The sequence below is a fragment of the Excalfactoria chinensis genome, chromosome 1 (assembly GCF_039878825.1).
Source record: "Excalfactoria chinensis isolate bCotChi1 chromosome 1, bCotChi1.hap2, whole genome shotgun sequence".
Taxonomy (NCBI): Eukaryota; Metazoa; Chordata; class Aves; order Galliformes; family Phasianidae; genus Excalfactoria; species Excalfactoria chinensis.
Window position 1 is genome coordinate 70271494 of NC_092825.1, and position 72089 is coordinate 70343582.

The following is a 72089-nucleotide window of genomic DNA, read 5'->3' on the forward strand; positions in this document are numbered from 1 at the left end:
GATCCTTCTGTGACACTGAACAATACAAATTCATGAGGCCTTTTTCCGGAATGTCATGACGGGAATGTCACCTGAAGCAGGTGCTGGTATTTCCAGAAATACCACAACTAAAAAAGTACACCAGATACTGGAGAATATTGACTATAAAAAGCTATATGCTTTTGCTTTTGTGTCTTTTTTTTTTTTTTCTTGTCTTTTTTTTTTTTCCTTTTTTTTTTTTTTTTTTTTTTTTCTTGGCAAAATTGTCATAAACCATTTCATTTAATCCCTTAGGAACAATTTTCAAAGTGCTTTTTGAATGAAATGATTTACAATAATGTTCACTGTGGATCAACAAAGTTATTGAAATGCTCAAAAAGCATGATGGGGAAAGTGGAGGAAGCTGGGTAGATAGGTCTCACACCAAATCTCATCTTCTTTAACACAGTGAGTATACGTTAAAGAGGAACATGGACACAGCATCATTTAATTATCTTTACACGAAGTTGAAGAGCTGCCAAAGTTAACATGGATATGAAACATTATCTCTGTAAAGGAATATAATGTTTTTTCACAGATGATCCACTGCATCTCGCAATCCAAAGTTCAGAGGTGGTCTGATTAGATGACTGGTCAAAATTAATTGTTGCATTTCCCCCATTTATTGGCTTGGCCCACAGTTGGGTAAAAGGGATTGCCCTTATGCCAAAGATACTGCTGTGTTTAGAATGAACAACTTCTGAAGGAGAAGTAGAAAAAGTTATAGGGGAGAGGGGAATTTAAAGCAAAACAAAACAAAAAAACCACCTTCTCTTCTAGCTGGCAAAATAAAGCATCTTCTTTCTTAAGTAGCAGCTACCACAGACAGCAAGAGTAAACAAAACTAACATACATAAATCCAACAAACACTTCTGACTACTAACAGAGGTGACAGATCAGCAAATCTCTTCTGCATTGAAAATGGTTCAGTTGCTTCAGGGACCTTTTCCCACATTGCCCTAGCCCCTCTTCTACTGCTCTGCAATCTAGTCAAGCCATAAAACCATACACACAATTCCTTTCTTAAATTTAGAAAGGGGGTGTGTGCAGTAGGTTGTAATACACAGACAAGTACACTCTCTTCCCACAAATGCAGGCTTACATTTATCTAGCTACTCTGTATGCTTTTATAAGCATTTAATATCACTGATACATAATCAAATAATAATTACCAAATACACTGCGGGATTCCCTTCTGTAGAACATCGTGGGCACCAAATGTTTTTTTTCATTATTTAGTTTTTTTCACCTAAAAGAGCTTTAAATACACTCTACGTGGGAGTAGATGAAAAAAATAAATCTAAAGATACTAACAAAAATAAAAGGGGTAGGAGAACAAGCCTGACTTTCTGTGCTGATGTCCTCACAGGTTGATATCTCTCACATCTGTTGGAGTGCTGGCCTGGTCCAGTTCCTCAATGGTCTTAGAAGGATTGCTTTGTTGTTGCTGCTGCCGGACTTGCCTAAGATTGCTTACTAGCACCGACTCAATCTGTTCTTGACAAGCTTTAAGGCAGTCCTAGGACATAAAAAGCAAATTGATCTGTTAGTATTATTTTTTTCCATACTGAACTTATGAAGTTTAAAGAGCAGGAAACATGTATCTGCTGTGACAGAAAATAACCTTAAATTCTCAGCGATTAGCACTGTTTACAAACTCCCCTGAATTAAATCATGGTCATCCAACCTTTTGGCTTCCATAGACCACACTGAATGCCGATGAATTATCTTGGGCTGTACATAAAATATATAATAGAGTTATTTATACATAACAAAATGTCTTGTATTATTTTCATGGTTTTTTTTGTGTTTTTTTTTTTTTTAATTAAAACATAAAGAAGAGAGCATAAAGCTAGTACAATATTTGACCTTGTTTTTGTGAAACTAATGCATTATTGTATGGTTCAAGAGAAGCAGTTGCAGTTCTCAAGGTGCTCATCAGAGATTTTTGATGAAATTTTACTCTTCCTTTTCTTCACCTTTCAGAACCGTTGTTCACAAATGTATGTACTGCTATAAAAACCAATGACAAGAATAACGTATGATTGTGAAGTAAGGGATATTTTTCTCTAGTAAGATAGAATCATAGAATCACAGAATGATAAAATGGCCTGGATTGAAAGGGACCTCAAAGATCATCTAGTTTCAACCCCCCTGATGTAGGCACTACAGCACTACTACTACTAGTCCAGGCTGCTGAGAGTGACATCCAGCCTGGCCTTGAATGCCCCCAGGGATGGGACATCCACAAACTCCCTAGGGCTTATAAAAATCTGGTAAAGAGACATGGTCAATTTTTTCCTTGAGCTGAATGCCTGATTGCAACTCTACACATTCCATCTAAAAATTTTCAGGTAATATTTTTAAGTCAATTGAAAATGGAGTTGCAAATATACCAAAATATTGATGAGATTTTTCAGAAATCTTGAAACCTATTCTCAAAACTGCCCCCATGTGGTCAGAGTATCAAAAACACTAATCAAATACATATCACAAAATATTTTGTACTTTTTGTGAGCTTAAGATATTGAAAATTACAACATTTGTCAGCACCACACTGTTGTGGTTTAACTCAGCAGTCAACTAAGCACCACAGAGCTGTTCATTCACTCACTCCTCCCTGAAGTGGGATGAAGGAAAGATTGGAAACAAAACAGAATTTATGAGCTGAGATGGAAAGTATTTAGTAGAACAGAAAACAGAAATAAAACCACAGTGATATTTATGCCTCTATATATCCACAAAGCAACTACTTGCCACCTGACTACCAGCACCCACCTAAGTATACAACTGTTTGCTGACCAACAGCCCGATTCTTAACAGTGTCTCACAAGCCCTTGAGCAACACCCAATGAATTTCCATGCAGCAGTTGCCCTCAGCCAACTCCCCACAGCTTTACAGTCTTCTGCATGCTATCTGGTGTTATGCACTAAACCCTTTCCCATTTCAAGCCAGCCATCCTGGCTTCACTCCATCCCCTGCCATGCCATAATGGTGGCAGCTCTTCCACCCAGCAATCCCAGCCAGACCCAGCCATAGGTGTCTTCCAGTCACTCAGGAACAACCAGAACATCAGTGTTCTCTTAACAATGTCTCAGCTAAAGCCAGGACATACACAAGTATTTTGGATATTCTTCTGCAATTAATGTGTTAGCTTATTATTTTGCAAAGTAACACAAAGCCAAGTTTAATAATTAAATAATAAAACTTACATGTCTGCTTAATAACGAAAAATCCATGTCTTCACAGGTACGCATGCACGTGTAGGTAAGCTGAAATACCGTTACTGGCAATCACAGAATTTTACTCGTCAACCGGCGCAAGCACATGTAATGTGTAATATGCACAGGTTTCAATTCAACTGAGTACACTGAGGTGGGTGCAAGAGGCAGAGTTAGCATTGCATTGCACTCACCCCTCCACAGTACTGTCATCTCCTGCACAGCTCGCAGTAAAGCTACGTGCAACTGACTCATGAAAAATATCTCTAACATAAAGTAATAACCTTAGAAGCTTATGGTTTTGTAGAGCTGCATTACTAGCAGTCCAGGCCTACAAGTTGGACACATCTAGACTGTACAACACTAACTCTACATTTAGTAATTTTTCCAGATCTTAATATTTTACCTGTTATTGCTCATTTGTGTTGTCTTGAGAAAGAACTCAAAGTTCTCCTTGGTGCTCTTGTAAAAAATGAAGAGTGGGGTATATTTACACTCCCCTATGCAAAGTTAAGTGATTTGAGCCGTTTTTCACTAAAAATAAACCGTGTTTTTCTCTTGGCACTACCAACTTGTACTATACCAACACAACACAGACAGAAGCATGTGAGTTTTACACCAACTCAATTCACCACATAAAACTGAAGGGTTTTGAGGTTCCCAAAAACACGTGGTGCCCTATCACTGTATGAGTCATGCATTTGGCACCTCAAGACAAAGGCAAAAGAAAGTTGTATTTACTTGTGAAAATTCAAGCAAGAAAGAATGGTCCAGAACAAAAGAAATATCAAAATTTGAACAGTACAGCTTCCAAAATGCACACTGTGATGTGCGCGGCACAGTCCATCAATTCATGCCATTCTTGCTTTTTCCTTTAAAAAGTCTTCACTGAATAAGCAAGAATGAACCATCTCTGACTTAAGGCTCCAAACAAGAATACTGTACTCTGAACAATGCACTCAAACTTTAACCCCACTGCTCTGTAACTGGGCACTGTGGAGGGAAATAATATATTGTCCACAACAAGGGAACTAACTATACAGCCCCAAATATGCCAGCAGCACCATCCTCTGAGCACATTCCAGAGAAGAAAAGAGATTTCAGCAGCACAGGAAGAAGAGGTATGGGGTACACTCCCCACACCTTTACCTGCAGAATTGGGCTATTTTAACAGCACTAGGAGTAGTCATTGATAACTGTTTCACAGAGAACATTGAAGAAAAGGCAGCTTAAAAAAAAGTTATAAGCAAAAAATGCATAACCAAACCTCTGAGACCACTATATTACTAATTATACAACATAACTTAGCAGAAAGAGCAACACAAATCTGGAAGCCTTATACATTACAACTCCTGCAACCATCATGTGATATGAATGAACAAATAAATAGGAAGGAGTCGTCACACTTAAAACCAGACAGTGACAAAAACCAATACTGTTAAAGTATTACCACATGTTCCACTTTCTTGATAGTATGCTGGATGGTCAAATAATGTAGTTACTGAAAAAAAAAGAGGAATGTGAAAAAAGGTTGACGAACTCTTAGTTATAGAAGAAACAGAAAAATAAAACGCAAGCCACAACTATACTGTGCCTCTAGTATGTAACATGCTGGGACTGAGACACTGTCAATATTGCAATGTGCAGAGAGGTAGGTAGTGAAGCTATAGGGCAGCCATGCAGCGTCCATCATAAACATATGAAAAGATATCAATAAGATGAACTCACTGAAGCACTGGCATGTGTCAGAGCTTGTTCAGGACTGGGTTTCTCCCAAGGACCTCCAAGCAACACAGTTTTAGCTAGTATGAGTTTAACAAGAGTATTCTATCCAGATCCCTTGCAGTTCTGGGCACTGACCTCACACAGGCACATCACACAAGCACAGTGTCAGCCCAGAAACAGAATACAGAATGCAAACACAATTCTGGAGGGCAAGACTCTAACCAGCAACATCTGCTTTCTCCATACAATATCAAGTTATTCAGGTGAGTTTGAAATACTAATGCATGCAATTTGTCATCCTGGTCAGACTTGCAAAAACACACCAAATGCAAAATATCTGCTCCACTGATGGCATCTACACTCATAATGCATGCAATTAGCTTTCGTGTGTCACAAACGTCCATTTTTCTTGGCAAATGGTTAGCAGTCAACAACTGCCAGCTGTAGTATCATGTCCTCTCTTTTTTGTGAAACTGTCTTATAACAACCTTTACTTGAAGATTTATCTGTCAAAGAGCAAATGTGAAAAATGGCTTTTCAAATTAGCCTGGGAAAAATGAGTCGATGGGATGCTGACTGTACTGAAGACAAAAATATTCAGCAATGTGGATCACACCAGCTAAAGCCACCAATGCTCAACTAGAAACAGATGTTTTGAATCTGAGCATCTGGGATACCTGCATGTAATCAGAGCCTACAAGTTTGTTCCCTTGGGAAAAATAATCATAGTGAGTAACATCATGATGAAGCAAAGGATGATGAGTCTAAAGACTGCTGCTACCAAACTACATGCATGTGGACAGGCCAAGCCTTCCCAGTGCTCACATTTGTCTTGAAAGCAGGCAACTGTCTCCACCCTAATAAAGCTCTACAATGAGCAATACTTCTACTAGCAACTTCTTTAAGTTTCAGTCACTAGAGCTAAACTTTTCCATGCTTCACTCTCTGCCTCAGACTGACATTTTTATTGAAGGGGAGAAATCACAACAAAAGAGATGTTTCTAAAATGAAGAATAAGGAAAGCAGCTAATTTTACTAAAATTAGCCAGTTTTTAACCAAAATTTTCAATCATAGTGTTTTTAGGTCCACCACTTCCCTAGCTCAGAATAGCTTACGCAAGGCTTGGTGCTCACCTCTTGCAGCACAAAACCTATGAAGCAGATTCTTCGTGAGCAGACCTACAGCAGGTGTTGTCTTCTCAGCCTATAAGAACATCTAAATTCAAACTGCAGAAAACCAAAGCTTCCTCAAGTGGATGAGAGTCCAGATCCTGGACAGCAGTAGTATGGCAACGCAGTCACAAAAACCTTGATACTCTAACACAGGTGTTAACAAGTTTGGCAAACTCCATTCACAGATTGAACAGATCTATGCTCTGGAGGAAGGCAAAAGTTACGACCCTCCTAATCTGAACAGAACAATTTGCAGCTAAACCACAGGGATGCAATGAATTCCCTACAGGCACCTGTATTTCCACCCTGTGGAATCCAGATTATAGTAAATATCTACTGTAACACTGACAAAGGATCAGAATGCAAATGTAGCACGATGCCAAAGCTAGGAAGGTGGGACAAAGAGATTTTGTTTAAGATCATATGGTGAGCAATGAACACTGAATCCAGGCATCTGGCTGTGGGCTCATCTCACAGAGCACATCAGTTGCTCTTGCTTGTGCCTGTCCTCATCTAAGCACTGGAAGGACTCCTGCATCAGATGTGTTCCATAGATCACACTCTTCCTATTTGTCTCTGGGTTGTACCCTGATTTATGTCACACCTGTTCCTCATCCCAGTGCTCAGATATGATGCTCTTGGAAGATTAGAGGTACTGCACAGGTACAGTAACTGCATTGCCACAGCCAATACATAACCAGTGTCACTGTCACCCAGTGGAAAACTGAGGAGCTGAGAATCATAGAGCACCCAAAACGCCAAATTAATTCAGAGATGTGGGGATTCTTAGTATACTAAGGAAATGACAATTCATTAAAAAAGCAGTACCCAGTAACATTCAAAAACACTGATCTCAATGTGCTTGTCCTTCACTACACTGGCAATTGCCTGGTCATTGCTTCCCTGCTCTGGAGCCAGGACATCAGCTTGTCCCAGTGCCAGCCCTGGGCTGCATGCCCACACGAGTTTCCGCTGCACATTACCTCTGCTCCTCACCAATGCCAGCTGCCCTTCCCAGCATTCCATGTTGCAAAGCTCCTCACATGGCAACCATGTCAGCAGGAGGTTAATAAAAAAAAACAAACAAACATAGTTACCAAACACACACTTTATGTATTTGCTTAATTAGATAAAAATGGAATTTAATTGAGGAAGGGATGCCTAACATCCAACATTCCAGAACTTGCCCAGCGGGCAGGGGTTTGGGCTGCCTGTCTCTGCTTCTACTCACATCTGTGTATGGCTCTCACAAAAGGCAGAGAACCACAGTCTGCTGGACTAGCCCTGGAGAGAAGGGAAGCTTTAAGGGAAGTTTGCTCAGAGCAAGCAGGAAGTCTCAGAAGGGTGAGGACAAGATGGATATCTTTAAAGATGCAATAAAAAGTTAGCACAGTGAATTTTGTGATGAGATACCAGACAGACAAGCAAGATTTTAGCACACCTCACTTCCTCTCATTTTAACAGAAGGCAAGGAGAAAGACTTGCCAGCAGCTACAAGAAAGTGAAGAGAGAAGGAAGACTATCCAGTTTTGTTAAGGTAAGAGCATGTACTTTTATTGAATCGGGTACATGTTTTTCATAGCTGGGTCTTGCTCTTGCCTATTGGGAGCTCAGTGATTTCCTAGCATTGGAATCATTTTTTCTTAATGATGGGAACTGGACAAATCCCTTACCTTTTTCCCAAATACTTTACTGCCAAAAGCTATTGGAAACTAAGATCAAGTAAATTCCCTGCTGCTTGGGTGGGTTTCAAGTCCATCGTAAGCATTTACCTGTTTGGGATGGTAAATAAGAGTACAGAGCTGATGCAGCTACACTGACAAACAGTAGACTGTGTGGCTGAAACAGCCACTTGCTCAAAGAAAATGCTTTTGTGCAGCTCCACTTGATAGTAGGGTCACTCTGTGACCCTGGTTTGGGAGTTACCTTTCTCCAAAAGCAGAGATTCAGTGATAGATATGGCACAACTCAATCCTAGTTGGTGCTGAGGGAACCTCATGGTGAGCCATAGAGAGTCACAGCCTATGGGCTGCCAGTTACAGCTACAAGAAGTCTCCCTGGAGCAGATCTCAAACCTGTCTACATTTAAGTCAATGGCCAAACTGAGCAAGATGAGATCTGTAAAAAGAAAGAGCAGAGCCACCCATTTGTAGGTTTCTACAGCAGACTATACTCCTTATGTTCTTTTTGTTTAAGAATCCCTTCTTCTAAAGCAGTGATGTAAAATTTCAAAGTAACATATCCTTCTGAATTTTATTTTAATGTTTTGTTTTTTTTTAACAAGCATCTGAACTGACTGCTGAACTTAATGAGGCAACTTCCTTACAGCCAGTCTTGGGGAAGAAAGGGTGGTGACACCTGGAACATAAATCCTGAGCACTTAGAGACAATTCTCTGTTTCTAAGTACTCTTACAAGTTATCATTTACACCAAAATTATAAAAAAATTGTAAAAAGTCTTTATTTAGTTCTTGATTTAATTTATGAAGAGGCTGAAGTGTCTTAGTACTTATATACAAAAATGGGTCATTTTGTACATAAAACCAATAAAGCTGTCCAGACTGGAATTGACACAGCTTGCATGGATTTTACCTTATACAGATATCCACAAGCCATTTATTATCATGTGTTAGCTCTGATTTACACCTACATTTTGAATGTGAAAACAGTGCATTACTTAAAGCAAAAAGAACTATGGCAAAATTACAAGCATGGCGCATTGTGTGAAAAAATTCCCATAAAACAGTCGCTAAATGCATGCTTAAAACTCAGCTTTTAACATGAGTGAAACATTCTTTGTAGTTTCAACTGTAAAGCATCCATTCAGGAGCTGAAATTGGCTGAGCAGCTTTAAATAAAAGTGGTCATGCTCCATTTTACAGGCTTTCGAGTCCTACAATCAAAATCTACTAAGAAAAAAAAAGAATAAAACAAAAACCCCAATACCTGATTCTCAAGCAAACCTCAGTCACGCAGCAAAATGAGGTGGAACACACCAGTAGATTTAGACTAGACTCTTCAGCTCTGATGACAACAATACAATCAAGTTGTCCACCCAAGGCTGCACAATCATTAATCCTACCTATGCGTAACCACACTATCAACATACTATGCTGATTTTGTGAGGATCACACACAAGCCCATATAATGCCAGCTCTGCTACGGTACTCAGACTGCATGATGACTTTTCACTGACCACACTATCTGCAGGACAACAGATGAAACCTGGCAAAACACATACCATACAAGCAGCATGTTTAGTTAGTATCTCATCTGGTACAAAAATTGTCAGTGGTTTTTCTGGTAAAATGGAATTTGGCAAAGTTCAGATCTAGTCAATATGAGACATGATAAAAATGCTAGAATTCTTACATGATAAATCCTAAAACCATCTTTGCTGTGCTTTTGAACCACAGCCACTATCTGCAACTACCTTTAAGAATTATGAAATATACCAGCTGAATAGTAATGTTACATGCAATTGGAAAAATAATGTATTTATTCTATCTAATCAGCCCAATGACCATAATGTGATTACAGAAAGTGGTCTATTTTACTACTACTGTTTGTCTCACTGGAACCATCAATACAAGGTGAAGTGATACAGTCCAAACAAAGAAGGAAAAAGCTACCAGGGCAAACAAATCTGGCCTTCCCACAAGACAGCGCTATTAACCCTAGAAGTTTCATCTGTGGATCTGCTGATCGTATACATATTTTTACTAGTAGACTTTCATTTTGCAGGCTCTGGACAGTACTGACAAGAGAAAATTAAAACTTTAAACATCATATATAAAAAAAAAAACAAAACATATATATATATAAAGTGCGCTATTTTCAGCAGATGTTCTTTGAAAGAGCAGTAAAATATACTGAAATAAGGGCTTTAGATTTTACAGTAAAGGGAATAGGGCATTCCTTCAGAATATCATGTGGTTGCTTTTGTTTTTCAGCGTGTCACATGGATCAACTTCTTCATTCTTCTTTATGGTTCAGTAGATTTAACGATGAAAAGTTCAGGTACTTTCCACTCCATAGTTTTATTTTTACTTTAGCATATGCAGAACTGAAAAGCCAATTAATTTCGTTGTTTCTTCTTTTTTTCTTTTGATTATGTTTTGTGAGAGTTCTTTATTCCTGGGTGGTCTTACTAGAACAACTAAAAAGCAGCTGAAGGAATATAAGTGTTTTTCTGTGTCCTGTGATGAGCAACCTCATAGCTGTGATAGAAATGTTGATAGTGAAAATGATTGGTAAGAGCAATCACCAGTAAAACGGCAGAATCGAGTTATTCTTATCAGCAATAATTGAGAATTTCTATTTCCACACATGACAAACTTTAAAGAAAGCAAATGTACTAGGGAAGATCACTCAGAATATCATATACAACTCATTTTCTTGAGCTTTTCAACATACTAATATATGACCTACACTGCTCCCTAGCTTCCAGTTTGAATCTAATGTTTGTAATGCCACAATGAAAATGGTTGCAATTAGTAGGCCATCACGTGAAGAACCCCACTCAACTCAATCCAATCAATAGACTCTTGCTTTGCATTGGTAGTCACTAAATTTTCAGACCTAACTGCTCCAAACTCTAGAACTGTCTCATCACAACCCATACAACCTGTTCACATATTCTCCCTAGCTTTATTGAAATAAACAGGTGCAAAGCTATCAAAGATAGAAAATCTTGCAAGACCATGGACAGTATGACTGACAAAAAGACAGGAGCAGGGGGCAAGAGGGCTCGATAGGTACAAAAAGCCACAATAACACCCAGTTCTGCTCAGCATGAAGCCACCTGTGTCAGCAACCATCACAGCTTTTCTCAGACTTGCTTCTCGCTGTCTCCAGCAGGCAGGAAGGTTTGCCTTGCAGAAGTAAGCTCTTATGACGAACTTGGATCTGGTCTTCTCCACAGTGACTTTGTGTGTCATGATTTTCTAATTCCCCTTTTGCATCACAGTTTCAACTTTACCCTGGCAAGCCTCCCAATGTTTTAATTATTTTTATCCATAATTAAATTTAGGAAAACACTTGGGGGCATGGAAACTGGTTCAAACCTCACAGCCAGATAGCTTTTGCCCATCCAAAAATGGCATTCACTTGGTAATACCAGTGTTCAGAAAAAACATGTTATAGCAGTATTTAAGAAATAAAAAAAGATTGCAACACTACTGTTTACCGAGATTTCACACTAATTATGTTAAATTTAAATAATGCATAACCTTTAACATGATCTTAGCTTTACCACAAAGTCTAAGATTAAGGCTGGCACCAGCGTAAACTCAATAAGCAGCACTGACTGGTAAGAAACTACAAAGCTGTACCTCAGAACCCTACCAGGGAAGTATGGACATCAGGCTGTCAAAAGCACAGCTGGGCTACTCCAGTGAAAACACAACTGCAGTTGGCAGGGTTCAGCAGACCTGTCATTGCTACTGCAGTCCAAGTCACAACAAGGCTAGGCTAATGGCAAAGGAGATTCACTCAGTCCTTTGTGATGAGAAGGATGAGGGCAAACACTCTTGGAGCAGGTCATTTCTGAAGGATTTTTCTAAACCCAGACTGCAGTCCTTCTCAACCAACAGCAGATGAACAACAGGGCTATTATTTAATGTACATAAAATATGTACACAGGTGATTAAGAAAACCACTCTAGCCAGTATTTCTTTATGTTCCCACATTTCCTAGCAACATTTAGAAGCCTGGATCTAAAACCCTGGATGCTTTGCCATGTGCTGAAATTCCCAAAGCTGAGAACCCTGTAAAATTCTTCTGGCTTCACTGCATTAAAGCGTAGTTGGCTTTCCACATATAGATTAACAACCTTCTCAAATAACTGTTAACATTCCTGATGCCCACTTAAATATCTCTTCCTTAAAACTAATTGTACAAAGGAAACTGGAAAAGGACTTCCTTTTTTTAGGTTCAAGACTTGGAGAAGAAGCTTGAGATACTTTAAATGACATTACTGTTCAACTGTTGCATAATGATTGCTTGGATTACTTGAAAACAGCAGTGAGACATGCATTGAAGAGCTGGAATCTACAGTAATTCCAGCGTGGAATCTGTCATCTACACTCCCAGATACAGAAGAGGGCTGGATTCCTCTGCTTCATTGTTGACATAAACAAGGATTCCTTCTCCAACCCAGGCTATCATTTGCAAAACACTGATCATCAGCACACCACTATACTTCCAAGGAGCCTGAAAAGCAGCTGTGGGAATATTATGCACATTTACTGAATGTATTGTATCCCACAGTTCTCACATTTACTGGATACAGTTTAAAACAAAAAATATTTACCTTGTTAAATTTTTGCTACTGTGACAAATAACATCAATTACAAATAAGCTTGACTGCCTTCCATCTGCAAAGTACAAAAAAGAAATTAATTTACAGTTCCAAAGAACATCTCATACAGATTAGGTAAGACAAGTAGCATGAAGCATGGGAAAGTTGGCACATTTTTCTTGCAGATTTTTCAGTCTTTTCAGCACTCAGAGCAGTAGACTTTGTAGATTTGGTTCCACTGTTTGCTTAAACAGTTTGTTGGCTTCCTGTTACTCGTGTGGGTATTTCTCAGAGCATACAGGGAAGAACTGGAAAAAGTGACAATAAAGCCAAAAGACTATCAGGGTGATTCAGGGGGCAGATGCCATGCTTTAAATTATACTCCCTGCTTAATATGGTTTGAGATCTCAAGTTGCTGATTTCTCTCCAACAAGAATAATCTGAAACTGCTAAACAAAAGCTGTGGATTTACATTACTTTGCCATACTAAATGCTGTGATTACTTATGAAGATATTGGGTTTTCTGAAGTAGCCTATCTGTCTGCCTTACACTAAGCCGCTTCAGGGCAGGAGGCCTGGAGGGGATCTCTGCTGGCTGCTATCAGCATCCCTTGTCAGCTCAAGCAGGTCGCACATCTGCAGCAGCATGGGTCAGGGCAAGGCTCCAACCAGATGACTGCAGTCTATCACCAGCCCCTGAGCTCTGACAGCTATGTTTGTGATGTGGAGCTCATTACTTGGGGGCCTCACTTCCTCTGTGCGCTGGCTGGCTCTCACAGCACTGCACTCTCCTCTGCATTTATGAATGGATTTGACGGAACTCGGCTATTAGCCTACAGTGTAACTGCATCACCCCATTGTTACTACACACGCACAGCACTCACTGGGGAACAAAAAGCTGAATGAACTAGAGCAGCTGCCAACTCAGGCAAAGACAACTTAGGAAACTATCTCATTCTTCCTTTCTTTGGAGGCTATTTTGTCTGTTGTTTCCTTGCATACAAAATGTGGTCTGCAACAAATAAAGCTGGATAAGATACAAGTCCTGATACTCGGTTCCAAAACCACAGGCCCTAAACACTACAAACAGGAGAATAAATGGTGTATGTGCTTTAGGGACAATGCTCAAATGATGTCTGTTCAAGGACAGTTTTCCATGATTTTATACTGCAGCTCAACAGGAAACGAATTCTCGAATGTGGTGGTACTAAATACCATTTTTGTACGGCAATTTGCAAGGATCTTTATGAAGGGACTTTTCAAACCTTAAGGAAAAAAAAACCCCAGCACCAACATACGCAGTGCATGTAAGCACAGATATTTTAAATGCCATTTATTACAGACCCAGTTTTCAAAACAGCCCGAATCCACATTTTCAGCAGTTCGCAGACAGTTGTTCTTGACACAACATTAAGAAAACTTTAGTTTCTTTTTTCATTCTACCACAGGCCCTCAAACATGTCTTGGATTTACAAATACTCTCAGAACATACCAGTCCCATGTGGGAATAGACTTTTTTAAAAGAAACTTGTGCCTGCATATAAGCCCACACATGGTCTACCTGAAAATCCTCTCCCTATTCCTGATGCAGGGGAGACGAACTCCTGCCATTTGACCACAGTCCTGAAAGCTGTGCACTATAGAATATGCTCCTTACGCAGATATAAACTTCATCATTACACAGAATGAACCAGGCCAGCTCTTCAGGATGCAACCAATCAGTTTATATCACAAGCAACTACTAACTGGTTTAATTTGAGACTTAACCTTGCCAGTATTCATTAATGATTTAAGTTTGAGAGCGTTTTAGTACGTGATCATTTCTCTGTTTCAGTGCTCTTAGAAGAAAAAAAAAAAAAAGTTGGAAAGTATCTCCGGATATCATTTAATTCAACCTTTTGCTCAGAGTAGAGTTATCTTTAAAGCATAGTTACATGCCTAATTTACATAAAATTTACCATCTAGAATTCTGCTCCAAGGTGCTCTGTAATAGAGAAGACCTTTACTTATCCAGCACCACAATACTTTCTTAAACTCCTCAGAGTCCTCTATACTTCTCCTCCATTAGGAGATCTGGGGAACAAGAGAACATACAGTTTTCCAGACTCAAGGGAAATGCAAGCAATAATTGGGTCAAATATGTTTGACAGGCACATGATTAATAAGAATGATCCCAGGCACAAAGAGGCAATTTCCAGACACACAGCTAGCAAGTTGACACGCTTAACTGATGGCAGCTCTTCTAGGAGGTGGAGAGAGAGTCTCAACCAAGGCAGATCTGTGACAAAGCACAACACTGAACTCAAGTTCTTAAGATGCCGGACTTACAACCTACCCATTCCGTTATCCCTCCTCACATCCCATAATTCTGCACCACAGGAATACTTGTATCCTCTTCTAAAGCATCTGGCTCCACTGGGAACAGGATACTGTGTACACTGGAGTCCTTGTCTGGGATACTATGAAAATTCCTTGTTTATTTTTCCACTGCAGTGACCCACCAAATGATGCACAGGGGGAGTCCATGCAGTTCCTGTGAGAAGTTTGTTAACTATTTGCCTACTAGCCTCTTGATTCCTCTTCAAGAAATTGCAAAGGAAATGATCCCACTCTGGCAGCAAAACAGCTCAGACTGTACAATCCCTACCTTGCAAAAACGGCATAATGCTGAGCTAGACTAGCTCTTATCAACCCTCTGGGACAATAATTATCAGAAAAGGCCACTCAAATATACCAAGTAGAACATATTTACACTACCCATAAGGCTGCTGAGTGCCCTGAAGTTTCTCCGAGAGTTGCTCTCTATTATTTGGGTAGATGGAAAGAGTAATGAAACCAAGATTTGCAAGGGATAGTTGTCATTGCCTTTTTAGACTATGATTCAACCTTCATCAAATGGCCAAGGACAGCTATTTATCAAAAACCACTGTTATCACTAAAATGATACTGATGATGCCTTGTACCACTTTACCTAAAGCACAGAGTACTGCTTTGGATTCACACACACAAAAACGACAATGTGTTTTTGAAAGAAACACTCATGCTAGTTGTTTGCTTATCCAGCAGCAGGGTTCTAAAATAAATGGCGTTTATTAATAACATCTAAGTCTTAATGAAACCTCCAACATATTACAGCATTTAACACAAAACTCCACTCTTAGCCACACCACTGTCCACCTAAAATAACTCCACTGATTTCAGCTTTTCTGTTCATTCTACTATTTCCTAGAAAACAGCACCCTCAAACTATCTTCAAAAAATAGCAGTTTAGAAATTTTCACTGCAGTTTACAACAGGATTTCATTATCATTCTCCTTCATATCATATGCTTACAACTTCAAAGCTCAATTTTTTCATGCTTTACCTCAGTGTCTTTTTTTTTTTTTTTTTTTTGAAAGCTCATGAAAATGTTCCAGTTTCTAAACTTATCAATCTCTCCACCTCCTATCAAGGCTATCAAGAGGCCAGAGGGGTCAAGAGCATTTCCCCCTGCAGAACTGTGAACTCTGTAAATTACCTTGCTTTGGCACGCTGTGATGCTCTTACAGTCTCCAAGCTCTAGACTGTTGGTATTCCCCAACCCACCTTTTGAAAACAATATCATTCACACAGCAACGATGAATTAATTGTGTCACTGCAAGAGCAGCTTTCAGGCATCAGAAATTAGGAAATCAGAGAACTGAAGCTTTTCATTCCATTTTAATTAAATCCCAGAATAAAGTATATTACAATAGTCTTTACATTAAGACAGCCTTAAGCTAACTCTTACACAATCCAAACAGCACATTTTTTCCAACATTTTACAAATGATGCAGCTGTTACTACCTATCATTAAGAGTGCCTGATAACTCTTTGAGATTCTGTTTTCAGCTGCTTTTCCCTGCCTCTAAAGCTTTAACAGATGGAATGAAATTTTTCAGTTCTGGCTCCTAATTCTGAAACAGAAGTCATGGGGAACACATCTACCAAGTTATTTCTGCCATGTCTAAATATTTGGCTAATGAAAAATATGCTATTTTGCACAAGTTAACAATTATGGCTCCTTTCAGCTGAGCTGAAACTTTGAATCTTTCAAGAGACAGACTGAATTATGGACTATGAATCACAACCAGCTCTCCAATGACCATGACAATCTACCAAACTTGGCCACATGTAACTGCCTTGAAAAATTACAGCTTCTCTAAGATCTCTAAAGATTTAAATGTTTGAACAGCTAAATTATCTATGTGCTCTGACTTAAGTAAGAAGCTCCTTAGTAGTCTGTGCTGCTGTGGGCTATGATCAGATGCAAAGTGAAGAAAGCTTCTCTCTACTCAGTGCCAACAGATTCTTGGAGAGGATGTGACTAAACAAAGAATTCTTAGGATTTTGCATTTGGAAGAGCGATTTTATTTTTTCCTCTTTCAAAGACATATAAGCTCAGCCAAATTTGGGAAGTTTTTAACCAGGACAGAGCAAAAAGCACCTTTTTGACAAAAACATCAACAAGATTTCAAAGAAAAGGCATGATAAGTTTTTCAACGTGAAAAATAACATCTGCTTTTTTCTGACCACTTAGAAGCTACTAAGCTCTTCTGACAGGTATTGCTTTTCAAACTGAATCAAAGAGGTTTAAATATTCAGAATGAGAAAAAGTTGTCCAACCTGCAAGTTGTTTCAAAAAGGCCTTACATTAAGAAGCACTGGGACGCCAGGGAAAGCTTCAAATATCTCCTATAAGAACATGAACTTTAAATGCATACCTATAAATATCAAATGAACAAAACCCAAAAAAACCTCCTAAAACAGACAGGAAAAAAAAAAAAGAAAGCCATATATTCCTTCTCTGACATGGTCTTGCACAATATGCCTGCAATGTTCTCTGAAAGTCAATTAACAAGGAACACAGAAGAAAGAAAAACCCAAGAGAAAGACATGCTGCCATGACTTCTCATTTGCCCCTAAAAGCCTTCAAAAACAACCCAAATATGCAAACAAAGCACAGGAAGAACGAGGTTCTGAAACAGCTGGGATCTTGATTCAAGTACAGCCTCACAGGTCGAACAGCAAGCCACCTGACAGTAATCAGAAAAAAAACACAAGAGGAGATGCAGTAGGTAAGCCTGTAGTTTTAATCACCACCAAAAGAAGCAACTATGTAAGTGAATGCATCTAGTCTTGCTTGAATATATAAATGTTATACAAAAATAGTCCCATGCAGCATAAACTGTAATAACCTAGTCTGAAAGTGAGCAAGGAACAGATTACCACAGCAAAAGCTATGTCAGAAAGCGATGATCAGATGCTGACAAAATTGAAAGGTGAGGGGAAATGGTGATGATGGGAAATGCCCTTCCCTCACTATGGAGGAATCCAAGTAAATACAAGTGTTTTGCAAGATTCCAGTTACGTAGCCCTCATGCCTCATGTGGTGAGCCTGCTTACCCTCACCTAAGAGGTAAGATGAGTACGATCAGCAGCATGTTGTCACTGAAAGCCAGACCTGTCCACAGTGAAAATGAAGGAGGAAAAAGATCCACGTGGCTGCACGAGAAAACTGAAGACCTATCCTGAACAAATCCCTGACATCTCCAGAAAGACAGAACTTAATGGCCTATCAAAACCCACTAAATACAACAGAGAGAAACACAGCAGGGCTACCCTAGCATCCTCCATCTGACAAAGCAAAAATAGTTTCAGAAATTTATCTGGAGCTCATGGGTATGGAACATGATCTAGTGATGGAAAAAGTGCATCTTTAAAGTTCTCTGACTCAGACAGTACTGACTATTCTTAAAAACCAAGCAACTCCTCATCACCAACCTCAAAATAACAACAGATGGTCTCTCCCTCATATTTAAATTAGATGAGTCCCAGTATGAGGTTTGAAACAGAGGGACATAAATGGTTGTGGGGCATACATCAGTAAAAACGAGCATGAAAACAAGAAGCAGTCAAGGAGTCAACTTCACCTGTCTTTTCCATTTAACAAGCAAAGTCAGAACAGTTTCACCCTTTCCAATACTCCATAACATTTTGACTGCTGGTAGTTCCACAAGCTCTTAACGGATAGCAGCAACTGTCTTCCTTATTATCAAGATATTCACAAATATGACTAAAAGTAGCACCCAAATTAACAAGATCTTCATCTTTCATAAATCTCAGTCTTCCTTTAGCCAATTTTCTGATGTCCATTCACATCTGTCCACTTGATATGTCCTGCCTGACATTTGCTGGATGATGCACCTAAAACTTACCATGTTACATCCAATCAAACATCCAAGTAGAAAATTACAGTCAGTCATCAACTGCCAGTTTTAATAACTCATAATTCTTGTTTTTCTAAACATATTAAGTAAGCTTTATATATCTTCTTGCTCTAAATGGAACAACTGTACAAATGAATGCTATGCATTACTTGTATCAGGCCACGAAGTCTGAACTGTTATATAGGATTCTTCTTGCTTCTGCTGTTTATTGCAATGTACCATCACTGTTCCTCCGTGCCTATAAAAATGGCACAAAAAGGCAAATCACCTATGTGAAATTTTCACTTGAAATGAGCACATGTTTAATTTCTAAAGCTACATGATTTATGTTACACACATTCAGAACTGGTTATGTTCCTCTTTCTTTGCAAAACTCACTTCCAACCAAAAGAAATGGGAAGACTTGGAAATGCACTTTAAAATTATGCTCAACTCACCTAAGGAAAGAAAAAAAGAAGAAACTGAAGTTCTTCCCTTTTGGTTAAGCTAGATTATTCCTTTTTAGCCAAAATTAGAACATGTGGTTTTTTTTTTGTTTGTTTTTGTTTTTGTTTTTTTTTTTTTAAAAACAACAACCAAACGACTTTCTCTTCATAATGCTATTATGTATCTAATAATTGCACGGAATACCTACTCCACAGGCTGCAAGAGGATTTATGGTGAACACAAGTTAAGAATAACACTGGTAACTGGTAATTTTACAGGAAGTAAAATCTGTGGCCTGCCTTCCACTAAATCACGCTCATTTTCTTTCAAGTGTATTTCAGCATGGCAAAACTTGTCAGCTTATCAAGAGATTAAACTCCTGGTTCCCACAGACCAAGCACAATGAATTTGCAGTAGCACAGACCCAACCTCCAGTGGCCCAACACACCAACACAGCAGCATAAATGGAGAGTCATACCCCCTACTTAAGGTGATCTGAGCACTCCTATCAGTCCTCTCATGCTTAGTCTACCATGCAGACCTGCCTGGTTTGCATTTTCCATACATACTCTCTAAATCAGGCACTACTGAACCACTATCAAATTCACCTCCCTATTAATAAAAGAATTTTCTGACAACCTGAAGTGTTAATTTCTCAAAAAGAGTGCTTAATGAGGTTAGAGACAGAAAACCAGACAGCCTGGGTTGCACCCAACTCCCGCTTTGCTGGTGCTGGAGAATTAGCTCAGTATTCACCTCCTTTATGCCTAGGATTTATAGAAGGTATCTCAGTGAGGGTCAGAACAGCAGTTTCAAGATGGGAAGCACAGGCCTGCTGTTCCTGTGCACATTCTAGTTTACCTTAAGCTATGAGAGATGCTGTCTGCTATCACACATCAGCGCCCTCGGGCACTGAAAGCAATTTATCCCCTATAACAAGCCTTAGCATCAGTCATGGTTGATGGAGTGAGCCAAAGTATATGGACAAGCTGAGGCAAAGCAGGCTCTACTCACAAAGCTGCTGAACAAAACATGGACGAGAAGTGATTCCCGTGAGGCCAAGGAGCTTTGGACATCCAGACATCTTCCACCATGGTGTCCACTTGCACTACAACTTCCCTCTGCCCTTGCTCCACTGAGCTCCCAGGATCAGGCCCAGTTTGATGAAAAGCTCAGTTTTTTCACAGGGTTCTCAGAAGTGAAACAAGAACAGGAATCCATGACACTCACCGCATCTGTGCTTGTAATCTTGGCCAGAAAGTCTGTTAGGCTGTCACCAGAGAGCGATCTGTCCCCATCATCAAGCTGAAGGCCACAGATGGCTGCTCCCACACTTCCAGTTGCTATCATTGATGGTGGGTACATGGCAAAGTTAAAATCTGTAAGAACAGATCTGGGAATTAGTCCAAGCCCAGACCAGAAAAAAGCTGCAAAACAGAGGCATCAACATAAAAGCCACACCCAAGAGTAAAAATGTAGAAAAACTCTTGGGTCTGACTGAGCTCATTAGTCACGCTACTCATCACAAGTAGTCAAAGGAGATGTAACAGATCTGCAAATTAAGATGGAAATGCAGTTTAGTCTTTTATTCTCATTGATGCATAAAGAAAATCTGGAAAATTTTCAATAGTCTTAGTTAGGGAAAAAAAAAAAAAAAAAAAAGGAAAGAGGAGAAAGGCTTTCTGTAATCAACATCAGAAATTTGGCTCTCAGTCACATTACAGCCCCATGTATAACCAGAAAACTAACTGGAATAAGGTATCAAAAAAACCCAATGAACTAAGACTTTTAGTCCCGTCACATTCAAAGACTTGATTAACTCAAGCATTAAAAGAACTGTTTGGGAAAGAGATTTTAATTAACAATTCATCTATGTTGAATATCTTTGCAATTAGGAAATGAGAATAATTAGAGCTATGACATCAAAAAAAAAAAACAAACAAAAAACTAATGCCATAATTGTTTCTTAAAAAAATAATAATAGTAATGACAAGTCAAGAAGCAGTTCAAAACTTCTCACCTATCTGTGAAAATTAGGAGATAAGAGTCCTCAATTTAATTTTCATTTGTGACCTTATGTTTCATACTGTTGTAGGCACTGGCTTACCTGTATTTCTTTAGCCTAACATGATTCTGATTTTTCCTAGATTACAAATATCTTCCTAACATAAAACTTGGTTTGCAAGTTGTTTTAATCAACAATAGCTCATTAATAAACCCTTTTCTACCAATTTTCAGTTGGAGAAGAAAGAAATCCAAGAAAAGAAATCCTCATACAGACTTACCTGCTTCATGTAGCCACTAGAAGGCAACTACTTGCAGGTCACAAATGCACACAACTGACTCCTGTCCTTCCACCAGCAAAAACTGAGCTTTTGACCCTTACTTGTCAGTACTGGACATAGCCTGGTGAGAGCTGATCTCACCATGCATTCCCAGAACATGCTATTCTCAGTGCCTCTGCCCACTACAATTCTTACTGGGCCATACTCCTAGAATACGCAACAAATACAGTGGGATCTTAAGCAGAATTCACTATTTCTTCTGACAAGACATCCTGCTTGAAAACAGATGCTCAAAACAGCCTTTGTTTTTAAGACACTCTGCCTCTTTTCTTTCTCATTCACTTACTGGAGGACCTAGGTCTTCAATTTGATGACTGTTGCAGCAGACTGGGCAACTAGTGGCTCTGTGGAGGTAATGGTTACAAGGTATGCCAGGGAAGACTGAGGTTGGATGTTCAGGAAAAAAACCACACAACATTCTCAGAAAGGGTAGTGAGGTATTGGAACAGGCTGCCCAGGGAGGTGGTAGAGTCACCATCTTTGGAATTTTTCAAGGAAAGGGTAGGTGCAACACCAACTACATGATTTAGTGGTATGGTGGTGATAGGCTGATGGTTGGATGATTTAAGTGGTCTTTCCAACCTTAATGATTCTATGATCATGGCCTTTCAGTACTAACAGAGAGCTTATAACAGGAGAAAGACCAACTTCTTTACACAGGAGGCTAGTAAGAGAACAAAGGGAAACAGTTTTAAACTAAAATGGGAGATTTAGATTAGATGTTGGGAAAGGTGGTGAGGCACTAGAACAGGCTGCTCAGAGAAGCTGTGGATGCCCCTGGCCAGAGGTATCCAAGGCCAGGTTGTATGGGGCCCTGAGAAGACTGACCTAGCGGCTGATAATCCTGTCCACAGCAGAGTAGAGTGGAACTAGATGATCTTTGAGGTCCCTCCCAAGACAAGCCATTCTGTGATTCATTCAGCCCCAGGAGAAAGTATAAAATGCTCATAAAATTGAAAAATATTCAAACAATGTTTATGGGTCCCAAAAACCTGTTCCCACAGAGTGACTCATGAGTGAATCCACTGATTTATATAGAAAGGAATGAATTAAAGAAGGATATATCTCCATAGATCTGCTTCCACTCTAGTACGTGCTTGGGTTTATAATCCCTCGACTGAGAGCAACGAGTTCAGGCTCTTCAATAAATTTCAAATCCAGACACAGCAAGTTTTCATGGGAGCTGATGGCATTACTGACTGTTAACACAGGTAACAATGTAGGCTGCAACACAATATCTGCTTAAGTACCTGTGAGAGTACTGACCTCTACCTAGCAAACTTCTTAGTTCATCAGCATGAACAAGTCCATGCTTTACCAAGGAGGTAAAGCTCAAGCCACATGTTCAGTGTTCCCTTTGAACTTCCTTGGTTCCCAGAAACTTATGTCAGGATCTCAGGATTACGTGAATATTGGTTTTCTTGTGGTGGATTTTATACCTACAAGTTATGCACTCCCCAAACCCATCTTCCTAGGAAGCCAAATAAAAGAGCCACAGTGCCCCTGCCAACAAGCACTGCTGTAGGTCGGCTTCCACGTGGGGTCACATGAGAACATTTCTATGCCCAGTAACCTTGTTAGTTCCCTTAATGTCATTCATAATGCAAATGAGACAGCAAGCAAATGGCCAGAGGCCCAGATTGACTAAAGCTCAGCATCCAGAAGTCTTACATCGCCTCTAGCTCTAAACTAACTTCCCTCCATAACAAGCACCATAAACTTGGCTATCAAAGCTACACATGCCCATTCTTTGTTGTACAACAGGCAGCGATTTGTATCACTCGCTCCTATTTTTAGCATACTAATTAACTAATGCAACTGGTGAGGCAAGTGTCTCCAAATGGAGAGTGTGGCACCATTGTCTGAAGTCATCACCTCATCTTACGCCATTGAAAATCATGACAGTGACCCTCCTGCTGATATGAATTTAACCTGACATGCCCATAAAGGGACGAGGGGGGGGTGGACCAATTTTGTGCACATGGTTCTCCAGATCACCCTGGACCCTATTAGTGCAAAAAGAGCTCATTGACAGAAAAGAAGCCACATTGTGCTAGGCCACCTAGAGGGTTGAATAGAAAAGGATAAAGAAAAGAGCAGGCAGTGGAACAAAGGCATTAATTAACATATTTCCATATTCAAACAAAGTAATAACTACGTGAAATGTTTTTCAAGGTGCAATGAAAGCGTAAGTATTAAGCACCATATCTGTTGGGATGCAGAATTCCTCCTCAAGCCTCTTACATTGTAACAAGAAATTCCAAACAAGCTTTTTACATGTTATTTTAGATTATAATCCCCCTACCCCAGTTCCTCCATGATAACAACTCAAATCTTGCCATCCTTACTCACAAGTAAACCCACCCCCAGATTTAAGTCAAAAATATAACCTGACATTTAAGGGAAAAAAAAAAAAAGGGAGGAGAGAATTAGAGAATTTAAAACATTTGGCTTTTAAACGTGTACTTTTACTTAAAACTCTTGGTGGCACTGAAAAAAATCTGAATTAGAGAGAAAATCTTATAAAAAGCACTTCTTACAGGACACCTGAACTCAGGCTATGAGCGAGGTCTCTCTTTCAGACCCACACGTAACCCTGGTTAAAGCAATTCCAGTGCTTGCACTGAAGTAGCACTGACTCTTAACAACTCTATGTCAACATACAGGAGTCTTGGTGAAAGTAAAAGAGGTAGCAGAACAATGTCTAGTCTAGGACAATATGAACATTCAAACACTTCATGGCTTGTTAGAAAGCAGGATTTGTTTTAACTTCTATCCTCAGGTAACAAATACAGTGAACCATCCTCATCTCCATTTCTGTATCTCTTTTTTTCCCTGAAAGATAATAAACAACTAGTCCAACCCTGCACAATCCCTCTGACTTCTACATGCAATCTCAGGGCTGGAAAGAAAAAAAAAAAGTGTAAGAAACAACATCAGCCACCTATGGACCAGAGAGCCAGAGCAAATTCAGGGTACCCAGGCAGTAGGCACTCTTCTTTCAAACTATGCACTGCACCAATGTACGCACATGCCAAGGTCAGTTTTCTGCACATGCAGCAAATGTGACCAATAGTCAGGTACTCTGCGAACAACATTTGAGCTGTTTTGCTGGCTAACTCCTGCAGGCAGATCCAGTGAACTTCACTATGTATCTGAACCAGGAAATCAAAAGCTAACAGTCAGATTAAAGAACACAACCAGGAGGAACTCAAGAGTAGCCTATGTAAGAAAACTGCTAGAAGGAAAAGTACATCAACACCAGGCTGGACATCCTCAGTGCGCCAAGGTCAGGTGCAAACTCCACCTTCTTACAATGACCTTTGTTACTGCTCTGGCTGCAGGCCATTATTTTAACAGCCAGCATTCATCCCTAGGATTTGACAGAAGCATTTGCAGCTCTGCAAACAAACAGCACAGGAAAAGGTTGTCTTGAGAATGGCAACATTTCTTAGGGGTGGGACAAAAAAAATATTAAAGAATGGTATGTTAAGTCTGTTGGGCGAACAGAATGATGACAGCCAACAACATCTGTCTGTAAACTGCTATTTAAATGCATTCATCCCAATTCCACCTAACCTTGAAGTTCATCCAGCCAGTGACAGTACCATGAGGACAAGCACGGATTTTCATTCAAGGAGATAAGTTTAAAACAAACAAACAAACAAACAACCCCCTAAGAAAACAATATAAGCAATACTTTTGATTCTTGCCTGGTTTGATCCAAATGCATGCACTTCCAACCCACTTCCATCCAAAACTGCTTCCAAAAAAAAGGTAGCATTTATTTGAATACAGTTGGTTTTAACTGCACTGGCAATTTTTTTTCCTCTTGCTTTTGTACTTTTACAAGGCACAGATTTTTTTTCCCCCAATTTCCCCTATTTCTGCTTTCAAAAGCATAATTAGCTGACTATCTAGCACTTCAAAAAATGTTATACCAGTGTATACCAAAGTTAAACCAGTTTGACCAAAGAAAAGACTATTAAGTAAAACAGAATGCAGATGTAAGTGCTCCTTTCCTTTGAGTAGGTGGGAAAACAGACATTTAATTCTATTCCTGGGCTACAGTAAAGCTAAAACGATTGACCTTTGTATGAATGTATGTAAAGCATCCTAAATCATACAACCCAAGTGAGATGGAGACTGGAAAACATATTGAGCATTTAACATAAGCAAGTGTATGAACACTCAACACAACATGCTCATTAGCTGGTGGTAAACTGTTTCTGAACAACTGTTTTTCTATGATCATTAATGTAATTTGTTCTACAAATTCAATATGACAGCTTAATCAAGATCAGGATTACATTTAGCACTTAAACCATGAGAAGGTCAGAACTGCAGCACTTATCTGACAGCACAGGAATTCCACCAGCATATGTAAGCAAAAGCTCTTTTCCCTCATTTTCTTCCACCTCATCTTCCCCAGTCAGATGGTCCTACAACATAAGGAGGTTCTGCCCACACAAGTACTCCCCAGGCCCTGCCTACTTGCTGATGGACCAGTAATGGCTTTTGGGTCTTCACTCTGCTAGAGAGCTTGATAGACTAATATGAACTGACCCCCCCAGGAGCAAGCAAGCCTTCTTTTGCCTAGCAGTAAAATCGCGTGGATTATTCTTTCTTCCGACATACATCATGTAAGAACTATTTACGAAACTACTGTTACTTCACAACACCTATTTTCCTCCTCCAAGTCTGATCCACTTAACAAAGTCTCTGTAGACTTTTTTCTCTCTGTGAAGAGCAGATCCTGACTGAAACATATAGTACATTTCACGTTCTGCAGGGACAGAACCTAACATCTCTTACACTGGCTACAAGGGAAAGGATGCACAGCACATTGCCCAGCAGGGGTCCCGAGGACCTCTTGGTGTTACATAGCATTCCATGTAGTTATCGTCCAGGTCACCAGGATTAGGGGATTAATTGCACAATCTTTTCTCAGATGACACTTCCATTGCATTGACTTCCATAGAACTTCTGTCTGAGTAAGGACCCATGATTTGGTTCAGAATTAAAAAAAAAATAAAAAAGAAAAACATAAGGAGGAGGGGGGACAACAAACAACACATTTCACCTTTCTTAGTTTCCAAGTGTAGATGATTAGAGTCTCAGAAACAGTGGGTAGATATCTAGCGCACGCACTACAAAAATTACTTAAAACTGAAATACAGAAGTCCATACAAAGAGATGAATCTAGGGATCTACACAGTTGCCTTCTGTCTCCGAAAATCTGCAACACTTTTTGCTTTCAAGTTTTATACACCATTCACATAAAATACTGAAAATTTGCTCACTGTTACTAGCATTTCCATTACTGCCTGTGCCCAGAAATGCACAGCTCCTCTTACTGAAAGCCTGGTTTGCCTCTCCTCCCTCAAAATCCATTCCTTTGTAAGTCCATAGACACAGAAAGCTATCCTCTGTGAAAACAGTGCCATGTACAGCCTCCATCGTGACAGCTTAGCACAAAGAAGCTGACTCACTGATGTGGCACAACCTTAAAGAAGAAAGAATAGAAGGCAAGCTGAAGCAGAGGAAACAAGGAATGAATGGTCCTCCTCCTGTCTGCAGCATGGCATGTCATATAGCTCTGCAGTTGGGTTCCTGTTGTTCCTGCTCCTGGTCCTCCAGGAACAACTGTGCAACTTGAAGCACAGCACATGGGTAATCCCAGAGGTTACCAAATTGGGAAGCACTATGCAAAGAAGAAGAGGTGGGCCCATGGCAGGAGCAATGATGGATAAAATGTTACCAACACGCAGGATAAGAGCATCAAAGAGATGTGACTCTGGAGGTCAAAAGAATGATTGCTCTCCAGCTTGCAAATAAGCAGGACCCTCTTAATCCAAAATAGAGGTAAGCATCTGGTTTTACTAAGCAATACTGTAAAGGCAGGGAGTCTAGTTGCAGATCTCAGGTACCTTTAAGATTCTCAAGACTCCTGAAGAAGATTTTAGCTTAGAATCATAACCACCAGAAAGGTTAAGAAAATGAATGACACTGTGAGAGATAAGCATGTGTCAGCACATGCTGACACATCTACTGAAGACTGTTACTGTGCAGTGAGTGAGTAAAGCAGCTTAAAGAAAGCTGCCCTATGTACAGTCAGTTCCTAGCCAAAAGACTGTACTCTTCCTCACTCAGCAGTATTCTGTTGGCACAGATGCTGCTTTGCAAACACAGGCAAAGCTGGTCCAGGGGTGTGCTTCACTGCCAGACTGTTCCAGAGTAGAATGAGGCTTCAGAAAGCACTGCAAGTGTAGCGCAGTGGAAAGAGAAAACCTCTTGTTCAGAGAACATGCTTCTGTCTTGTCTAGGAGTAACATGTTTAGATGAAACCAACAGCAAGGAGGGACACGCTTCAGTTTAAGTCATGCTCATGTGAATCACTAGAATGAATGGGGAGAGAGGCACAGAGAGAATGAAAAACTACTGGAGAGCAGAAGCCACACTGAGATGAAACAGGAGGTAAAAGGAAGTGCTCAAGACTGAAGTCATTAGCCAACCATCAAGGCCAGGTCTAGGTCAATGCTTAAGAATCAAAACTGGGTTCAAGACACACATGGAGGGAGCAAGGGAGAAGTCTGTTACATCACGTCACACGTCAAAGGAGGTCATCTAGCTGAAAGAATGCAAATGGAGAAATGAAACAACAGGCTTAATCCAAGCTGGCTGAAAGCAGAAGATCTCAGGGAGAAAGGGAAAGAAATAGAGTGGCTGATAAAGAGAGCTCCACAACAAATAAGAGAAAAAAAGGAAACTGGATCTGGAAATAAGATTAGTAAGAAGGGATTTTTTTCACATAGGACAGTAAGAACAACATTCAGAAGAGTGGGGTAGCATTAAGTGGGTAGGGAGAGAATGCAAAGCTGGTATAAAGCTGATGTAACTGATTAAAGTAAAATGCTAATTAGGCCAGACATATCTGATGGATTACCAAGATTGATCCTGCAGATCTGGGGCAGTATTTCTAATGTCCTCCATGTCCTTCTGCCTGAAAAGCATCACACAACAGTGGGAAAAGAAGGAAAAGCTACAACGCTGTGGTACTTGAAACATTAATTACTCTAAAACAGTCCAAATTAGCATGCTTTAAAACATGTCAACTGAGGTAGCAAAAACTGGCCTACATCTCAAACATCAAGAAGCAGGCATAGCAGTAAGCAGTTATGCACTGATATTACCCGAAAGCTGCATCTGATGTTCCTTTTCCCTCTGCAAACACACAGTGGGAAATGACTCACAACTGTGCAGTTCCTATCACAAAAGACTGAGCATATCAGAGAGTCTAAAAATTAAGTCATGTACTACTCCAAAATACCCCTGTAAAAAATGGCATGCTGCTCATCTACTCCAGATTTAGCTCCTGTGAAAGTCTAATATGGATAATCCTTTCAATGAAAATTAGGGTTCTGTACACCAGGAAAAAGAAAAGCCAACAGGATTTTACAGATAAACATCTAGTCATTGTTTCCATGGAATAGAGACTTTTGCTCTTACATAAAGCTTCAGAAACTATATACAACCAAACACAAGAAAAAAGGAAAATATAAACGGTTCATTACAAAAGGAGTAGTTCACTGCTTGCTTGAAAACAAGTTAGAGAAAGGATCCTCATGTTCTGGAGTTGTTTGTTGTTTTTTTTTTTTTAATTACTTTTAAAATTTTCATTCCCTGTGCTTCAGTAATATAACAGGATCACAAACTGGAGAGGGTCCAGTTAAAAAAAAAAAAAAAGTTACAAAACTTGTCATTAGCCCAAAAAGACTATTATGTCATAAGAGCTTCTACTATTTCAGCTATCCTGTGGCCCTCTGTAGTGAATCAGGCAAAACAGAAAATCAAACTAATTCAGTCTTACTGGCACCACCTGTTAGTCAGCAGGTACAGAACTGCCGGCACTTTACAGGTCCCTGTTACAAGAGCATCATCAATAAACAGCATGAAGACCTTTTGCAAATAGTCCCAAGAAGTGAGAACAGCTCTTCCCACGCCATGACAAGGATCCAGAGACGAAAAGCCTTTGTGCCACCAGCAACTCATCTTTCCACCATATCATCACATGCAGGCATACCCAGAGTACCTTACCCTACCTGTGGCACAAAGGGCAATGAATGTTTGTGTATGCTTCCGGATCAAAACCAACTTGTCTTTAGGTAGAGGCAGCTTCCGTAGAATGTGCTCAATGAAATCATGTGGGGTGACTGCTGCAAGGTTCCACTTCAACTTCCCCAGTACCACGAGCTCCCATTCCTGCAGGGGGTTAAGATGGAGAAGACAAGCCATAAGCAACCTGCAGAAAACACTTTGTTTCTCTGACTGTAATTATATCACTACTAAATTGGTTTTGCTCAAACTTTTTGAGTGTGCTCCTACTCCTTTGAAGATGTTTACTTCATTCTCCAACCCAGCCGCCCCCCCCCTACCCATCAACACTGGAAAAGTTAAAACTGTACTGAAAATAATGAGATCTGGCAGCACCAACTAAGATTTTACTTTTTGTATTGTGCTGAATGCCCACCCAGAAAGTTTAGCCTGCAATTACACGCTACTGAGGTCATTGTGGTCCTTTCCTAATAACTTCTTTTAGATGGTTATAGCTATTATTTTGTATCATTTAAGGTCCTGGGGTCCTGACACCAGAATAATCAACATATACGTTCTCTTTCAAAATGGGGGAAGTTCACTTGATGGCATTCTCTCCAAAACTGTAGTCAAAAGTTCCTGCAGACAAACCTGGTGGTGCTTAAACTAAAACTTTGCAGAAAGAAAATACTCATTAACACAGTCAAGAAATGGCCTATGTAAATTATACACCAATAAATGATGTAGAATCTAACCCCATGTTATTCACATACCCCAAACTCCTAGCGAAATCAAAGGAAAACTTCAGTGGATATGTAACTACTGGCCATTCCCTACAACATGACAACATACAGAAATGGTACCTCATCAACTGATCTGATCTTCCTCACAGGGCTTATATCAGTGCCCCACAGAGTGAACAAAACTCAGGCCTCAGCCTTGCCCCATCCCACACAACTATCAGTCATTAACTAAATTCCATACCCTGATTCTTGAGCCTTAATAATGCGTTAGCCTGATGGAACCCAGCATGGCAGGGTGCCCCAGCTAAGTTTGTAGAGTTCCCAAGCCAAAAAAAAAAAAAAAGTCCTTTAATTTTGCAGTCGAGGAGACGTCAATGAGCGTTGCTGAGAAACCATAAACATGGACTTTACAATGCAATTTCTGCAGCCATTTCTCTGAATAGATGCCTGCTGTAGCATCAAGCTACTTTCCTATAAACATTCCTACTGGATTATGGCAAAGCTCACCATAGCTGGGAAATCTCACATTCATGTAGGTAACAGAGCCTAGAAATGCTAGAAATGTTTTTATTTTTTGTTTCTTTCTCAAGGACAATAGTGAAACATTTTAACAAAATGGCAATTTAGGTTAACTAAGGACCAGTAACACAAATAACAGAATGGATTCTGACAGGAAAAAGAAGACTGTATGCACGGAAGCAGTTAAAACAGGCTTCAATCAATGTGACATAAAGAGAGGTACATTATCACTTCCTTCTCACATGCAACATGACATGCCCTGGGGCAGCCAACGCTGTCTATGGGACACCTGTGGCAGCTGTGTCAGGGCTTGCAGCGCAGTCCTTCATTCTACAGACTGAGTTCCTGGCCCTTCCCCAGGGGAATTCTCACTAGTTTTACAAATTAAAACTCTGGTGAGATTCAGCTTGCTACACATAACCAACAGGATCCATGACAGAAAATCTGAGCAATACATCTCACAAGCAAGCTTAATGCTCGTCTAGTGCTCTGTAAATAGCAATTATTCCAACAAATGACTATGATTCTGTTTCTGCCCTTCCTGATGCCTATTTTCACCTTCAAGTCTCCAACACCACAGTGCCAGACAAGCCTACTAACTTACGAGTGTTTAACTGCACTCAATTTTCACCTCGGAGATAACAACTGGAAACCAGACCCGCAAGAACAAAGTCTCAACTTCCGCAGCTAAAACAGCACCTGAAGCCAACCCTTACCAGCCACACAGTACCAGGCACCTCGACGACATCCTGCAGCCAAAGTCCCCTCTTGCTACAGAAGGAGAGCAAACGCTCTGCCTCCCACAGCGCCTCAAACCGCAGCACCAGGCGGTACTTCTGCAAGGCCCCGGAAGGCAGATGGCCGCATCTCCCTGCTCCGCGCAAGACCGGCAGGCAGCAGTCCAGGTGCCTGGCGGCCTGGCAGCGCTTCAAGGGATGAAGTCATGCCCGGTTCCGCGTGTCTGCCACGAGGTGGCGCGGAAGCGCCGCTCTGAATCGCGCAGCGCCGTTGGCCCCACGGTGCACGTGTGAGCCCGCGGCCCCGGGGAAAAGGCCCCGCTGGGAGAGTCCGGTACCGGGGCGGAAGGTGTGCGCTCTCGGCAGACAGCGGTACACAAGGGGAGCTGGATACCGTACGGTGTGCAGCTGCGAATGAGCCAGAAGCGCTGGCGGTGACCCCCCCCCCCCCCCCCCCCGCAGTCCCGCCCCTCGGGCACAACACGCCCGCAGTTTTGGGTCGATCCCTCTTAGTCACGTGGGTGCCTCTAGCACGTTTGACAATTCGCTAAGAGCATGTGGAAAGGGAAAAAAATAAATAAATAGAAGTCAGAAACATGATTTTGAATGAGGCAACAGGGTGGCACAAGTGCTGACATACTGGGATGGGAGGGGGGGGTTAAGGAGAAGAAAAGCAAAGAAAAGCAGAGAAGGCTGTCAGTGAGTGCTGATGCAGAGTGGATGTGCTTGAGGAGTAAGGGGGCTGCTTACCAGCAGCTCTTGGGGTTTGATGGAATTGTCCGTGTATATGCAAAGCTTCTCTGCTGTGAGGGGGATTGTCTCTTTTAGCTTGGAGGCCAGGAACATGCACACTGCCCCCAACAGTTGCAGATGGCACTTTCGAGTGGGCACCACAGCTAAGAATCTGTCCAAGTAATTCATAGCCAGAGGGAAAACTTCTTCTTCACACTTCTGTTCTTCACAGACCTGCAGGCGAGTAGCACGGGTAGGGGGGAGAAAGAGACAAGGCAATAATAAATAAATGACTAATCCCAAACATACTAGTGTCTCAGCACTACAGCCCCTCCTGACTTTCTTTCTCGGGGAGCTAAATTTGGGGGGAGGGGGAATATCTCTGGAGAGGCTGGGAAGGCTTGTCAATCGGCTTTCACATTCCTTTAGTCCACTGAATGAGAAATGAATTCAAGACACTGTGTGGGAGAGCCGAAAAGCCTCATCCAACTGCAAGCTAGCAGCCTCCGAGGGTTTTTTTTTTTTTTTTTTTTTTTTTTAAACATAATTTCGTCATATTTTCAAAAAATCGATAGAAATATTTGAACTTCCCCAAGAGCCCTAATTTTGGTGTTGGTGGCATCCCGGGGCTCTCCCCCACCGTTTCCGACAATTGCAAAAATTCCCCCCGGGGGGCATCCTCCAGACCCAAGCCCGTGAGCCGTCTCGGGAGGAGGAGGGGGAGGGGAGGAAGGGAAGGCCGGGAGAGACGCAACAAGAGCGAGCTGGGGTGGGGAAAGGCTGAGCAGCAAAAAAAAGCAGAGGAGGAGAATGAAAAAAAATAATAATTATTTCAAAAATTTACCAAAAATCGGAGCCGGCGAGAAAACGCACAAATCGCACATGAAAACCGAGCGGGGGGTCCGATCTACCCGACCCGGTACAAATCCCCCCGCCAAAAGAGATCAAAAGGGGCAAATCGGGACTGTGGGACCGGGGCAAAGCAGTTAAATCTACGGGGCTCTGGCCCGCGACCGCCCTGCGTTAAGTATCGAGGTGCGGAGACGCTTCGCCTTCTCCTCGCTCTTCCCAGCAGCCCCCGGCCACGTTGCGGTCTCGGGGCGTGGCGGCAGGGCGCTTCGGGGTGCCCCTTCTTTGGAAGGAACGGGACGAGGGGCTGAGCGCCTCAGAGTTGTTGCATGCAGCTCAATATGGCGAAAAAAAGGCACGTCCTAACCAGTGCATACGTGGTCATAAAATACTTGCCGAGCAAAACCTGGGGGGCACTCAGCACCCCATGTCCCTTGCCCTACCCCGGCTCCCTTTTCCCAAAGGTCCTCAATCCCAGGCGCGCGCAGCCAGAGATGGCTCTGCTTTTTACTTGCAAATGACCTTTCCAACCTCCTTTCCCCCCCCCCCCCCCCCCCTTTCCTCCCCTCTCGGCACCCCGCTTTAAGTGGCGGCAGCCCCCAGCAGGGCCATTTCCCCCGAGGACTGCGGGATGCTCGAAGCCCCTGCCCCCACCTTAACGCGACGGGTGCTGGGAAGGCTCTGTAGGTGGAGGAAAAGGCGAGAAAACAGAAACGCACACAAAAAGTGAAACCCACCGCTACCGGAGGGATAAATGGGTGTGGGGGTGAGAGGACGGGGCAGACGTAGGTGCTGCTCGCGGGGCTGCCTGCACCAACCTCCAGCATCCAAGTGGCCACCATCCTCCTCATGAAGGGCTGGATGTCCTTCTGCACGCACTTGAAGTAGGAGCACTGGGGCAGATACCGCTCCTCTATCGTCAGTAAGTTATGCAAAACACGGTCGTCGTAGAGCAAGTTCGGGTCCGGCAAAGCTCTCCTCATGGGATCCACCTCGCAGCACAGCAACTCCATGTTCCCAAAGCGATTTCCCTCTTACTCTGATGGAAAAGTTTTTACGGAGGAAGGGGGGGAAGGGAAGAGGGAAGGAGGCGGGGAAAGAAGAAGGATAAAGGAGGGGGGCGGCAGCGTTTCTAGCCCGTTCCTGCCTCTCTTCAAGTTCGTCTGTCCTCTCTTGATTTCTAGCCTAAAGTTGAAGCAAAGTGACGCAAACCACTAGAGCAAGCAGCTCTCGTTATTATGGAGCACTGCAGCTGGTCAGGCGTAACATCAAACGCGGGTTACTGTTGGTTTGGGGTTTTTGTTTTTTGTTTTGTTTTCCCCGTGCGTGTTTTTTCTTTTCCACTCTATAAGCTAACAAGGAACCAGGAGGCCCTCGAATAGGGAGACACATTCACAAATGTGTTTCTTTTTCTCTACAGCAGCCGACCAGAACCCTATTCCACACTTCCCTTCTGCAGGAGCCTGCCCGAATCCGTACCCTCCTTTTCTGAGAAAGCCACGGGCTCCCCTGGCACCCACAGACACTGTATGACGGTCTGTGGGCAAAGTGCCCTGCTTTGGGTCAGCGCCAGATGCGCGTCCCGGCCCGCCAGGCGCCTGACCCACTCCTCCCCCCTATACACCCTGACTACATAGCCGTGGGGGCAGAACCTGTTAACCACCGCCTAACAGCAAACGCGGAAGAGCTCCTTGAAGGGTGAGCGTTCGGCGGCGTTTTCAGGGTGAAATGCAGCGATAATCACACGTTACTTTTTCCGCTCCATTTCTAGCGGGCGAGCTGTTTTAGCAGCGCGTAGTCACAGCCATACAACTTTTAGGAAACGTCGCGGGTGGAGAAGGGGGGTCCGGGTGGGGGCAGGGACAGTCCCGCACCGTGCGATTTCGCCCCTCCTCATGCCAGCCATACTCGCCGCTGCAGCCGAGTGCAGCCCGCCGCGCTCGCCCGCAGCAGGGAGCCGGTCGACCGCTCACGCTTCATGTCCGCTTTCTGCACAAACCACCTGCCCCAGCCCCGCACATCGCTGCCTCGCCTACCTCTCGGCCGGCGCAAAGCAGCCGCCTGGAAAATGTATCAACTTTGTGAAGCCTGCGCTGCAGCCCGCTGCGAGGCTGAGGCTCCCGAAGGAGAAGGAGCCGCCCACTGCTGGAGCCGAGCTCCTGGGGCGCGGAGGCGGCTCCGAGGTGCGTGCGGATAGCACGCTGCCGGCAGCCGCCCCCAATCCCCGACGTTGGCTGCTGGTGGGGAAATACCTCCTTAAAAGTGCGAGTGCGGAGTTTAGAGCGCCGCTTCCCCTCCCTCTATTTGCATAGCCAATGGCTCTGGGACTCTCGCTGCTGCGCGCTCATTGTTACCGGGCAGATTGGATCTTAAGGACGCGTGCTGCCCGATATGGAAAGCAGCGCGAGTGGGCTGGGGGGCGAGGTGCAGCTCTTTACCTGGCCGTGCCGGCAGCCCTGAAGCTGCAAGCGGGCAAGGGGGGCCATTCGGGCCCTCACTCCTCCGCAGTGCAACAGGAGGAAGAGTGGGAGGGATGGCACCCCGGGTTGCATTTCTTCGGGGTGCAACCACCGAGGCTCCTCTGCAACACCGGCAGGGATGGCTCCACAGACGGCTTTCTCTTTCGCTCCCATAAAACAAGCGGGTTTTCTTCCCCGCGACCTTTCAATTAATGGTAGGCACCTGAGCCCTCCGCCCGCTGCTGCCGGCATTTTCCCCACGAAATAATTTGCATGTCCCCTTCTCCTCGTCCCGTCTGTGAAGAGAGAGTGGCTTTAAAACACAGGAGGAACACGGCGGCTACTGACACCGTGCGCGGCCCTTTTATCCTCTAAGACGAGCGCTCACAGCGCGCTAGGGCACGGATTCGCCTGACCGAGGTTGCATTGTGCGACGGCGAGGGGTCCTGCTGTACGTCGGGAGTGGCCAGCCGGCTTCTGCCGCGACGCGCTTTGCTCCGCAGTGATAGGCTGTTTAACTTCTACCATTCATTTCCCCTTCCTGGCTACTCCTGTAAAGTGGGAGTGTGTTGTGTCAGCCTAAGTTTTCCTTCTCCAAACTTAAATTCATAAACGTTCCTGTCTGATTCTGTAGTCCGACGGTGCAGCGGGTGTGATTTATGCAGGAGGGGTAGGATGATGGGTGTCCTAATTGTTCGGCACCGACTTTCCGAAGTATAGCGATGCCTGAGGTACGGACGGGACCTGGGGAACCTTGGGAGCCACGCGCCTCACTATAGGGAGTTCGTCAGGACCCGCCAGAGGGTCCTGCCTTCCCGCCGTTTTGGTTGGGTAAGGGTCCAATTCAAAGAAATAAAAAGCGCTAAGTCAATCCACGGAAGCATTTCAGCCCCACGCGTGGAGGTGCCGCTGATTTGCAAACACGTCGAGTTAAAAAACAAACAAACAAACAAACAAACCCAAACAAAAAACATCCCCGTTGCCACGGCTTTTAAGGTCAGTATAACCGTTCGCAAACGGAAAACACTGGTCCGCCGAAATAAGACCGCACTGCAGGAAGCCGGGGCGGTGGCGAGGAGCCCCGGTGGGGAGGGGCGGTGCCCAAGAGGCGCCGCCAGCCGCGGTAGGCGCGACGCAGCCGCTTCGCCTTGTCCCCGTGTTCACGTGCGCTGCTGCCGGGTGGGTTTGGAGACAACAGATGTTTTAACATGGCGAGATTAGCGAGTGCCATATGTTAAATAGCGCTCGCCCTCCAGGAAAAAAAAAAAAAAAAAAAAACAAAAAACACACACACACACACACAAACTTTTCTCCTTTTGCCGAGCTACTCTGGCCATTTAAAGGCATTAGTCACTGAACTGATCCGCGCCGGCGTGTCCTCGGTGCGGTACAGCAGTGTGTCAGGTCCGCGGGACGGGCTGAATAGAGCCCAGCTCGTCGCTTCAGGTCATTAGCTCGGTGTTATGGCTACCGATTACCCGATTCCCGATCAGTTCTCATATAGTCAGTAAGACATGACTGAGTTTTATCGGTGTCACTCCGAGAATGCTGCAAAACACCATGACTCTTTCACTGTTATCATTACTGTTGGTACACTCTTAATTCATCATTACTCCCACTTATTTATTTTCTTTGGAAAACCCCCCAAAAAACTTTCTTGAAAATGCTTCAGAGGATGGTATTGTACCAGGTTTTGTTCTTGAACCGCAGATCAGTAGGAGTGGTGTGTGCGCACACTGGGTGGACACAAGGTTTTTATTTGTTTATTGGAAAGAAGTATTTCCTTGCATTGCTTGAAACCTGAAGACCAGAGTGTGAAACATGATGAAACATGAGAATCTGAAAGTGAAACCCGACTGGAAGGCAAAAAAAACAACCCACAACCAAAAACAGAAACAGATGAATGTATTTCCATGTTCCATGCTGAGGAAAGCCCCAAAAGCAAACACCATATATAATAAAATGTGCATTAGGTTTGAAAGAAAATTATTCCAATTATTATCTGTTTAGTTGTAAAATTCATGTTGTGCGTTCAGTGGGAACAAAGTGAGATCATTCACTCTTCCCTTTGGTTTCAGATTAAAGGTCGGAAAGGGATTTTTATCCCACAGGAACTGCTGCACATTGACTATGTGATTTCAAGGAGTTCTTTCCAACTGTAAGTGCAATTTTCAGCACTACAGATCTGTCTAGTTGGAGCTTTATCATTAACTGCCCCTTCAAACAACATAATCACTGAGCAGGTGAAATACGTCCTGTAATAATACTTGGTTTTAGAGGGTCGTTTTATGCAGACACAACAATTACAGCTTTAATATGTTCTGAGTGATGATTAACATATTTTTAATTCTTTACTCCTTTCTCTTTTATGCAGTTTCTTCGTCATCCTTTCTTATTCCTTAACTTTAATTTTTATGGAGTGGTAATTATAACATGCATTTGTGCAGTGAAGAATACAAGCAGTGCTCAACTCCATGTATGAACGTCTTTAATAGCTGAGATTGGAAAGGACTCAAAAAACAACAACAGCAAGAAAACAAACCTCCAAGAATGATCACATAACTGGAAATCATGTTTCAGTCTTAAATATCACAAGGACGTTCCCAGGTTTGACATAAACATGATCTAGGCAAACTGAGAGAAAAGTAGAAGAATTTAGGAAAGTAGAGGATATGGTGGCATGTTTAGGCTAACTAGAGAATGAACTCGGCAAGTTTAATTCATTCCTCTGTTTTTAATTTAGAGTTGTGTCTTTAAAGTTAAGGGGGGGTTAAAGCCCAGAAAGTGTATTCTACAATAAATAGCTACCAGAGTGGAAGCAGGCTTTACTACATGATGTTCTATGTCCACTGTTAGAGAAAAGGTCAGATATGTAATCCCTGTGATGTATTCTGGTCATTTAATTATTGAATCTGTGTAGAACCTATAATCTCTGATAACACAGGTACACACATAACTCTGGCAGAATCTTTCAGGTTTTTTTTATGGAGAAAGGAAAATTTCTGCTTCAACTAGTGATCTAGAATTATGATTTTTCTCACTATGTGGGATAATGGGAAATTTTTGTACCCCTTAAATCTCCTGGTGCCACAGCCTTATCTTGCAGGAACACTGTGCACTTCCCAGTGAATGCTGCAGACTTGACCTGCTTTATGATGAACTCAGTTATAAGGCTGCCATTCTTTTACAGGGAGCAGGAACATATAACATGTTCTTCCTACATGCCAGGAAATCAATTGAAATGCAGAGCACTTGACATTTTTACTGGATTGTGCCCCTAGTATGCAGAAACTTACATAAACTCTATTGTTTTTGTTATGTATTGTGGGGAAAGGTTTGATTTGTAAGAGAGACTTCAAAGATCAAGAATAGTTCTGATGAATTACAGGTATGGACAATTGGTATCTCTTTTATCATTAACAACAGTATGGAGGTACTCAATACAACATAACATTTCTTATTTTTTTTCTTGCTCTGCCTTTGAATGTTTGCATTTTCCTGCTTAAAATTTACTTTGCCGTTATTAACCTTTTGCATCCCATTGTGTGATCCCCATGCCTCTGGGTTGTTTTTATCAGTTCATAGTTCAAAGATGGCTTCAACATTAAATGCATGGTCTTATTTTCTTTTCAGATTGTAAGGAGAACTTAATAAAAGACTCTCTGTCCCCAAGCCTTCAGCTGATCCCTAATTTTGAAGCATCTTGTTGTCTCAATTTCCTTCAAAAGTAATTATATGACTTTTCTCTGGAGTATCTCATTCTTTATCTAACACACTTTTTTTTTCCAATCAAAACAAATATTGTTTCAATTCTCTTCTATTTTTTCCCCCTGTCTACACTGAAGCAAATACTGTATACTTAATATATGTATGTAGTGCACCCAGGTCTTTACAAGCCGAGAAGAAGAGAGGAAGACCTTTAGAGCAAATTTTGTCTTTTGTGTGGCATTGGGAAGGGTACTTCAAGCCTTGGTTGTCTTAAAGTTCCTGTGAGCAGCTAGATAATCCTGAAAATTTATCACCACAAGAAGCCGTATCTTAAAGGCAAGTGTAATGATTTTTTCATCTCTAAGAAAACTATGCTGATGCACACTGAATAGTTTGCTGAAATGAACAAGGTATTTATTTTCTGGTGAAGAGAAAAATATTTTATGGAGTGCTACATCAGTATGAAATTCCATTTTGGAAGCTACATGAATAATTGTGTTCACAGAGAGTGGGTTAAGTAGGGCTTCTTATTTTTGTTCAGAAATATAGAGATTTTCCAAGTTGTGAAAGCAGGTTGATTATTTATTTAAAGTGGAAAGGAAGCTAGGTTTTCCCTCAAAACTTGGCTTATTTCCTCTGTAAAAACACCCAGAAATGGTCTGTAAGGAAATAGTAGTATACGGTGACAATAATGAAAAGATGGTAGTTGTAAATGCTCAAAAGGTTATTTACAGGAAAAACTCACCCAAATGGAAGCCTTCAGTCTGCTGGGAACTGCTGAGGCAATCTCCACCAAGGAGTGATCTCCAAGAGATGCTGCCTTAGTGGTGGTCAGCCCTTAAATGAGGTCTAGAGGAGGTGGAGTCAAGCTCCACCCCTTCTGGGAGCACAGCTAAATTACTCTCACCTGTGCTCCCACAGCTGACACAACACTTGCCTCAGCTTAATTAATCAGAGGTTCAGGCTGTGATTACCAATTTCCCATACAGCTATTTTCACCATTATTTTGGATGTCCCCTTTGCATTCCAGGAACTATGAAATACTCACTAGATCTGTTGACTTTAGTCTTCTTAATGTGATAAAACACTGAATGTTATGAAGATAATGTAAGCTTAAATAAGTGATAAATGTCCTTTGTTGAAGAAAACAACTTTACTTTTTAAATTTCTATTGTAAAACTGCTGCATTATAAGTTATTCTCACAGATAAGTAGTTTAGATATTCTACTACTCTGATCTGCATCAATTACATCCACATCTGGGAACATTAATTAGTTTAAGAATATGTTAGGCTAAAATATGATGTTGCATATGGTGCTAATGACCATCTGAATGCAGTTATATTACTTGCTTTTTTTCCTTACTTTCTCTTTTTGGAATTCAGTATTTTATTCCTGTTATGCAGTATCTTGGCATCAGTGTGCTACAAATGAAAAGGTGTGTGTATTTCAATATTAGCAATGATATAAAGCCTTTTAAAAGTCTGCATCCCTTACCCCAGTTACAGCCAGAACCTTCAGTCTCTTGCCAGGAGTTTCATGGCTTCTGAAAATGCAAGAATCTGTAGATGGTGTGGAACCCTCTTCACCCATGAGCTCCTTACCACCCCTTGGTAACCTGACTGCTGAGGGGCTGTTGCCAAGGTTGAGGCTTTGCTAGGCATTTACATGCATAGCAATGACCAAAGACCTCAGGGACCAGCTCCTTGTCTTTGCGCAATGAGGCAGTGAACATCTTTCAAGCTCTACCTGCAATCCTTTTGGGTTTAAGCCCCTACCACTTTGAGGGCAGCTTTCATCTGATGAGGTTGCTTTGATAGACATGGTGAAAGTCGCATCTGCTGTGTCAGTTACAGCCAGGACAAAACTCCTGTTGATGTAGGAGGGAAGGTTTCTTAGGCAGAGACAAGAAGGCAGCTGAATGAAAGTTGTTCTCTTACTGAAGAGGCCTCTTACTCAGGCCTCTGTGAAATTCACTGCTTCTATTCTTGAAGGATTCCCAAAGAACCTCCAGCTCCAGACAGTGACAAAATGCTTGGGCAATAGCTAGGTAGTGGTGAGTGATTTCTGACAAGCAGCCTCGTCCCATAGCCATCAAAAGGAGTCTCCTCTCCACAGCTCACTTCAACAGTATTTTTACAGCATGTTGGTTTGCTCCTGGCTAGGAAGCTTTTCTTTTTCTTTCTTTCCATCCTCCATCCTCCCCCCCCCCCCCCCCCCCCCGGCTCAACTGTTGTTTTCCCTGGTTCTGAAATTGGTCTTCAGGAACCTATACACTATGTATGACCTGATGTACTTCAGCTCTCTAATTGAACATAAATACACACAGTTCTGAGAGAAACATCAAACTTATGTGTAGGCTTGTTTATGTCTTAGGCTGGAAGGGGCCTTTGGAAGTCATCTAGGGCCATCTTCCAAGCTACATCAGGTTGCTCAGGGTTTCATCCAGCCGAGTTTTGAGAAGATGAAGATCCCACAGCCAATCTGGCCTGGTGAGCACCAATTTCAGAGAGGAATAAGCTTTTACCTGTGTCCTGCCAGAACTTGCCTGGCTGCAACTTTTGTCTGTTGCCTTGAAGTTTCCTGAGTATTCAAAAAAGATGAGAAACTAATAGGTCCTTGCTGTCCACTGACGTAACCCTACATGCATAGTTCAGAAAATGGTGCAGAGGATGTGGATTTTTCTAGTAAATGTAACTAAATTGCCTTATTAACTAAGAAAATCACTAGTGTAAGTTTCATTTTGTTCCCCTTCCTCAGAATCTCCGGATCATCCCTACTTTCTCCTCCCTTGCTTCTGTTCTTGGTCGTGAGTTCTGTTCATTCTTCACCCCTGAAGCTGCAAACTTGTACCTCCAGCAAAAACCTGCTATGTTACTGTTTCTTTATGCTGAAACTCTCACCTGTTTATTCACCTCCTCTTGATATGGCAACTTTGAACAGGAGGTTCCTGAGCAATGTTGTTATCTCCTCATCATTTTACGTAGTTCTGCCCAGTGAACTAGGGAACCATCCCCCCCCCCCCCACACACACACCCTTTTTTTTTTTTTTTTCTTTGGGTGGGGGTATTCAAATTTTTATTTTTAGGACTCAGTGGCAGAAATCATCATTTTGGAACAGGTGCTTCACAATGTCCCATGGGTTAGGAAAACATAATTTCTATTTTACTATTGTGAAGTGGAGGCTATAGGATGTAAAGCAGTCTCTAGGTCTCGAGACACAACCTGGAATAGCACTGCCTTTCCAGTGTTAGAGCAGTACCTGAAAAAAAAAAAACATCTGCCTCAGAAGAGCAGATGTCCAGAAGAGCATCAGATAGAGAATCAGAGCATCAGAGAAAGTTAGAAGGAGGAATAACTTCTCTTCTGAACTGAATCACAATTCTAATGTTTGCTGACAACTTCTTTCTGATGCTTAATGTAACTGAATCTTTTTTTCCCCCTTACACTACAGAAGCATCATTTTCTTTTCGTGCAGCTGTTGCTCACTGTGTCTTCCTTTTGCTTTGGCTGGGTTTTCCCATGTTCATATCCATAGCTTTTGACTCCTGTCATTGAACAACTGCAGGCTGATGCTAGTTAAAGTTGATTTTTTTTTTTCTGTGTTTGCACACAAGCAGGCTTGTGAACAAAAGATTTTTAAGAAAGTTGATAAGTGAACAAGGTCTTTTGAACAATGCAATGTTGCTGGCGTTGCAGACAATAAAAGTCCTTGTACTTGTACTCCCTTGAAGCAAAGGAAGACATAACTCAGTCTGTTTTATCTGTGAGCCTCTAAGCTTCTCCCTGTAGGCTTGAGAGAGGATGTTCTACAATTAACTAATCTTTCATGTGACAGAAATAGTATCTCTCAGCCCAATGCTTGTGTTTCTATCTGCCACATAACTTGAATGTTCCCTTCTATTGGGAGCCTTGTTTTTTGTGGTCAGAGCTCAAGAATGGATCGGGAGTTCCCAGGTGGTTCCAACTCTGACAGTGCTGACTGCAGAACTTCCTTTTGTATGCAGAGAAAGCAGATATAGCTATCTCTAGATATGTTGATTTCAGGCATATTATGAATTTTGACTCAGTAAAGTTTGCCAGCTTTTTGGCAGGCATGGGGAAGTGAGTGCATCCAGGTACACTGATTGTCACTGTGACCAGAGCAGGGCAGTAACAGGAGAATATGTGGAGAAAAATGTCTTGTTCTTGCATCTCTTTCATGTTTCCTTGCATACAGTGGGCTTTGGCTTTTGCCTGTGGACCCCTGTGGACCCCAGTGTTATTTGTTTTTTTTGTGCTTTTTTGTATGTTTGTTTTGTTTTTCTTCACCTTTTTCCTTAACTTCCCCCTTCCTTCTCCTTACCCCCTCTCCTTCTCTCCTTCTCTCATCTCCTCCCTCCTCCCCCCCCCCCCCCATTATTTACACACATGGGTAAAAAGAGATACAAAGAGCAAAACATTAGCAACTAACCCATTTAACTGGCCCTATTTGCCATCCACTCTTGTACAAGTGGACACAAGGATTCTGGTGCCCTGAAAGGGGACACCACATGTAATATCCAGGCCAGCCCACCCTGAACAAACTGCAGAATGTTTTTCTGAGGAGAAAAGAGGAAGGTCAGAATGTACGGAGCTGGTCACCCTTTGTCCCATTTGCCAAGGGGCTTAAACACAGACATTTGTGTTTGAAGGGGAGAGCAGCATGGACTCACAATGCGGGGAGTAACATTCAGATAGATGGACAGGGGAGGGTAGCAGGTTTATGTCCAACTCTACTCAGCCTCATGGGAACAGCCCTGTGTCACAGCTGCTTGGGACACAGCATACATGAGCTCTGAGGTGGGTATACTGGGAACAGGGAGAAACACCTTAGGCCTGATGTTGGGAGAGAAAAAAGGGGACAAAAAAGAAAGTAAATCATGACTGTAGACAGCATACCAGGTTAGTAATGTCTTTGGTTTGAACTGGCTTGACTATGTTCCACTGTTGTCCTGCTTTGCTTTGTCTGCCTCTTGTCTGTGATATTTCAAGGTTGCTGGGGAAAAGACTGTTGCCTGGATTTGTGTTTGTACAGCAGTTCTGTGAGTCAGATGCATGGGTACTCATGTCCATGTGCCAGCAAGAAGACGTAGGTTATGCTCTATTTTCTGTTAGGGAAGACCTGCACTCTATCTTCTGATGGAGAGGCACAAGGAGAAATATGTTTTCCATTGCATTTACCTGTTGTGTGAAGTGCTTACAGCAGACAGAAGGCCAGATGGAAGATGTTACATGATTTTAACAGCTTTAGACAGTGAAGCCAGCCTTGGGCGGATGTCAGCCTGCCAAGGCATGTCATTCTGTTTATATAGATCTATGTGCATTATGGCCTTGTGGAGAAGAGTTAGACTTGAGAAACATTTATCTTGCAGTATACTGAAAAAGAAATGCAATATTGTGACTAAGGTAGCTCTTACACAGACAAATACAAAGCCAGAGAGACAGCTTCTGCTCTGGAAGAGTATTTTTACTGTTTTCATTTTATCAGTAAGATGAAGACACGTGAATGAAAGGGGTGAGGAAAAGAAGGGTAAAGGTGTTGATGGAGTAGGGGACATGGCAAGTCCACTGTGGACACTTTCTTTTCCACTGATTCTTATACAGGGAAAATGCTCCTAATAAAGCACAGCAGAGCTTCATCACTCATCAGACCTTCCCATGCTGTTCTTTTCATCCTCCACTCCTACAGAAACTTGTCAGTGGCAATGTATCTGGTGTCCTGTGATTTCTGCTCAGCATGCTGAATGGTACCATCTAATTTCTTCTCTGGGCCCCCTGCCCCAGTTTAGATCCACCTGCTGCGTCTCATTATAATGCCACATGTGTGTCCAGTACCCTAATGGGAGCCTGGGATGTGGTTACCAACCCTACTTGGCACAGTACTCCCAAGCTGGTGTTGGTGAAGTGTCATCCTAAGAGAGGAATCTAATGCTGGGAAGAAATTGCTGCTAGCTGTATCTTATTGCAAATTGTCATCTGACACTGATAGCTTAGGAATAAATTCTTCTGAATCTTTCTTTTTCTCTTCCTAATAATGAAGGCTTAATATAGGAGGCTTTTGTGAAAGCGATGTGTATGGCAATGTCTGTGAGTATAGATGATTTCCTGGAACCTTAAGTAAAGAGAGAACAGATTCACAGGAGTAAAGGTAAAGGAGCAAAAGCTGGGGTGGGGGGGGAAGAGGGTAGGGAAATGGGGGGGATGAGTTGAGTTAAAAGTGTAAGTTCTGTGGAAAGTGGAGACCTACAGCAAAAAACGCAGTTTAAACTGTGTACAGGGTACTGTGCCAACAGGAGCTAAGCTACACCAGTAGGCACTGATGGAAAATGACAGCTGCAGTTTAAGTCGAGGAAGGACTCAGGGCCATCTTCCATCACATTTTGACAGGCTGCAGCATGGTACTAGCCCAGAGATACTGCATCAGCTCAGTAGGCATGAGGGAGAATTAAGAAATCTGGCAGTAATCTGAGTGAGCTAAGGAGATTAGATGAAGGAACACCGTGTCAGAGACCACCCAAACATCATAAAATGCTCTTATCTAAAGACTTAAGGAAAACAAAGAATGTTGAGGAGAGTGCTTACTAAGTGGCTGTCATGAAAACATTTTGCACTGAAGAAGTCTCACTGTTTACACTTATTAAGAGGGATGGTACTTCATAAGCAGGCAGGAAAATTGCTCTAAAATAGCACAGGATTGGGAGGGATAGATGGCATCACCAAGGAAATCACAAGTCATTGAACAGAAGTGATGAACTTGAAACAGTTCACAACCCATTTGTTCCCAGTGACCCCACCATAGCTCAAAAGTTTTTTCAGGACTCCTAAGAAAAACCTTCAGGAAAAAAAAAAACCCAAAGCAAATACATAGGAAGAGGATATTATGGAGGAGAAAGACAGATCAAGGACTTTGCCAGAACAGTTAGCTCCTGAAAGAGGGTATTTTACTACCCTACTGATCTTAGGAGTTGGGTCTTCATCATTGTAGGGGAACTTTTAGGTCACAGCCTCTATGGGTGATTGAGCATGCAGGGAATGGTTATGACTGACCCGGGAAACACAGGTGCAAACAATTTACCTGTGCTTCCTACGTGACCAGAAGGGCTGGACTCAGTGTCCACCCTCTCCTCCCATCCCCAGGCTCATTTTAGGGTTAGTCTCTGAAAGGAGAATGTCTTCTGGATGAAGGTTCTTTCCTGAGAAGGAGTGCTCGCTCTACAGGCAGAAATCCTCATGATCAGCTAGGTGAATCAGTTTTTTCTTGTATGTGACTATTTTTCTTGTATGTTTCTAGTATATGACTATACTTTCCCTGGTATTACAAAGAACTTTACAGAAGCAGTTGTAACTTCACAGAACAAGCAATCATAAAGATTTTAAATGCTCTATTGGTCAACAGGCTGCTTATGTTCAGATAATGTCAACATGACTAGAAATGACAGAGTTTTCTGTGCTATGTAAAGCCCTGTGTGGTGACCCACATTTTCCTTTGAACTGTGGTTGACAAAAGGAAGAAAAAAAGCCCCATGTTTTTCATAGAAGCATGCTGTCCATCAGCTGGTGACTCAGTATTCTTGCAAACTCCCATGGAAATGCTAGCATCTATAGACCTCTACTATGCCTACGAAAGCATGACTTTCTCTGATAGTCATCCCATTTAGTCATCCTCTCCATAACTTTCCAATGCTTCATCTTTGATAGGCAGTAATAAAGGGAAGAAAACTAGAAGAATAGTTTAGAATTTAAACTTAATGCAAGGTGTTGCACAAAATCAGGTGTCCTAGTGCTGCCTTTAATGCTTATTAATGCTGAAGTTCTTCCTGCTGGTAGGCTGAGACCTATACCATCTTCTCAGCATTAGCATCTTCTGAGGTGTTTGATTTTGACAACGCTTTCTCTTGATTTCTCAAGGCTTTGATCTAGTAAAACTGTAGCAGGGGTTGTGAGCCTGACAGCAGCTGATATGCACTTGTCAGTGTTTGGAGTAACTGAGGAGATCTATCTGTAAGGGGGGCTGGGAGACATTGATGGGCTGGTAGGGGCTTTGGGGGGAAGTTCTCTGTTACCACCTGTTGGTGGCCAAGAGAGAAATAGTTTGTGATAGTGCTTAATGTGCATAAACTTTCTACCCGGCAGTTTACTGGAGGTAGTTAGTGTTGCTATCAACTCAAAATTGTTTGGTGTAGCAGACAAAATTGCTTCCAAGGAGCTGTCAAAGAATTTCCTGCTTGTCTTCTTAATGATGGAGGCTTCTGAGTAGTGGTGTGATCCAAGCTGATTAGCTTCATGTCTTTCACCCAGACCTACTTGCATATTTGGGGAGCTTAGCAAGGTAGATTTTGGTTATTGTTTGGTTGGGAGATAAGCAACTTAAAAAAAATCTTGAGAGGGAGTCAGAAAATTGTCATTTTTTTTCTGGCTGCTGCTAAAACATTAGTAATAGAAACAGTCTCTGTTCCTGAAGACACTTTCTTTTTGACGCAGCCAGTGTCCTAACTACTTACGGTCTTCAAAAATCATATATCAGAATTCTGGAAAGTCAAAATGGTGTGAATGGATTATAGTGTAAATAGTGCAATAGTGGTGTTTCTTTTATTTATTTCCTTCCATCTTATGCAACAACGCCTCCAAGACACTCAGTAGCTAATAGTAGATAGTGTTTTGCTATGATAGTCATGTAGTAAGTTGTTAAATGGCATCCTGGGGTAACAGTTGCTATTGCTGCCAGCATAAAATCTTAGCATACTGTATGCAGAGGTCACTCAAAATGCATAAGCTCAAAAACAATGGAACATCATATTTCTCTTGCACTTGAACACTGAAGCCTTACATCCAGGCTTATCATTTTTGTTTGTTGTTGTAAGGGAAACTGTTGATCACAGCCTGAACCTCTGATTAACCATCTGAGGCAAACAACAAGTCAACTATGGAAGCACAGCTGAAAGTAATACAACTGTGCTCCCAGAAGGGATGGAGCTTGGCTCCACCTCTCCTAGATCCCATTTAAGGGCTGACCACCACTAAGGCAGCTTCTCTTCCTGGTGATTGCTCCTTTGTGGGGAGCCTCAACATTGGTGAGCATCTGTCTTGACTGAATGCCTCAGCATTGGTCAGTCTTTCCTTAGATACTCTCTGGCTATCTATTTACTCTATAATTACAACTATACCCTTATATTGCTCCAACTATACAGTTGTGAATGTTAAAATGCTCCCATAATCTATGGTTCCAGGCTCTGGAATCATAGATTAAATCAATTTACTATCACCTATGATTTTCATCCTTGATTGCATAATGCCTGTGAATTAATAATGCTGGTATTAACACTTAGGGAAAGAAAATAAAATTCTCACTACTTCCAGTTTAATTGCTGTTTATCGTTACTCTTTCCTTCAATCTTCTATCTAGTTTGTAGCCCATGTGTTAGTAATTCTTCTTCCAAGCCAATCTGAACTAATTTATCCACTAATGGTTTCATGGAACACACGATCAAATAGTTTACTGAAATCTAAACACATATATTTCATATTCCCTTCTACCCACTAATTGTATAATCCATCCAAAAATTAATCGAATATACTTGACAAAACCCAGACTTTAGATCTCTTGCTGCCTGTTTCTATCTAATGATATGCCTTTTCCTTCCCTTTCAGTCCACCAGTTGTTTCCACAATGCATTTTTTGATAGTAATCCCACATGTTGGATGAGAGAGTCTTACAGTCATCCTGAATAGCAGAGGGCTGGAAGTCCTCATGGGAAGAAGAACCAACCAGAGGGGTGATGCCATCACTCGATGAAAGACTACCTGGCCAAGTAACCATAGATGCAGAGTGTGTTTGCAGACTGTCATCCTTGCTCCATTTTTCAAGGGGCACTTTCAACAGGGTAAGCATCAAACTGAGTGGTCAAATAGAATGCAAACAGAATTGCTTGTTGCTTTCAAATGTTTTTGTCACTTAATCATTGTTGGAAATGACCCAGTGATCAGAGGTGGGTAGGCTAGCAGTATGTTGTTTAAGTTCTTATGCCTAAGACCATCTTGAAAAACTTTTGTTTCCTCAGCTATGATTTCAAAAAGTATTTGAAAATGAGAGTGTGAGGCTATGAATAGCCCTTAATTTAATATGGCTGTCTAGGAAAAGAGCTACTGTAGACACGAGGGAAGAGTTTGAATCAAAAGAGTCCACCAATCTGTAAAATCTGCTGGCCTGCAAGTGGTGAGGAAAAGAAGAAACTGTAGGAGAAAAGAGATTGAACTTCAGTGGCTATCTAGCCCAGTGAAAATGTCCATGATGTAGAGTACAGTCTTCTCTGTGAGCACCTCATTTGGCAGGAGAGCCTGGAAGCAGCACCCTTTCACCACTGGAAGATGCTACTGAATGCCAAAGTAAATTAAAGTGAAACACAAGAAAAAGTTCACCACACTACGTCAAAGCACATCAATCAAGGGATGCTGAAGCTCTTTTCATATAGAGTGACAAAAATTAAAATGCTGCATAGAAGCTACTAGACTCTTAATATTGTATTCAGTGAATATCTCTGCAGGCAAGGAGGACAACAAAGATATTTTTCTGATTGTGAAATTTTCTATTTCTGCTGATCTCAGATTCTGGATGATTGGATTTTCCAGCATGCAGTTCTACTTATCTATGAAATGATGTGTTTGAAAAGGCAACTCCAGACCTTGAAAGAAAATTAGCATGTTTATTCCAAATGTAGGGAGGATTGTTCAAACTTTAAACCAAGGGTGTCTTCTGGCTTGGCTGGGCCACCCTGAGGAAAAAAAGGAATTGTCTTGGGTCACGTATAAAATATAGTTAATATACACAAATAACAAAAGTTATTGTATTTTTTTTTTTTTTTAAACTAAAACATTTTTTTAAAGGGCAACAAAACCATGAAACTAGTGGGATGTTTGATGTTGTTTTTGTGAAATTAATACATCAATGTCTGGTTTGGTGGAAGTGGCTGCAGTTTCTTGTGAGCTCTGATCCTCCCCTGTTACAGCTTCATACTGTTCCATTGAGTTCTGTTGCTGTCCACCACAGGAAAAAATTATTGCCTGCCCCTCTGCTTGTTCTCATGAGGAAGCTGGAGGCTGTGATGAGGTCTCTTCTCACTCTTCTTTAGGCTGAACAAAGGGACTTCTGCCACTCCTCATGCATCTTCTCCGGGTACTTCACTGTCTTTGTGGCTCACTTTGGATGCTCTCCAATAGTTTTTATATCCTTTTTGTACTATGCAGTTTGGGGGGCCATATAGTACTCAATGTGATATCACAGCAGTGAAGTGTTGAATAGGATGATCACTTCCCTTGACCAGCTAGCAGTGCTGTGTTTGATGCACCCCAAGATATGGTTGGCTTTCTTGAGCATACTCTTCACTCATGTTCCAATTTTGTTGATCAAGACTCCCATATACTTTTCATCAGTGCTGTTGTCCAGCATCTCATTCCCTAGCCTGTATGCATGACCAGGGTTGACCCTTCCTAGGTGCAGAATCCAGCACTTCATCCAATTGGTGACTGACCAGTTCTTTAATTTGACTAGAACTCTCTGCAAGGTCTCTCCATCCTCAGTGGAGTCAACAGCTCCCACCAATTTAATAGTCAGCACACCTTTTAGTCCTACATCCGGGTTCTTTATGAAAACTTCTTAAAGAGAACTTGCTCTGAAATGGAGCCCTAGCTGTGCTTTGGCCACATGACTTTCCTCCCTACAAAGGCCAAGACTATCCCTTTAGCCTTCCCATGTTACCTGCCCTAACCACCAGCACTTTATTTTTTCCATGGAAGCTCTCAGTGATCCCTGTTCAGCCAGACTAGACTCCTTCCCCATTTGCTTGGCTTCTGACACTTTGGAATTACCTGTCCTTGTACTTTCAGGAGGTGGTGGTGCTTTTAAAAGAAAGGGAAAGAAAAAAAATAAAAATAGACTGTTACCGATGGACCCCAATGCCTTCAAAAGCAGTTTGGCTGGCTGCAGCTTAATATGTACAGTTTGACAATCCACAGGTAATTGTATTTGTGTCGATGCAAAATAGTTGCAAATGTACAAAAACTATTTTTTTTTAGAAATTTTGAAACATTCTCAAATTGGTTCATCAAAATGGAAGGGGAAGTTGCTTTTTTTGTTGTTGTTGTGGTTTTCTTTGCCATTCACAGGACTGTGTTTAGTCAGTGTATCAAACTGTGTGGAATTGTTTGCCATGACTTGAGCTTCCCATAATTTAAACTTCTTTTCAAATACTGTTATGGTTTGAAACATAGCATTCACCTTGAAGACACATGAATGCTCATTTGAATGAGTTAAACAAGTCCACTAAAAATGCTACACCTGTGAGCCAGTTTTCATCTTCAAGTTCTGGCACAAATTTTCCTTTTGATTCTGTGACTTGATGTCATTTCACAGATCATAAAATCTTTTCATCATTTTACCTTGACTTAGCTACCTTCCTTCAGAAAAGTAAGTGAGCATCCTGTAATCAGCATCCATTCTTCCAAAAAAAAATCAAATCAAATACATTGTGATATTAAAATTTTGTGATCCTGTGAGGCTGCATTACTATCTGTCCAGGGCAGCATGGGGCTGTACGTTGAATATGCCCACTTTAAACTTTGGGTTAAATCTCAGTCATTACTTTGTTTTATTTATTTATTTTTTTATCTAGTAGTGTTCGATTAAATGGGTGTATGTGTGAACATAACATTGTGCCTCTGTTGCTGAATACTCTGGGAGATGAGTTAGTGCCAAGTACAGAGCTTTTACCCTGGCTTTCTGCACGTATATTATCATCTCAGTAGGGTTGAGACTGAACTGGTAAATGGCAGCAGCTTGGTGGTTTTTGTTTAGTTTAGTTTTTGTTGTTGTTGTTTTTTCCTTTCATCCCCTAGGAAGGTGTTCCACTACTTTGTACTGTTTTGTTTATGAGCTCCATCCAAAAAACATCTAGGCTGATACCTTGTATCATTACTATGTCACGAATACCCTGTAGTATAAGCTCATGTAATGATTACACCAGCAGACCTTCAGTTAAATAGTGTACATATGACCTTTTACATGGAAATATGTACTACTGTTATACACATAGCTATACTTCTCCCTCACTTTTTCAGTTGCCTCTTTTATTTAAAAATAATCACAAATGTTCACACTTTTCTTTAGGAAATGAGTATGTAAAATTTATACTAGTCTTTTCCATCATTTTTGAAGTTTTTGTTCTTTTTTATTTTATTTTATTTTAGTTTTTGTAAGTTGAGGTATCTAATCTGACTGCACTACTCAGATATAGACCTAATATACATGTTTCCCACCTAGCCTAATGCATTTAAAACACTTTCAGAGTCTTCAGTTTGCTTGTTTTCCCACTATTGTCTGGTTGTTTCTCTAATAGTAATCCTAAATGTGCTTGGCTACTAACTTGTGCCCAGAGGTGAGGCATCTGAGAGCTTAAAATGTGCTCCTAAATTCCCCCACCAAATGGGAGTGAGGTTTCACTGCTCCCAGAGATGAAATGTTTACTTTGCTGAAACAGAAAGAGTTGGCCAAATTGAGTGAGGTGCCTGGGTGTTATACAAGAGCAGTCTTATGCTGTGCCAGAGCTGGAAGCATGCAGGCTCCTGAGCTGTGGGGAGATGGAGGGCCCAGGCAAAGCAGATAGGTGTGCTTCCTTTGCATGCTGAAGAAAAGATGAAAGCATATAATAATGTTTTCCAGTATACTCTACCAACAGATACCTGGGGCATCAGTGGGCTAACTCTAAAGAGCAAGTGCAGGCTAATATCTGCTCTGCATTCACCTGTATCTGCGGATGATGTTCACAGCTCTTCTGTGAAACCCAAAGCTGGAAAAAGACTAAAAATTACTGTTACTATCAGAAGGCAGAGATAGTGTACCTTTCAGAAACACAACTTGAATGCTTGAAGTCCTGGCTCTGCAACACAATTCTTGTTTGAAAATTTTTTCAGTTTATCTCAGGGCATAATTCTTATTTACTCTTTGTTTACTTCAGTAAACTACTCTGAAATCCTCATTTACCACAGTGCTGTCAGTGGTGTAGAGTGGCCTTGGTGTGAAAGTCTATTGTTTTCTCACATATAAAGTGGATTTGCTAGTGTTTTCTTCTACCTGCTTTCATCTGCTATGTCCCTTTAGATAATTATGTACTTGAGAAAGGCCACTCAGAATAGTGTCTTGTGTATAATGCTATGAGACTTGTCTCAAATGAGGTCTTTAAGCATTACTGTAATGTAGATGATACTACTGCTGTAATAGTATGACAAGAACAAAAGCATGGAAAGATCCCTAAATGGTCAAGATTCCAAAATTCAGAAGGCCTTGGCAGGAAAGTTGGATGTGGCTAAGGGCTTCTCCTACCTCTGGGGTTAAGCACTTCTGCCAGTTTTCCTGAGACAGAATTACATAGGGACTCTTTTTTTTTTTTTTTTTTTTTTTTTTTTTTAAAGCACCTTTGTATGTGGGTGTGAAATTACATCATTTAACAAACCTGGCATGGCCTCAGTCAAAAGGATTATCTGTGATGACCCTGATCTCCTATGTATGTCTTGTGCTAGGGAAGCCTGGAGTGTTGGAGGACTTCTGCCTCAACCTCTGGCTACAGCAAGAAAAGCAAGTGCTTTTCTTGTGGCCTACTGCTTTGCTTGTGCCAGCCCAGGTAAAACAACCCTTGCAGAAAAATCTTGAAACTTCTGACCAATTCACTATTTATATACCCTAGAGTATTTATTTGCATTAGAGCATGCAGTTCAAGAGCTGGCAAGGAGGTAGCGCAAATCAGGCCACAGAGCTTGAGTCTGTTTCTGTATGACTGTACATATATTAGGTGCCTTTCTTTCTCAAAGCCAAAGACTGGGTTAATTGTCTTTCTAACATGCTGTAGTTGCTGAAGGCAACAAAACACAAGAGTATTAAAAATACAAATGGAGTGAAGCCTGTTCTGGTGTTTTATACCCAAGAATATTTTTCAAGGGCTAGGTTTAGAGCTGCTGTTGCCATGAAGACCTGTGACACCACACCAACATATGTTCTTCACACATCACAGAATCATAGAATCATGGCTTTGATTAGATGTCTAGTCTACAGTGTCTAGTCTGGATGTCTTGTCTAGTTACAAGCCCAAGCCTGGGGCCCCATCTAACCTGGCCTTGAACACCTCTAGGAATGTGTATCCGGAACTCCTCTGGGCAGCCAGTTCCAGAGCCTTAGCACCCTTTCAGAGAAAAAATTCCTCCTCACAACTGACACTGGCAGATAAAAAACATTCACCCCTTGTTCTGTTGCCTTCTACCTGTGTAAAAAGTTGTTTTCCCTCTTGCTTATAAGCTCCATTTACTGGCGTAAAGTACTGAAAGGCTGCTATGAGGTCTCCCAAGAGCCTTCTTGTCTCCAAGCTGAATAAGCTTGGAATGCAACTGCTCAAGAGCAGAGTAACCTTTTGGTGAGATGTTCGGCTCTGGAGCAGACAATCTATGCTGAAGCAGGGAATTGCCTCAGCTGATTGAGGGGTTGCCCTGTCAGCAGCAGCCCGGTGCCATTGTCTTCTGTGTGTCAGTAGTGCTCTAATGTTGTGGGGGTGGAGCCAGGAGCAGAGGCTGTGTATAAAACCGTCCACTAGGGAGTGCAGCAACCCAGGAGTGGTACAAACATGATGGGCAAACACAGCATAGTGTGTCAAAAAATGTGTGGTGGGTAGTTTGCACAGGAAGGGCAGAGTGTCTCTGTTCACTCAGAAGACTAGCCCACCTATCAGTTGCCTCCCCAACAACAAATCTAACCATGGTCTCCATTAGGTGGGAAGCTCTGGCACAAAAGAATGTGACAGCTCAGCATGTCCACCTAAAAACATGGTGGTCCAAGTCTCTGGCTGCAGGAGTGCTCAGGCCTGTTGCTGTTGGTGAATGGCAGCAAGGATTCCACCTGTATGAGGTGTGTGCAGGTGGCTCATCTTCTCAGTATGGTAGCAGAGCTCAAGGAGAAAGTGGAGAGATTGAGTATAAAATAGTGCAAGCAGGAGATAGACTGGTGGAGTAACTCTGCTGAAATTGTCTGGAAGATGCCGGGGTGATATCCCCCAAAAGTGGTGGACAGCCTGCTCTGCCATCACTGAGAAGAAGGAGATGATTTAAGAGAAGAGGAGAAGTGGTAACAAGTCCCAGCTTGGTGTCACAGGCAACCCTCAACCCAACCTAGCTTGGTTCCTCAGGTGCCCTTCCATAATAGGTTTGAGGCTCTGGAACTTGAGGATGCGGTAGGATGTCCACAAATGAGACTGTCTGGAGTGAGGTGTCTAACTCCACATGTCACTCTACTAAGAAAGAAAGAAGGGTGATTGTCATAGGCAACTCCCTTCTGAGAAGAATGGAAGGCCCCATTTGGTGGCCCATCCTTACCCATAGGGAAGTGTGCTGACTCTCTTGGACCCAGGTCAGGGGTGTTTCTAGGAAACTTTCCAGTCTAATTCTCCCCTCTGATTATTATCCTCTCTTGATAGTTCAGGCCAGTAGCAATGAAGTCACTGGGAAAAGTCTGAGGACTATCAAAAAGGACTTCAAGGGACTGGGGCAGAGAATGGATGGAGCAGGTGTACAAGTTGTGTTTTCCTCTAGTGGCAGGGAAGGATTATGAGAGTAGAGGGAAAACCCATTTCATAAATATGTGGTTGAGAAGCTAGTACAATTGCAAGAGTTTTGTTGTTTTTGACCATGGGGTGGTTTACTGGCTGCCTGGCTTGATGTCTGCTGATGGGTCTCACCAGTCTCAAAGGAGGAAATGGAGTCCAGGAGCTGGCAGGGACTCACTGAGAGGACTTCATACCTAGTTTAAAGGGGATAAAACTAGGCCCACTAGAGATGAGCCTAGGGGAAAGATTATGGCACTGGGATGAGGTAAGGGGCTCAGCTGAAGTGCATCTACACCAATGTACACAGCATGGGCAATAAACAGGAGGAGCTGGAAGCCATCATGCAGCAGGCAAACTATGACTTAGTTGCCATTATGGAAACATGGTAGGGTCTCTTTCATAGATGGAGTGCTGTAATGAATGGCTACAAGATCTTCAGAAGGGATAGGCAAGGAAGGAGAAGTGATTGTGTGTCTCTCTATTTAGAGTGTCCCCAGGGACTGGTATTGGAACTTCTCCTGTTCAATATCTTTATTGATGGCCTGGATGATGACATTGAATGCACCCTCAGTAAGTCTGCAGATGACATCAAGCGTCAACCTGCCTGGGAGTAGAAAGGCCCTGCAGAGGAATCTGAACAGGCTGGATAGCTGGGCTGAGAGCAACAGGATGAAGTTCAAGAAGACCAATTGCTGGATCTGGAACATTTGCCACAATAACCCCAGGCAACACTACAGGACTGGGGCAGAGTGGCTGGAAGACTGTGTAGAAGAAACGAACCTGGAAGTATTTTTTGTCATTTGGCTGAACATAAGCCAGCAGTGTGCCCAGGGTGGCCAAGAAGGCCAGTGGCATCCTGGCTTGTATCAGTAATGTTGCTGGCAGGAGTAGGGAGGTCATCCTTCTGTACTCAGCCTTGGTGAGGCTGCACCTCAAGTACTGTGTTCAGTTTTGGGCCACTCAGTTCAGAAAGGACATTGAGGCCCTGGAGACTGTTCAGAGATGGGCAACAAAGTTGGTGGGGGGGTCCAGAGCACAAGTCTTATGAGAAGCGACCTTTTCTGAGTGAGCTGGGATTGCTTAGTCTGGAGAAGAGAAGGCTCTGAGGTGACCTTATAGCTCTCTATACAACTACATGAAGGGAGGTTTCGGTGAGGTGGGGGTCAATCTTTTCTCCCATGTAACTAGCAGTAGGACTAGAGGGAATGGCTTCAAGTTGTGCCATGGGAGATTCAGGTTGGATGTTAGGAAATAATTCTACTCTGAGGGAGTGGTCAGGCACTGGAATGCACTGCCCAGGGAGGTGATGGAGTCATTGATCCAGAGGTGTTCTAGAAATGTTTGGATGTTTTAATGAGAGACATGGTGTAGTGGGAAATATTGGTGATATGTAGACAGTTGGACTGGATGATCTTATAGGTATTTTCCAGTTTTGATGATTTTATGATTCTAAGCCCAGCTCCCTCAGTCTGTCCACATAGGAGAGGTGATCCAGCCCTCTCTTAATCTTTGTGGTCCTCCTCTGGAGGACATCTTTCCTGGAAGCAGTGAACCAGATGGTTCCTCACAAGGGCAGAATAGAGGGATTCCATCACCTCCCCGCCAGGCTGCAAGTGCACACTTCTAGCTTTGATGAAGTTTTTCATCCCAAAGGAGCCTCAAGTCCTCTGCAGGGCTGTTCTCAAGGAATTCTTCTTGCAGCCTGTATGCATATCTGGGATTGCAACAATCCAAGATCAATACCTTGTACTTGGCCTTGTTGAATTTCATTAGTATCTTGTGTGCTGTGCCCACTTTCTGTGTCTGTCCAGGTCCCTCTGGGTGGTATCCCTTTCTTCTATCATATCAACTAATAACACTGCTGACTGCTTCTATGCCAGATATGCTTGAACTTCAATATGAATTTTGGTCAGAGGTAAATAAATGTCATGTTGCAAATGATATCATCAGTCCTTTTTCTTCAATCCCTGTGGTCATGGAGTGGAGGCCACAGTTTGTTTCCATGGTTTGTTTTCACAGTTTATTTTCATGTGGAGGGGTGTTCAGTACAATTGGAATCTACTGCCCCATAGGTGGAAACAAAGCCTTACCATTTGCCATAGACTGATCCAGGCAGCACTGAAACAAGGTAAAGGAGGGTGAAGCTCCTGAACACTTGCAGTACATTGATAGCATCACTGTGTGGGACAACACAGCAGGATTAGTTTCTGAGAAAGGGAAGAAAATAATCCAAAATCCTTCTTCAGGCCATTTTTGTCATAAAGCAAAGTAAGGTCATGGGACCTGAACAGGAAATCCAGTTCTTAGGAATGACATGACAAGATGAATGTTGTCAATTCGATATGGATGTGATCAGAAGAATAACTGTTATGTCCATACCAGATAACAAAAAAAGAAACAAGTTTTCTTAGGTGTTGTGGGTTTCTTTAGACTGCATATTCCAGATTAGTCTGATTGTCAACCTTCTCCATCAAGTAACTCAGAAGAATGATTTCACATGGGCTACTGAGCAACAACAAGCCTTTGAACATATTTAACAAGAGAGAGTTCATTTAACAGCCCCTGGGCCAGCCAGGGCAGGACAAGATGTAAGATACAGGGGATCCTTGGATACTCCATGATACTCCAAATGAAAAAAGAGATATCAACAGCATATGAAGGCATTAAAGTTGTTTCAAAAGTGGTTTGTACTTAGGCACAGCTCCTTTTAGCACTCCAGCTGCCTGTGCTGAGCTGAATGTTCAAAGGGAAGGTCCTCTCAACATGTCGTGGAACTGATGGGAGGTGGAGTAATTGGGTCATACTGATCATACAACAGTTACCCAAGAATCTTGGCAGTGATCATGAACTGGACCAAAAGCAAAGATTTTAGAATATCATCAGACAGGGTGCTGACACATGCAGAAGAGGCCCTGTTGTATAATAAACTACCAGAGAATGAAAAGCAACAGGTTTTGTTCACCTGTGGGTCCTGTTGTACTGTGGGAAAGCATCAGAGATGGAAGACTGCTGAAGGGAACCCTCCTTCAGCACTTTCTACAGCTTTGTGTGAGAAGTTGAATCAAGCCAATTTGCAGAAGGCCATCCAGACTTTTAGATACTGCTGAATGAAGAAATTGACCAGGGCTCTATCTTAATACTAATTCGTGGATGGTGGCAAATGCCCTAATGTGGGAAGTGGTTACACAATGGAAATAGAACAACTGGCAGTGCAAAGGCAATCCCATCAGAGCCACTGAACTGTGGAAAGATATTGTTACCCAGGTAGAGAACTTTGCTATAAAAGCATGTCATATAGATGCCCATATACCCAAAAGCTGTGCCACAAAAGAGAATCAGAACAACCAGCAGGTGGATTGAGCTGCCAGGATTGACATTGCTCTAGTAGCTCTGGACTGGCAACATAAAGGTGAATTATTTCTAGTGTGGTAGGCCCATCAAGGCAATAGCCCCTCAGGACATCAAGGACAGAACATACCGATGGGCTTGGGATCAAGGGGTGGTCTTGACCATGGACTATATTGAACAGATTATCTTAGTGTGAAATGTGGTGCAGTTAAGCAAACCAAGTGGATAAAGCTTCTTTGGTTTGGAGGACAATGGCTGAAATATAAATATGGGGAGGCCTGACAACTTGATTATATGACATTCCTACAAATGCAGCATGGCAAACTGCCACGAGCTTACAGTGGTGGGAGCAACCATCACATGGTTGGAAACACGCTACCATCCAAAATACCATCCTGAGCCTTGAAAAGCAAGTCTTGTGGCAACATGGCACCAGAGAAAAAAATGAGTCAGGTAACGGGACTCATTTCCAAAACAAACTGATGAACACCTGGGCCAATGAGTGGATATATCACATCCTGTCATGCATGAGCTGCTGGAAAAATTGAATGACACAATGGACCGTTAAAGACTAAACTGAGAACAATGAGTCTTGGGCCATTCAAACACTGAGATGCATGTCTAGCAAAAGTCACCCAGTCAACACTTGGGGATCTGCTAGTCTAGCTGGTCCTGCCCAATCAAACCTCTTACATTCTGCAGAAGGAGGTAAAGTCTCTGCAGTGCACTGAAAAAGCCAAGCAGCAGGGATTGTGGTGGAGCCAGGATAGGTGGCCTGGATTAGGCAAGGGGTTATTACATACCACCTGAAACTATGTGGAGGTTTTAAAACTCTGTGGAGTTGGCTGGGCATTTGGGCTTCTGCTTGGGGATTGTCTGGGTGATGGTTGGTGAGTGGTGAGATGTTGTGTTACTAGCAGGGTGCCAGTCAGCAAACAATTTTATTGTTAGTGGGGCATTTCTTGGCAGGTGGTAACAGTGTTGTGTATACATACATACATATATATATATATGTATACATTTATATATATTCACATTTTTGTTCCTATTTTCCTTTCCTGTCTTATTTTGTATCACAACCCACATTTTTTGCCCTATTTTGCTTCCACTTCTCTCCCTCACCCTTCCTGGGGATTGGTGCAGTGAGTGAATGACTATGTGATGCTGAGCTGCTGCTGGATTAAACTACAAAACTAACCAGACTTCTGAAAGAGCTCAGGTTTTCTTCAAGCCTTGCTCTCAAAAATGTGGTCTGAAGAATTCAGAAGGCAATTCAAAAGTTGTCCAAAATGTTTCTGAGTAAGAAGCCTTTCACCCTGTTGTTCCTTACTAGCATTTTCTACTGTAACAACTAAGAAATAAATAATTTCTGTTGAAGTCAATTTTTAATCCAATACGTCATGACTGAAATTCAGATTCCTTGCAATAGGATGCTCTTGAGAAAGCATAATTGTATGAGGTAAGATGGGGGAATCTCCAGCAGGAACCCTTGCCAGATCTGTGATGGAAGAGAAGTCTGACAGTCAGCGCAAGTCAGAAGGAAAAAGAGTATTTGAAAAAAGTACGTAACTAAGAAGTTAAGTGAAGCAGATCCTCAGAAACTTAGACAGTGTTGTCTGCTCTAAACCCCCACCACCCCAGAAAAACAGGTAATAAGAGTAGAGGAAGAAAAAAAAGAAAATATTCCCTTTTACATATTAACAACATGCTCAATCCTATAGCAAGCATGTTGCATGTTGCATTGTGGGACCCTGAGGAACTTCTATATCCCCAGCATGGAGTGCGAAGTCCAAAAGATATGCTGTTCTATAAACTCAAGCACAAGGATGTAAAGACATGCTGTTGTGCTATATTGGGCACTCATACAGTGCCACCTTTCCTGGCTTTTCTTTTTTTTTTTTTTTTTTTTTCCTTCTTCTTCTTTTGGGGGAAAATACTAATATAAGCTTAGCACAGAAAAGATCTCAGAAAGACCTGCATCACTGTATCTTCTGTAAAGGTTACCTAGTGTGGAAAAACTCATGCATGAGCTTGTACTTCGTTAGCCATCAACAACAGCACTTTTCTGCTAGTACTGGTGGATCTACTGGTACAGAATCACTATTGTGGAGTTTCTTAGAAGTGTATTCTTCAGTGCCAAGCTCTTTTATCTACATCCAACTCTATGCAGTTCTTATCCTTGAATAGTTAAAAAGTCACAGAAACTGTTATGCGAAGCCTGAGTGGAGGTAATCAGGCTCATGACATCATGCAATTTAGACTTTAAAATTTGGAGAAATTGGAGGAATTCTCCTCTCTTCTTTCATAAGGAGCACACTGCACCTTTCTTGCCGTGTTTTTATGTCACTGTCCATATTTTTCATGTTTATTTCTGGCCTCCTGACAACATTATTTTTCTCCCTTTAATGTATTTTCCTCAAACAGAGCTGTTTTCAAACCAGCATTTCTGAGTATGACACGTTCCTGCACCAGCTGTAACAAAGTCAGAGGGAAAAAAAAAAACAACCTAACAAAAGCTTGCATGTTGTATGAGGCAGAGTTAACATGATAAGATGATGCAGCATATATAGTCTCACATCAGGCATAAACATGTCTGAGTTATTTATTGCACAGGACTGGAGTGGGTGAATCCCACTGACTGCTCTGCTCATGTTCTGTGCATAATTCTCCTGGAAATAGAAGTGCTGGGGTTTGGAAGGAGTCAGGTTGATCCAAGGAGGTTAATCATCTTAAGCCTCAGTGCTGGAGCTGTGGCATAGATGTGGGGATGGCAGTAGCAGCCCTATGCAGAGTATGTGGGAGTGCTTTTGGAACAGCTAGAAAGATGGGATGGGAAGGAATGAATAGTGCTCCAAAGTGGGAGAGCTGAGGCTTGGCCAAGTGAGGCACTGAGCACTATTGGCCTTCTTAGCATGGCTCCACAGTAGACTGTGGGAGACGTTTGTTTGTTTGTTTTTTTCTTTTTTTTCCCTAGAGTTGTCGTGCTCTATGTTTGTCTGCCTCAACAGAGTGCTTGGCAGATTGATTAAAAAATTAATTCTGAAGGCTGCAGAGATCTCAAATTCATCTCATAGAATCTTCATTAAAAATGAGAGGGATGTGGATACCTTTCTAAGTATCAGTGGGATCCGCAGAAGAAATCAAGCTAAGTCAGAACACATTCCCATGATAAGGTCTATCTGTCTAAAACTTCTGACTTGAGTTTTCTAAGCCCATTTAAGAGCGTATTCACTAAGGCAAAATTCTGTGCTAAATGGATTCCAGTTAGTTTTCTGCTATGAAAGCACTTCAATTTTAACAATAGCTGTCATTCCCAATGTTATACAGAAATAGTTTAGTAGTATGGGCCTTAAAACACCAGTCTGATAAATATTTATATTACTTATTTTAAGTTAAAAGCTTGCTTATGGATTGTTTTCATTTCAGCAGTGTAAACATCCTTCTAGAGTATGCAATGTAATGTTAAGATTGAAGTCACCCACCCTTTTTGCTTAGTGCTGTTTTATCATTGCTAAAATATTCTTTAGTGGATGCTGATAAAAGTATTTTCACCACTTTAATTGTACAGATTCTCTTGTTTTCTATTCAGCGTGGAGGTAAAAATAGTATTAGACACTGTTGTGTCTAACTATTGTGTCTCGGTATTGTGAATTAACATTTGGTCAGCAAAAAAGCTTTGGTTCTTTATCACACATTTCTCTAGTTTAAATAGCAATGCGAATAAATACACATAAAAAGTGCCTTTTTTGTAAAGGGTATATTCCTGGATATATGGAATAATAAGTGGATTTTACTTATTGTTTAGTTAATACTTATTTGGTAAAGAAAACTCAGCTTTATAAAATGAGAAAGAAAATATATTTGAGGGGTGTGAAATGAGGTACCCATTTAAATAGTTTCAGCTCTGAATTGATGAGCAGTAATAGATAAACAATTGTTTTTTGGGCTGGAATCTCAGCAATGTTTATAAGGTGAAACAGAAAGATTTCAATGATAGCATCAGGATGCAATTCCCCCCAATATTATCAGCGTCCAAAGTGGCTGCAGAAATTTAATAAATTAAGTAATTTAATAAAAACTTCTCTTTTATGGAGGCTATTAATTATGCAAGCCTGTCAAGTTACAACTCTTCCTTTGTGCTCAACGCAATTGTAATGTTCTCAGCCCATAACTGAGAAAAGAATTGAAGTTCCTAGAAGCTATGATGTTTTACAATGATTTGGTGAGAGCAAGATTATGCCAACCTCCTTCTCTCATCTGAAAATTCTCACATGTGAAAATGAGTGCTGTCTGGTGCTGCTGATGTATCATTACCTGTGGATGTTAAAGACGTGCAACAATATATGGATTTATTTTATGTATGCGCTGATACATATTTAAGATTATGCCAGTAAGGTTCCTGCTCATTAAAAATAAAGCTTTTTTTAAAAAAAGTTCAGAAAAGTCTTGCAAAGGTTATAGAGCTTTTAGATGACTATTGCTTGGAAGGCTAAGTTTCCTTATTTACTGAGTCTCTGACAGAATAAACCTCAGACAGAGAAAAAACATTATGACTGGTGTATGTGAGAAAGCTATTAAAAAGAGCTAAAGGAGATTTTTCTACCTGAAATAATATTATGTATTTGCAAATTATTATGTTCTAGAGATAGAAGAAAATGATACATGCTCAGCTGTTGATCTGGAAATTCCTTATTTTCAACAGTAGGAATTTCCAACTTCAGTCATCATTTGCCTCAGCATATTAAGTCTTCATTCTGCAGCTGGACTTAGATTGCTTTCTTTCTTCTTAGGCAGTTCTGGATGCTGTAGTTTTTAAGGTATGTGAGTATTTTTGGAAGACATGAAAAAATATTCCCCTGGCAAGTGCTCTTTTTGTGTGTGTGTGTGTTTTGTTTGGTTTTGGTTTTGGTTTTTTTTAGAAGACACTGCGAAGCATCACCATGATTAGGAATAATTCTTGTGGAGGACAGATTTGACTGCAGAAGTGCGGGGGTGTTGGACAAAGATACACAAAAGACAAAATTTGTCATATACTACTACAGCATTTCAATGGTTATCTCTACTGCATACCAGACAAACGTAGGTTTTAATTTCCAAACAAAAACTTGTGTTAGTACCTTTTACCTTAATTATTTAAGAAGAGAATTCTTATCGGATGTTATCAAACTCTTAGTCCTCAGTTACAGTTGCTGTATGCTGCAGATAACTGTGATATTACTGTACTGTTGTCATATGTTACCTTGCCTTCAGAAACCACAGTCCATCTCTCCGGTGCAGAACAGCCAGCTCTCAGAGTTGTGCAATTACCTGATTGTTGCCCTGATTGCCCTTTACATGCTTTTTCTCTGCAAGTGCAGATGAAAATCTAACTGCAGCAACACTGAATTTTGCATTTGACCATGATGGAGCTGAATTAGATGGAAAGGCTGCCACTTGGAAAATTCCTTGTTGAGGCACTTCAGGTACTGTGCATGGCCAAAGTTTGCTTTCATTGCTCAAAAAAAGCAAAAAAAAAAAAAAACAAAAAAAAACAAACCTGGGATGGACAAGTGGCTGCAGCACATGGTGTATGAGGTGAGGCTCAGGACATTGGGTTTGATCAGCCCAGAGAAGAATTAGACCAGTCTAGATGCAGTCTTCCACTGACAAAATTAAAGTTATAGAAAATGTAGAGCTAGACTCTTCATACAGCTGCACAGAGAAAGGACAAAATGCACGTGTTGTAACACAGAATTTGTGATTTTTTTATTTGGAAAAATTGTTCCCTCTGAACAGTACTGTACAGGATCTGGAGTTTAGGGAAACTGTGGTTTACCCATCCTGGAACATTACCCAAGGCTGCTGTACAAGGCCCTGTGAGATCTAATCTAGTTTTGGAATTAGGCCTGCTGTGAGCAAGGAGTTGGACTAGCGATGTTCAGAACACTCTGCCTGCCTGAATTATTCAGTGACTTTCAGATGGTGGATGTTCTTCTAGCCCCTGCAGAGCTGTTCTACATCCTGTATCACTGCTTCTGGTGTAGGCTGCTTTGGGCTTACTTGGTCAGTTAGAGTTTACATCTATTGCTGTGCTGTCTTCAACACACAGTGCCTTGTTGAAAAGAAAACGTCCCCTGTTTTCCTTTACTATTCTTGTGCTAAAGTGTTTTCCTAAACCATAAACTAGGAAAATACAAAATCAGCTCAATTATGTATACATCCTTGTCACTCCTCTCTTCCTCCTCCTCCTGTGTGCCTCCGGTGGCGCAGCGGTAGAATTCCCGTCTGCAACACCAGGGGGCCCGGGTTCGAATCCCCCCTGTGGAGCAGGGGGTAGAAGTGCCGCTCTGCTACACAGAGGGCTCGAATCCCGGGAGTTGGACTCGATGATCTCTAAGGTCCCTTCCAACTCGCACAATACTATGATACTATGATACTATGATATGATACATGTGTGATAATTGAATGTAAAGCTGAAAATTATTTACTGAAACATATTTGACTGAGTAACTTACTATCCTGCAGAAGTTTGGCTGCAAAACCTGTTCCTAGAAAACATAAGGTTTTTTCCCAACAAAGTGAAGAGGATAATGTTTGTATGTTTTTCTCTCTCTCTTTTTTTTTTTTCTTTTGAAAGAAAATCAAGAATATCCAAAGTTACTTTTTTAGTGAAAATGAGATATTTTTTTGGAGGGGGAAAAGAGGTATTCCCTCTTCCTACCTACCTATACCTAGCATGTGTTCCTCAGTAGATAGGTATTCAGGGTTATTTCAGGGTCACTATACAGCTCTGCATCTTACCATCCACTTCTGAACTCTGCTGTGGGAAGAGAATGAATTTCCACCTTCTGTTGATTGTCTGTCATGATAAGCATCCTTCTCACGTGAGTACTTTTCCAAATATTTACACAGATTCTTTCATTAAAAATTATCCACTACCATGTACCTTACTGTTTAAAATCTGAAGTTTCAGTTTTTTTCCAAGGTGTACCAAGATAAGTGATGTCCTGCTAGAGGCAAGTCTGCCTTGAATTTGAAGAAACTGTGTATGTAAACAAGCAACATGGCATGGATATATTCAGTCCTCTGCCTTTTACACAGTTTAAGTACAGCAGTTCACTATGGGCAACAGTTTTTAAATGGACTAGTGAACTTCTGTGCCTTGCTTCCAGCTGTTCTTAATGTGATACCTCAGAGTGACTCTGTGCTCTGCATGTTCACAGCTGCAACTGAATTTCTTTTCTTCTGACTATGGAGCTCCTTTGAATTAATTTGACATTAGGTTCTGAGAATAATATCCAGAATTACTAGCTGAATGATTTGGAAACTGAATATAGAAGATTAACATTTTTAAAATAATCTTCAATTATATTTTTCCTTCATATTGAATGGGGCCAGCTCACACCCTGAAATTTCAAAGAAAATGTTTTAAAAATAATTTTGAAAATTATAAACCACTGACAACTTTACACGTCTTAGAAAAGGTGCTTGCATTTTTGTGATAGTAAATTCCCATAAATTCTGAAACACTGTAGTCTGCACCCAACGCTTTAAAGCATAAACTTAAGAAATATTGTCAATGCCAAAAGTTCAAGCACATTTACAGGAGTGGCTGAAAAATTAGATTCAGAAAGTAATTCAAGTTCTGTTCCCATTTTTTTTTCAATTATCATTCATCTCCTGTTACATTTTTGAGCTTTCTTGTTGACAAAGTCTGAGGATTCACTTCAAAAAATAGTAATGAGTTACTTGCATCACCACATATATTCAGGAGCTTGAAATTTCAGCAGAAGACTAAATATCATGAATTCATGATAAATCTCATGCATTGACTAAATTATCTTCACTGTAACATGCAACTATTTCTAACGTTATAAATCAGTGCTATACATAGTTGGTCCTGTACCTTCTGACAAAAATTATGGACTTATCACTTTCTTGTGCAGAAGCAAATGGGGAATATTTCAGGTATGTTTTTCTGAAAATAATGATAATAATAATAATAATAATAATAATAATAATAAAAATCCCAATGGAAAAAAATGCCCCACGTGTTAGTTACTATCTCAAGACTTGGAAGATTTTGTCTGCACTTTGCATTCACACAAGCTTGTTGTGTGATCTTGAGCAAGTCTTCGAAGGCGCCAGTATAACACTGTGCCTGTACACCTGAACTGTACCTTTGCAAGGAGATTAAGCTCTGTGGAAGTTCTCCAAACCCTGAGTTCTGGTGGTTATGAGTGATGGTGCGACCAGTGGTGGAACAGAGCAGGGCTTGGGAAGAAACCTGCTTCTACACTCCTTGCTGTGAAACTGAGTGCTGTTAAAGTATCCCCTTTGAAATACCATCATCCCCCTACAGCTTGACTGTCCCTGTCTGCCAGACAACTGCAGATTACACCACCTTCTTTCTTCTACCCTCTGCAGCTTCTGTTCCTCTGCATTCCCTGCTCTTTGAGACAGTGTCCTAACTGGCAGGACTGCTATGAGCCTATACAGGTGCCAGAGACTGCTGAAATAATTTTGTCTGAGCCCTTTGATCACAGTGAAAATGATGCCTTGTCTAGCAATCCCTGTGTGAAGTCCTCAAATTCAGAGGCTGAACTTGACTATGCCTGGAGGGGAAGTAAGTCACTGGGATTCAAAGACATCATGTTATATTGCACCCATTTCACACCTGGTGGATGACTCTCCTTGGAGTGGATATTTTACCCCTAGTCTAAATGTCTCTGCTTTCAGATATCACCTTGAAGTCTTGTTAAGTAACAGCTATGTGTTCATTCCAAGCTCATAGAAACCTTTGTCTGGGCACATCTTCCAGGCAAAGTAAACAGACGAATGTTGTACCAGTGTTTTGCAAGGGTTGGTTCTGGGCAACCTGGTTCTGTATGTGAAGATGAGCTTTCTCAACACTGGTGTGGAGTCAGAGGTGGATGTTTCTGTATGGGGAAGAGTTGATGGTGGGCCAGAAAGGTAGGAGAAATGTGTGTCCCAGCAAATTCGTGGCTGTGCATTATTCCCTCTCTTCTCCCATGGGGTAGTAGCCACAGCCACCTGTCCATGGCCTGGATGAGCATTGCTAGTGTGACCTGTTGTGGGCTCTCTGAGGTAGTAACTGACTGCCCTGCCTGTAGTGGCAGTTGGCTCTCTTCTCATTGCAGATTCCAAGGAACATTGCAGATATTTTCTGAACCATTCCCAGCTTTTTAATGTCCTCTCTTTTAATGAGCTTTACATAGCAATACAGCTTTCAGTGACAACAGCTTTCTCCCTGTTCATCCTTGCTGTTCTCCCACCTAAATCTTGTTTATGAGTTACTTGGGTGTTACACTTTCCAGATGAAACCCTGCTGAAGAACCTTTCTTTCCCAGTTACTCTCATACTTGTGTGCATGCTGAGTCACATGCCTACAACATGAGTTGTACATCGCTCTCAATTTCAGCCCAGACCTGCAAAGCATAGCAAAGACACTGATCCCTCTGATTTGAGTGCTGTGCCAGTTCCAGGGCCTTTTTCCTGGGGAGCAGGATCACAGTTTTGGTACAACATCTAGGGCTTTGCTTATTTTCACAGTAAGCAATTGCCAAGCCTATAATCTATTTGTTTCTTTATCAAGAAGATTAGTAAACAGTGCTGTGTTGCTAAATCTGTCTAGAGAGGAGAAATGGCCTTTATTCTCATTCAATATCTTATAATTATATCAACTTACCTTAACCCAGCCAATTATATTTACATGAAATAACCGAACAAGCTTTTCAATTTTTTTTTCTGCCTTTTTTATTTTAAATGATTGTCTTGACATGTTCATTTCCTCTCCTGTGTGAGCTCCTCTCTGAAATATATTATCCCACTTTTTAAAAGCCAGTGTACTTTGCTTTTCTTCTACCCTATCAGAAGAAGGGAAGTGCAGGGGGATGCTTGGATTAAGTTGAGTTGGTATTCTTTATGAATGAGCTCACATCCTTTCTCTGCATGATAGGAGGAATGCCATTTGCATCTCAGTGCTGACTACATAGACATACATACAGGATGGGTGAGAATTTAGCCTGATCAAAAACTGCAGTTTCCAAATAATAACCTGCTAGCCTTCTGCATGGTGAGACCACAGTGAATCTTTGGTGGCAGTGGTCTGTTCCTTCCCAGTGAAATTTGTCCCTTCTGGGAGGAAGGGAGAAGGGGAGCTGACAGATCACTGTTTGTATTCTTTGGAGAGAGCAACTGCAATTGTTTTACTACACTAAGTCAATTGAAATTGACAGTATAGAATTGTGATAAATCAGGCGAGATTGTACTTGCAGATAAAAACAATAAGGAGGAAGAAGAGCATAGGGAAGTTAGGAAGAATGAACTAAAACTCTGGAGGCCTATTGAGGTCTGGAAAGTGCCTTTGAAAATACAACCGAACTAAAGACTGAAGGTATATGTGACAGAAAGAGCATATTCTAAAGCTTTCATGTTGATTTAAATCTTTTCTACAGTGCTTCTCCTTCTACTCCTCCTGTTTTGAGTAAATTCCATAGGAACCTTTCAAAAGTTAATCTGTGAGTAGTTGGGAGGGCTAGCCTGTCGCATTTTCCTACGATTCCACAGAATCAGCTGAGCACCTAGTACTCCCACACTGTGTGATGCCAATCATTAAAATGTTATTGTTTGATAGCAAAAAGGAGAACTAGCAGGAGAAATGCTTCAACTTCCTGCTTGCTGCCTCCTTTCCATCTAACTAAAGTCCTTGTAGTGGAATTCAATATATGTTTCCTTTCTTAAAAACCAAGCCTTCTCCAACCCAACTGTCCATGTCACCTACAAAGATGTTATATAACACCTATCCCAGCAGTGATTCCCTGAGGAATGCCACTGATCACTAGTTTCCACTTAGACACTGAGCTGTTGACTGCAACCCTCTGAGTGTGCATCCAGCCAATTCCTTATCCAGTGACTGGTCCAACCATCAAATCCATTTTTCTCTGATTTGGTGACTTGTTTTTTTTCAAGTTGGCAACAATGTCCAACAGTAAAAAACAAAAACAAACAAAATAAATAAACAAGAAAGAAAGAAACAACAACAACAAAAAACAAAAATCAGGAGTGGGACTTTACTTAACATTAGTGTAATAGGGAACTGCTGTCTCTGACCTCAACAGGAGGTACAATCTCTTTCACCAGAGCCAGGTTTTCTTGCTCATGTTTAGGAGAGTACCCAGTCTCTTCTACGAGCGGCTTACAAACTTCCACAGATTTGTGAGTCTACTGCTTTAGCACAAGGCTGCAAATGAAAGGAAGGAATTGTAGAATCATAGAATCTTTTTAGTTGGAAGAGATCTTTAAAGGTCATCTAGTCCAATTCCCCTGCAATGAACAGGGACATCTACAGCTAGACCAGGCTGCTCAGAGTCTGGCCCAGCCAGACCTCGAATGTCTTCAAGGATGGGTCTTCCACCACCTCTCTGAGATGTTCCAGTACCTCACAACCCTTACTGTGAAAATATCCATCTGTAATCTTCCCTTTTTTAATTTGAGAACATTTCCCCTAGTTTTATCACCACAGACCCTGAGAGTCTGTCCCCTTCCTCCTTATAGTCCCCCTTTAAATATCAAAAGACCTTTTGGGTTTCTGTGTAGCCTTCTCTAGTCTGAACAGCCCCAGCACTCCCAGTCTGTCCTCATATGGGAGGTATTCCATCCCTTAAATCATTTTTATGGCTCTCCTCTGAATGTGCTCTAACAGGTCCACATCTCTCTTGTACCAAGAACTCCTCAGCTCTATTTCCCATATATATTTCTTCTCCAACCAGATAGCTTCATTGTATTTTTTTTTTCTTTTTATTTCTCATTTACTCATAGTATCAACTGGTACAGATTTTTCAGGCTTTTTTCTTCTTATTAATCTAGTATGAGTGTAGATATATTCTTGATAATTCTTGAATTTGAAGGCTACAGTTCCATACTGTGTTATGACTCCTTTGTTTTACTCTCTCTATTTGAAGATAGCAGGATTTTGGAGGGAGTGAAGAGCAAGTGGATGCTAGGCGGCTCAGCAGGACTGGAAGATGGACAAGTTCAGGAAAGCAGGTAGTGTGAAATGATCATATATATCCAACCTCAAAGCACTCTGCAATGGAAGAGCAGGGTCAGCATCATCTTTAAAAGGTCAAGTCTCATTAGTCTGACCTAATGTTCTACCTGCTAAACCATCACAGTCTACATTTATCCAAAGATTAAAATTAGATTCTATGGAACTCACTGTTCCTTTATTTTATTCTGAAGATTAATCTTATGATTTAATCTAAAAATACACAGACCATAAGATAAAATCACCCACCCACCCTGCTATGTGTTATTATTCTCAATCTTTCCTCCTCTGTATGCTTTTGTTCTGCAGTTTTTGCAGCGTGGGGCCCAGATTTGCAAGGGAAAATCATGGTACTTTTGCTGTGAATTCATTCTGCAAATCTGGAGCTCCAGGGAGCATGCAGGCGGAGAACAACTGCACTGTAGATCAAGGGTCAGGGTGTTCACTCTTTCCAGATGAGCCTCTTTTGGCACTGAATGAGATTAATGGGCAGCTTGTTCATGAGGATCAGAGACAAAGCAGAAGAGAAGTCTTAGACTCAGCCCCCAAAGTATGCACTTGACACAGTACCATCAAACTGAATGTGAGAACTCTCTGTTATCATTTCGCCTTAATGTCTGGGAATTGAAACACTGATAAACACAGATTGAATTTGAAGGCTACAGTTCCATACTGTGTTATGACTCCTTTGTTTCACTCTCATTATTTGAAGCCAACAGAGAGGGACCTAGGGACTGTAC

At 41.6% G+C, this 72089-nt stretch overlaps 1 protein-coding gene and 1 long non-coding RNA gene across 8 annotated transcripts; one reads left to right on the forward strand and one right to left on the reverse strand.

The window, feature by feature from the left end:
• Positions 1 to 235: 235 nt before the first annotated feature.
• Positions 236 to 35395, reverse strand: CCND2 (cyclin D2). Of its 5 annotated transcripts, none has more exons than XR_011904817.1 (7): positions 35168 to 35308; positions 33950 to 34170; positions 32301 to 32516; positions 29560 to 29719; positions 20343 to 20491; positions 18836 to 18924; positions 236 to 1537 (listed from the first exon to the last, which is right to left on the reverse strand). XR_011904817.1 is itself a non-coding variant. In XM_072345209.1 (6 exons), exons 2-6 carry the CDS (start codon positions 34142 to 34144, stop codon positions 1382 to 1384), a joined length of 876 nt encoding a protein of 291 aa, XP_072201310.1. In that variant the 5' UTR covers positions 34145 to 34170; positions 35168 to 35395; the 3' UTR covers positions 236 to 1381. The 5 variants fall into 5 exon arrangements, 3 of the variants coding, with proteins under 3 accessions (XP_072201310.1, XP_072201317.1, XP_072201329.1); XR_011904818.1 differs by lacking the exon at positions 236 to 1537 and adding an exon at positions 17361 to 17492; XM_072345209.1 differs by lacking the exon at positions 18836 to 18924 and having other exon boundaries at positions 35168 to 35395.
• A 12965-nt stretch (positions 35396 to 48360) lies between these two features.
• LOC140247128 (uncharacterized) lies at positions 48361 to 50757 on the forward strand. Of its 3 annotated transcripts, none has more exons than XR_011902604.1 (3): positions 48361 to 48389; positions 48967 to 49199; positions 50363 to 50757. It is a non-coding gene; the product is annotated as an uncharacterized lncRNA (long non-coding RNA). The 3 variants fall into 3 exon arrangements; XR_011902602.1 differs by having other exon boundaries at positions 50445 to 50757; XR_011902603.1 differs by having other exon boundaries at positions 48363 to 48424; positions 50445 to 50757.
• Positions 50758 to 72089: the final 21332 nt, after the last annotated feature.

Coding starts and splice junctions, on each gene's coding strand:
- CCND2 (XM_072345209.1), bottom strand. CDS start 34,144: ATGGAGTTGCTGTGCTGCGAGGTGGATCCCATGAGGAGAGCTTTGCCG. Junction 20,492..29,559: donor CATTGCCCTTTGTGCCACAG/GTAGGGTAAGGT, acceptor CTGTTCTTACAG/ATTTTAACTTTGCCATGTAC. Junction 1,538..20,342: donor AGATTACAAGCACAGATGCG/GTGAGTGTCATG, acceptor TTTATGTCCTAG/GACTGCCTTAAAGCTTGTCA.